Below are 72,089 nucleotides of genomic sequence, written 5' to 3' on the forward strand. Positions count from 1 at the left end.
ATGTTTTGCTTTTTAATATTAATAATTATTTATCAAAAAATGTTAATATATGATATGGTCTTATCAATTGTATAATAGTAATGAAGGTAACCATCCATCATACCTAAAGAAAAAATTAAAAAAAAAATTTTTTTTTAATGTTTATTTATTTTTGAGACAGAGAGAGACAGAGCATGAACTGGGGAGGAGCAGAGAGAGAGGGAGACACAGAATCGGAAGCAGGCTCCAGGCTCTGAGCTGTCAGCACAGAGCCCGACGCGGGGCTCGAACCCACGGACCGTGAGATCATGACCTGAGCCGAAGTCGGACGCCCAACCGACCAAGCCACCCAGGCGCCCCTTTCTAAAGAAAAAATTTTAAAACATTTTGAGCTTTCTGTTCAGGGAAAATAAAAATAATAATTTCAGTCTCTAGGTACGGTTTTCTGGCTGAAAAACATGATGGAGGCCCAATAGGAGACTTTCAAGCACAAAAACATACTTCTCTTAGAAACAAATTTAATGGGGGGAAATATAATGGAACCAATAATTTCAAGGGGAAAAGATGTGGTGCACGAATTCCAGCCACATTCTTCAAGTGGATGTTGGTAGATGCCACATCGGTGGGGGTCATTGGCTCCACTACAAAGAGCCATGTAGTGACTTACCTTAAAATGCCAACACTTAGAGCAGCTAATGTGCCCTTTGCAACTAATGAAATCTGCACTGAAATATTTTAGATGCTAGCTTTATAATATGCAATGCAGGTTCATGGTTTAAAAGGAATTTTAGGAAGTATGTGAGGGGGAAAACATGGGAAGATTGAGCTCAAAGAGATGTTAGGCCTCATTTTGAGGTGAGTGTCTGTAATCTTGGGTGAGGGATGGAAGAAGGCCCAAGTGGCCAGGGGGAGAGTCTGGGTGGGGGGAGGAGAAGAAGATGAGGGAAGTAGGGGTGGATGTCGAGACTGGCCCTCCTGAGGGAAGCTGGACAGTTCTGGACAGTGTTCAATGAAGGACACACTGAGGCAACATGTAGGCAGTGATATTTTGAAGGTCCAACCCAGCAGGCTGGGCCACACCAGGGAGGGGGATCTGTCCAGAAGGTAGGTCAACTTCAATTTTTTTTTTTTCAACGTTTATTTATTTTTGGTACAGAGAGAGACAGAGCATGAACGGGGGAGGGGCAGAGAGAGAGGGAGACACAGAATTGGAAACAGGCTCCAGGCTCTGAGCCATCAGCCCAGAGCCTGACGCGGGGCTCGAACTCACGGACCGCGAGATTGTGACCTGGCTGAAGTCAGACGCTCAACCGACTGCGCCACCCAGGCGCCCCAAGGTAGGTCAACTTCAAAGTCACGTGAGAGGTGATGAGCCTGGATTCCAACCAGGAACCGTCCTCCACTCCCTTGGAGGAGACTGGCAAAGATGTCAAGGCATCATATCAGGCCACTGGACTTCAGAAGAAGGTTCTCATATCAGGGAAGTTGGGCCACTGCAACAGCTAACTCCAGTCTCTCAAAGGTTTAATTCAGAGAAGCTTTTTTTCCTTCATATCATAGTTCAGTGACTTAGGGACTTAGGTCCTTTCCTTGTCTCTATCTTCTCAGGACATCTGCTGGAGCCAGAAGAAAGAGAAGAGAGGGGGACCATGTAGCTATGTTTATGGGCCAGTTGTAAAATGACAGCCATGCTCACGTCTACTCATATTCCAGGAGCTGGAATTTAGTGTGTGGCCACACTCAATGCAAGGAAGGCTGGAAAAGGCGGTCTAGGTGAATGCCCGGAAGGAAAAGGAATGGATTTGGTAAGCCATTAACATATTGCTTACCTTTGTCAGGGACGGCATATGCCTGGGCCTGTGTCTACAGGTGATTAGCAGGAGTTAACACGCATAGAATGTGTGTGTGTGTGTATATATACACTATATTATGTATATGTATATAAATACTGTTATATATATGTGTATATATATAGTATATTACATATATATGTATATATAGTATATTATATATTATATGCATATATGTACACACACAGAGTATATATCTATATATATACAAATGACCCTTGAACAACATAGGGGTTAGGGGAAATGACCCTCTGCACAGTTGAAAATCTGCATATGACTTTTGACTCTCTCAAATCTTAACTGTTAATAGCCTCCTGTTGACTGGAAGCCTTAGTGATAATATAGTCATTTAACATTAGATGCATTATCTACTGTGTTCTTACAATAAAGTAAGCTAGAGAAAAGTATTAAGAAAACCATAGGGAAGAGAAAATATATTTACAGTATTGTCCTGTATTTATTGAAAACAAAATCTGCATGGACCCACACAGCTCAAACTGTGTTGTTCAAGGGTCAACTATAGGTATATGCCTATGTATGTACATAGATACATATGGGTATAGGTATAGTATAGATACAGATATAGGATAGGTATAGATATAGTATAGGTATATGTATAGCATAGGTATAGGTATAAGCGTAGGCATAGATATAGGTATAGGATAGATACAGGTATAGGTTTAGGTGTAGGTATAGTATAGGTATACTTACTGGGGAGACTGAGGTGGGCCTGAAGGCAGAATCTAACAGGAGGGCCTCTGGGAATCACCACGACTTCTCACCTCCATGTGAACAGGGGGTGACCTCAAGCTACAAGTGTCAGCATTTTAGTACCATTCAGTACACTGGTTAAAATAAAGGTCTCCTAACTCCCAAGGCAGCAAAGCTGGCTTAACATTAGTGATGCTTCATGAATTTTTTTTTTTTTTTTATAAATTTTTTTTTTCAACGTTTATTTATTTTTGGGACAGAGAGAGACAGAGCATGAACGGGGAAGGGGCAGAGAGAGAGGGAGACACAGAATCGGAAACAGGCTCCAGGCTCTGAGCCATCAGCCCAGAGCCCGACGCGGGGCTCGAACTCACGGACCGTGAGATCGTGACCTGGCTGAAGTCGGACGCTTAACCGACTGCGCCACCCAGGCGCCCCGAATTTTATGTTTATAAAATCCATCTCAGAACCACAGTTTGGCTCATGAAGTGGCCACACTCCCTCCCCTGTTTACTCATCCATGTGGGACTGGGATGTCTCAAAAACATAGCAGTGGCTCTGGAATCAAGTATTTGCAGAATGAAAATGCATCCACTAAAATACACAATGTATGGTCTGACTCTGTTGTAGCACATCACTAGTGAAATCAAATCAAGCAATTTTATTAATAATTACTATTATTATTACAAAAAGCAAGTGTTTGTTAAATTCCTGTTAAACTCTGGGCAGTGATCTAAGTGTTTTGTTTATTTATTTTTTAAGTTTATTTATTTTGAGAGAGAGAGAGAGAGAGAGAATCCCAAGAAGGCTCTGCACTGTCAGCACGGAGTCTGACGCAGGGCTCGAACCCATGAACCATGAGATCATGACCTGAGCCAAAACCAAGAGTCAGATGCTTAGCCAATTCTGCCACCCAAGTGACCCAAAGCTAAATGATTTATTTTATTTTTTTATTAAAAAAATTTTTTTTTATGTTTATTTATTTTTGAGAGAGAGAGAGAGAGCGAGGGAGGGGCAGAGAGAAAGACACAGAATCTGAAGCAGGCTCCAGGCTCTGAGCTCTGAGCTGTCAGCACAGAGTCCGATGTGGGGCTCGAACTCATGAAGTGTGAGATCATGACTTGAGCTGAAGTCGGATGATACTTAACCAACTAAGCCACCCAGGCTATATATATATATATATATATATATATATATATAGCCACCCAGGTGCCCCCCAAATCTAAGTGTTTTAGATGCATGTTCTCACTTAATCCTGGTAACAACCCTACAAGGAGAGTACTGTGGTGCCCATTTAACAGAAAAAAGGGTGATTTGGTGAACTGTCTATGTCACATGAATATTGAGTAATGGATCTGGGATTCACATCCAGGCTTCCTGCTCCCTGCTCACCCTCCCGACTACAGCAATTACCGTTGGCCTTTGCTGAGCACCTAGTTTAAATCACGGAGAGGAGTGGTGTAGAGCACAAACTCTCAAATCAGCCTTTCTGCCTGGGTGTAAATTCTGCTTACTTCCTTTTTTGAGTCTGTTTCTTCATCTGCAAAACAGGGACAATGCTAGCACCCTCTTCACAGTGTAAGAATTAAATGAGATGTGGCAGGTAGAGGTCTAGGACTCTTACTGTTAGCTTTTCCTATTGTTTCCTGGCACCGGGCCAGGCTTTGCAGGATGAAAAGAAGTCAGAGAGAGGGGCCTTTAGACCCAAGTCCACACTGACTCAAAGCCCAGAGAGGCAGAGAAATCTCACCACCGTCTTCACTCGGGCCTTTCTTCTCTAAAAGGTCCTTTTGATTTATTAGCAAGAAGCCATCTGCCGACTACAAAGGCAAGATTTCAATAATTCTCACCCAGTTCCTGGCTAAAGATGCCCGAAGAGACTTCTAAGCCAGTGATTTTCAAAGAGGGAATTTAATTCATAGGCTTTGAAGAGGGGGGCCTGAGGGTTGGGCAGTTTGTTATATTTTAAGTGGAAATGGAAGAGCCATCCCACATGGGCAGCATGTGATGGACCCTGGGGACTGAGGACCTGTGAATGACCGGGCTTCTACACAGCTTGGCTTCCTATCTGTTCCTGCCATCTTAGAGGTCAAAGTCTCCCCAGACATGGAGACACGGTCACCTCCTATAAGAGATTTGAAGATGCCAAATATAAAATCAGCCACCTAAAGAGCACCTTACGGTCACTGTGCCTATTCCCCTGAGAGAGGAGAAAGTTGTTTGATGATGACAGTACAGTTGAACCTCCACTTGTAACTGTTCGATCTAAACGGGAAGGTGCCGCCAAGCAGATGGATGCCCACCAACCTGCGTTCAAAGCTAGGATCTATTAGGGATGTCAGAATATGAATCCACATCTATGTAGCACCTCTCATTCCCACACCTCCAGCCACCTGCTCCTTCTTCTGAGCAGGATAATTTTTTTCTGTCCTCTTGGAAGGAACAAATGGTCTGAGACACTGAATTGCAGAAATTGGTCCCCATCCCACTCCCTGAGGCTCCCCACGGCAGTTATTAGTTGAGGGCCTATCGTGTGCCAGAGACTATGCATTTGTTATGGCATTCATTCTCCCCACAACACTCAGAGGTGGAGATTATACTTTTACTTCACACATGAGGAGATTTAGGTTAAAAAACGCTTCACACCGCGCAAGGTCATACACCTGCTAAGTGACAGATTTGAATCATCGAGCTCCTCACCAGAGTCCCCTTCTCTTACGCCCGAGATGCTGAGTTCCTTGGCCTGGGCTGCAGCCCACGCAGTTCCCGCGTTTGGAGCTCTCCAGGTGAGTCTCATGGGCTGCCAGGGCTGGGAACCACTGCACTGCATCAGCCTTCCTACAAATCCGCAAATGGGGACTTTATTCCATCTTGCATCACAGATTCCTTTGGGGAGTCGGGGTAGCTGTGCATCTCCCCTACAGAAAAATAAATGTTTATACGCAAAAAGTTGCACACAATTTCAGGTAATTATGGAAATTTTAAGCTTCTTCATGGATCCCCCAAGAGTCATGAACTCAAATTAAGGTCAAGTCTGTAAATCCTTGCTTCCAATTACTTGGCCACACATGGGAGTGAGTTGGGAGACTTTAAGCAATTCATTTTCTTTCTACTGATTCAGAGTTGCTGGATCTGTAGTCCTGGAATATGTTCCCAGTTGATTCTTATACGTCCAACCAGAAGCAGTCTTTGGACTCATTTTTGGGAACCAGTTCTCTAAATGATGCCCATTCAGTGGATCAGAATTCATTTCTGTCACCTCTAATCTTGGGCAAGCTGCTTAATCACATGAACCCTCTATTTTCTCTTCTGTAAAACGGGAAAAACAATAGTCCCCACCTTGTAGAGTTGGCATGGGATTACAATATTCCAGGTAAGTGTTTAGCACAATGTCTGGCACATAAGTGCTCAATAAACATTAATTTATCATTAATAAATTACTTATTATTATTTGTCATTGATGTAATTGATCTCCGTAAGTAGGCTCTTGGTGATAGGATTGGGAACAGAATCTAACTTCTAGCAGACTATCAACAAAAATACATGAAAGAAAGGGAACAAATTCAAAGTTTATTAAGCATTGAGAATAACAGACAGATAAGGGTTCGGACTTAACAGCATAAACACCACCCATATCACGATGTACAATTAAACTGACCTTATGTGAACTTGTACCTGTTTAACAGATGCAACCTTTGTGGTGTTGCCAAAAGGATAATGGTTATGGTGGTTATGTTCGGGAAGGTTCTCCAAAATTAAAGATGTTATGATTTGACTTAAATATCCACACACGTGTGCGCGCGCGCACACACACACACACACACACACACACACACACACTCACACTCCTCTACATACACTTGGCCCTCTGCACAATGTACTGACTTAATTGTCAAGTCTAATCCAATTGAGATCTAGGATAAGGCTTTGCTCATTTTTAAAATGACATTATTAATTGTAGAGAAAACCAGGAGGAGACCTTGGCCTCCCCAGTGGGGCCCAGGAGCCCTCAGCAGGGAGCTGCATCCTGAGAGCAGAAGCTGTTTAGCACACTGTCCCCCATCACCTGCAGCTTGCCGACCCCGGGTTAAATCCCAGCGTCCGCGCTCCACACAGGCAAACAGGCCAAGCCAGCCTGGCTTGGGACAGCTCTGATGAACTCTGACAAAGTCTGAATTTTCTTAAAAGGAACACCAGGGGGAAATTAGATAAACTACCGGAAAAAAAGCAAGTATACCTCTGCATGTTGTTTTCCTCAGGGGTGGCTGGAGAAGAGGGGGCTGCACTTAAAATTCTTTTAGGCTCAAGACCTTCTAAATGCACATTTAGAATTATTGTGTGTTCCCTCACAAAACCAGCGAGTTGGAAGGAACCCCTGGGTTCTCTAGCACAGCATCCTACCCACCCGAAGCCACATCCCATCTGCACGCTCCTGGAACAAACGGTCCTTCTGCTTCGAGGGATGACTTCCCCCAGGCCTGTCGTACTGGAAGATGAAAGGCCTGGCACAGTCTTGCCCACTGAGTGTTTTGAATGGTCAGAAGGCGGCCCCTTTCTCAAAAGGAGGACATGATCTCTTCCAGCTCTCCTATTCCCTACCTGCAGCCTCAAATTGCATGAGGCAGGACACGCTCATCAGGTTTTGCCCTTCTCTGCAAGTCTAAGTCCACAGAAATGACACCATGACCCTGTCAGGAAAGCAGGCCGCTCATTCCAAATTGTGTCTAAATGATGTTGGCATGATAGGATTTGGATTCATTTTTAATGGCCAAGTAATTAATCTCTGAAAGATGCTTCTGATGAAAAGGTGGAAAATGACAACAGGACTCTTTTAATAGCTGTGGTCTGCAGAACTCATCTGACCCTGCTTGATCTGAGTCCTTCCAAATCAGGCCACGGCTTCCTACGCCATCGAGCAGAACTGCCTTGTTTACTAGTTAACCGCCCTCGACAGAAAGCAAGTCCAGGAATGAGTGTTCATGTGTGTGTGGGGACAATGACCTACATATAAGGCACGTGTACAGACTCCAAAAGTTTTTAAATTTTAAGACGAGGTAGGTTTCTGAAACCTCTCCTAGCACACCCAAGAGTAAATTTTATTATGATCTTTTTATTTCTTCCACAGAGAAAATGTGTGACCCTCATTTGATACAGACAACCTCATTCCAAGACCAGAGCTCAAATAAATACGGTTTTTTCAGCTACCATCTCATCCTGTGGTGAACCTGGATGGCCAATGGTGCAACACTTCTCCACTTACAGACATTGCTTGTTTCTGTTTCGGTAACTCCTGCCACTGAATACTTCTGCTGCCACTGGTCTCTCTACCTATAAAAAAGCTAACACTGCGTCCACCTGCATCTCTTCCTGAATATTGCTTATTCGGTTCTGCTTAATTTGGCCAAAGGTCTTCTTTTCTTAGTTGCATACCTGAACAATGCATTTCGATTCTAATGCTCTCGCATTTCCCACCATAATCTGTAGCTCGGGACAAAATGAATATCTAGTAGAAATAGCCTTCTAGTCAGATTTACGGAAACTATGACACTCGACAGAAGCACTGCTGGTGGATGGACAAGGGGACCACCAGGTCATTCAAGGATTAGATACTCTGGAGGCAGGAGACTAGAAAATCCCATTGATGAAAGGGTGTTTTAATCTAGCACAAAACGTATCTTTGCAATAACAGCGGAATCTCTTGACGTTACACAACTTGGTGAAACAAAAGAACAATCACCTTTAAGGTCAAAACATCTACCAAATTATAAACCGTACATGTAACACCGGTATCAACCTTATACTGCATAAGACACACGTGCCCACAGAGGGGAACAGAATTGTTTGGGGTGCTTGCAGTGATATTTCATTCCAGAAACTCGTAACTTTGAAGTGAACGTTTTCATGGCAGATGCTTTTCCTAAAAAACACTGTATCAGCCAATAAATATTTGACTAACATCCACTTTGTGCTTCTGGGTGACGTTAACTGACTTCTTTCTGAGACCTAATAGGGAACAGGAAAGCTCTTTATATATTTTAGAGCGGGATTCGTCACACCAAGCTTCGATACTGTCATAAAATTTTAATTTAAAGCAAAAAACATGCTGATGTATCAGTGATAGGCTTAAAATATTAAAGACTTCAAAAACCCCCAAGCACTTCTCTGTACAACACTGATGAATATATATCTTTGCTATATAGTTTTAAAACATGGAATAGTTTTCCTCTTCTTTGCTATATATAATATATGTCTTCCAAAATACATTGTCAGTATTTATATCTGAAAAATACTGTACAAAAAAGAACTTCCTATAATTACTCTGTATAAACATTAAACAATTTAATAATCTCTCCTTTTGGTCTATAGTAAACATTTAAATTGATTGGATTAACCACAGTTTACGACAACACCATCCTCTTCTGAGATACACCAGTGTCTTTTACATTCATTTTTCAAAAGTCCTCTTTATAAGAGCACATACTTTCAAAAAAGCAAACGAAATAAGAAACATAAGCTCCAGAATCATTAATTTATGAAGCATTCGAAAATGACACCACTAGGAAAAAGGGTCTTACAAAACATCAACTTATTAACTTAATTAACTGATTTTTAAAAACAGCAAGGTATAATTCACAAAAATATATATATTACCCAAAAACGGGGAAAACTGAATCTTAAGTAATTGTTTTGAATATCAAGAGGGATATGGAAAAAGGGAACTAGAAAAGTGGGGGTGGGGAGCGGAGAAAACAAAAGCAAACATATCAATGTCAAAAGCTGTTCCAAGATGCAATTTTTTTTTTTTTTTTTTTTTTTTTTTTTTTGGCTCCTATGCTGATAAATTAATCCCTCGTTCTTAGACCTGGCATTTCCCTCTGCTTCCCTGTCCTGGGGATATTCTGGGCATGCTCAAATGCATTACTGTAATTTTTGTTTTTTAAAAGACAGTGAAATTCTTAGGTAGGGAACATATCCTATGTCCACTAGTAATACTCAGGCAGCATGCTCTAGCGTACAATAGGATTATTGCTTTAGGTACAGACGGTGCAAAAACACACTCTGTGTTCTAGAATAGTACTCTTACTTACCTGGGGTTGATAGAATTAAAAGGAAACTTAGTAGATAGCAGTAAGTAAATATGGGATCTAATAAATCTAAACAGCACTTGAAATTTGAAGACAATTATCACCAAAACTGAAAATATGAGGAAAGCAACCTATAACTGGAGAGAGAGAGAGAGAGCTGCAGTGTAGTGCTAAGTGATTTTTGCGCACCTTATTAGCATGGTAACTTACAGATTAAACAGAAACAAGAGCTCGTAGTCTTGACAACTGAGATCTACTATTTCACCAGGGCCCTGCTTGGTGGAGCCCAGCAGAGGGTCCTGGAAGAGCAGGCAGGAGCCACCAGAGAGCGACGCGGGAAGGGGCAGGAGGGGGGTTGGAGGGAGGGACAGGAGACCCCAGGAGGCGTCTCCGCAGTCCAGTAAAAACACGGCACCTTTCTTTTTCGGAACTGAAAGATGAGGAGAGGGCTACCTTAACATGGCAAGTGCAAAGGCACGCGCGCGCACCGCGGACCACACGGGAGCAGAAGCGCGCACGTGCGCACACTGCACACCAGAACGTGAGTCAGTTGTGTTTACGCCTCTGGTAAAGTGCTGATGTCAGAAAGGTTGGTTCGGGTGTGGTGCTATCAGGCGGGAAACACACTGTCCATCTATTGGAAAGCCAGCCCGCAAGGCTGCCATCCTACAGGGGCCCGTGCCTGGCCTCGTACTTGGCAAGTATGTTCTTGCATTTGCCCAGCTCCTTCCGCAAGTCAGCCACTTCCTGGCGCAGGGCCGAGTTCTCCTTCTCCAGGAAGGACGCCCGGATTGCGATCTGGTTCTCCTTCAGCCGCCTGGCGTCGCGGGAACGCTTGGCTGCCATGTTGTTCTTCCTGCGCCGGGCCCAGTACTTGTCATCCTGCTCATTAGTCACAGGGGGAGAGAAACAAGATGTTAGATTTCAGCCGCGCGGAGGGGCCCGGGGTGGCGCCCAGGAACCAGGAACCCACGCATCTCACCTCACATCTCCTTCCCTGACAGTCCGTTTGAGTCTGAGACCACTGCTCGGGCGCCACGGCTTCCCTCCCGCAGCGTGGACGCACCTGTCACAGAGTGTCCCTCCTTACTCTCTGCCCTGCAGGGGCCACGCCACGGGCCACACGAAAGCAAGTGGCTCACCTCACACCCTAAACTACATTCAGATCGCTCTGCTTTCTATGCCGAATGTTTTAAGAACCCTTTTCTTCCATGGGCGCTCATAGGCTTGTTGGTAGAAGTCCATACGATATTGTTGCAAGGCGACTTGGCAGTATCTATCAACTATTTAAATGCACTACCAATGATGAAGCAACTCGTCTTCTAGGATCTGCCTCCACCCATCTGCATGCATGTGCACACAGACACCCCAGGCACAGAATTCTCACTGCGGCATTGTCTCTAATAGAAAGAGATGGGGGAAAACTAATCAGTAGGAGATTTAATAACTACATGACGGTGGAGTCCTACAAAAGGATACTCTGCAGCTGTTACAAATAATGACCCAGCTGAACCAAAAAAGATGTTTATGATCTACCGCTATGTGGGTGGAAATGGCAATTTGCTAATAAATATGTATGGCCTCATCCCACTTTGGTTAAAAAATCACAATATTGTATATTCATAGAAAGAGGCCCGGAAAGATTTATACCAAGCTATGAAAAGTGGTGCCTCTAGAAGGGGAATCGGAGGAGGGATGCCAAGGAGAGAAGTAGGATCTTTCACCTTTTCTTTCTGATGTATCCCTTGGTAATCAAAAACAGGAAGAAAAAAAAAAAAACCCTCCACCTGCCACCGATCAGTATGCTCATATTTGGTGGCTAGCATTTAAATGATTTACTCTAATTTCCTGTTTAACTGTTCTCTAGGCCTTAATTCACCTGGGTACTATTTAAATGTGGTCAGTGTGAAAGCAAGGTGTCCTCTCCCCCTCATCCTTGCCCCTCCCCTAAAGAAAGGAAAACCTTCCTAGGAAGACTAAGAAATGTAAACCTTCTTTTAGGTCTTACCAATTCATTTATGGAGCCACCTGGTGTGTTTTGCAAACCCCTCTTTCCAGCCACTTGCAACAGCAAATCCCTCCATCCTAGCAAGACTAATACTTGCAGGTACCTGTCACCCAGAATAAGTGAGTTGAGGCCAGTTCTTTCCCTCCCCAGGATTACAAGGGGCAGCTGGCATTGGAGGAAGTCACATGGCTTGGGACCATGGCTGCAAGGAAGGCCCAAGGTCAGTGGTGTATGCCCATACCTGTCCATTACCCTTGGCAAACATCTGCCCTGCACAAAGACAGAACGTGTGAGACAGAATGCCCGTGCAGGCCCCTTGTGTCAGCCACTCACAACCTGGTAATGTTATTTGTAAAGCACATCTAGCTTTCTACATGTTTCATAATAGTATCTACCAAAGTGAAAAAAGATCTTCATAAGAGCTGGTACCAGCATCCTTCTTTCAGAGAAGAAGGCTGTCCTTTGAAGAATCCCTGGGTAAGTCAGCTCGGGGCAGGTGTGCTGTGGCCGTTGGTGGGATTTGTTGTTTGTGCTTGGGAAAGGGGACAAGGGGCTGAAGAAGTGGGGAGAGGCCTGACCAGCTGGTTGGGGCGAGCAGGGAGGAGCTTGCCCCAGGACTTCACAGGAGGTAGGAAGACCTGAAGGCATATTAACAACAGTGAAGGCTCCAGTTCTGATGGCAGCTGTTCGGTTACTTGGATAGAAGCCCCAATTCCACCACCCTTGGTAGTCTCAGTGAATCCACCACATTCAATGTTCCTTGGGCATATGGTTTCCAAGATCATGCAAAAGAGGGGCTAACTCAGGATGTATCAGTACCCAACATAGAGGAACAGGAGCACAGAGGTGAAGGAGTGCATAAGAATAAGCCCCTGGGAAATGGCAGAAGCTGGGTGAGTGGAGGGAAGGGAAGGGAAGGGAAGGGGTGTACTGCCATAGGCCACGGACTTGGTGGCATATGACAGGGTATTATGGGCCAGGGGGTCACCAGCTGACCTCAGGGGAACAGCCAACATTTCTGTCTCTTAGAGCTCTTCTCACTTGTAAGGTGCTTTCATTTCCCAGCCTCACCTGTCCACACATGCAGGCGAGCCAGGAAAGGTATCGAGTGGGGACCATCTCAGGTGAGAGGGGAGCTAACAAGAGGAGAGGAGTGGAGCAGAGGATGCAGAAGGCAGGAATGAATGATGGAAGGAGGGGGACCAGAAAAACCAGCTTGCCTCCCTTTGTTACCAGGGCATGGCTGGGGGAGGGGGAAGCAGGATATTGAGTGCCGCTGACAACTTTGGCACCACATTCCTGTCCTCTTCTCTATTCCCAGGTGCAGGTGCCATCTGGCTAGCCGGTTGCCCCCACCCAGCAAGGGCCCACCCAGTCCTGCCCCATCGTCTTTCGGAAGGAAGGTCTCGTGTTTGACAGCGCCTCCCCCAGTCAGCTCCCTCCTGAAAACCAGCGATCCCTTTCTCTTGCCAGACTCGAAGTTCCTTGAGAGTAGGAACACTAACAGTTCTGATTCACCTTGGTGTATCCCCGGGGCTTGGAACATACAAGCCTTTGAGATATCTCAGTCAAGTGAATGAATGGACAGTCAAAAGTATTGAGACATCAAGGTGATTAAACCGATTCTCAGCTGGGAATCCTGGTACTGCTTAATTCTCCTGGGGCATGCTAACCCAAAGGAACGGCTCAATAGAGGGGTTCGGGCAGCTGTGGGGAAGACCATTTATTGGTGGGGCTCTTTCACTCGTTTGGTTTGCTTGTCCAATGCTGGGGGCCACAAATATGTCACCCACCCCTAGCTCAGTCCTCTCTACTGGAAGGAAAAATATGTTACAGCTCTGCTTCTTGTTTCACATAAGATCATGGCCTGTGGCCTGAGGCTTCACTCACAACTGAAGAAATCCAAAGACACTTGGCAGGAGAATGTTCCTGCCAGCTACCCACCTGCCATGGGAAAAGGTCAGGCATGGCCATGACAGCAGTACTATGCATAATTCCAACACATACTGTTTTCACAGGGCCTCTTTGTTGCCAAGGTTACCTGGGTTATTAAGTGAGCTTGCTCTTTGCTTTGAACTTGTAAATCTGGAGACCTGTGAAGGTTTGGCTGGAAGTTTTATCTACTGCTTAGCATCATCCTTCTGAACTACCCTCTGTTCAAAAGGAAATCCATGCTGCATGGCTTCCCAGTTTAGCTGAAGAGGTGAGCTCGAAAATACACACAGGATTGGGTGGCTAAGATGAGGAAAAGCATCCAGTTGAAAGAAGATTCTCAAATTCCCAGGACCCCATGGCCCCTTCTTATCCTATCTTAGTCTTGACCATCAGTTCCCTGACTTGTTTAGATTTTTTTTTTAAGTTTTATTTATTTAAGTAATCTCTACACCCAATGTGGGGCTCAAACTCATGACCCTGAGATCAAGAGTTGCACGCTCTTCCAACTGAGCCAGCCAGGCGCCCCTTGTTTAATTTTGTGGAGTGTTTACTATGAACTTTACTCTTTTGATTCTTAGGGAGACAGCCACTGGTTTGTCACCCAAGAGACCCTGCTGTAGCCCTTGTCAAGGCCAACATGCTGCAGTGACCTTTCTGGAAACTAGAAGACTTCCACTAACTAGCAGCGTTCACCTCACTTAACCCTTCTATTTCTCCATTTCTTCGACTGCAAAACAGCAACTTTGGTCTAACGAACCTCTGAGGTCCCTTTCAGCCCTGACATCTGATGAGTCTGCTACACTCAAGGTAATCTGAAGTATGTAGTCAACAGAAATGATTTCAATCTGCAGGGTACCTTTTCCTCCAGTGCTCTTTCTAGATGGCAAAAATAGGTAAGAGGTCAAAATTGGTTCCAGGACAACATTCCAAACTCCCATGTTCCCAGCTGACAAGTGACTTTCCATCTGTACCACAGTTAGTTTTGAGAAATGGGGGTCAGAAGTTAGAAAAAGGCTAATTATGCCTGGTGTCAACGCCTCCAACATATACAATCAAATCTCTATTGTCCCTATGATTGGAAGGAAGCATAAACACAAGAAATTCTAAGCCATGGCTAATTAAAATTGTTATATTTTGGGATTAGTGGACATGGCAAAATTTTGGAAAGAATTCTCATTAAATATCATTAAATGTGTCAGATTAATTTTGATTCTAGTTGTATCAGACCTCATAAGGTAAATCTATTTTCCTTTATAAATCATGTGTCCCCTCGACACAGCTGAAAAGAAACAACTTGGAATGAACCTTTTGTTGAGATATTCAAGTGAGTGTTATTTAAGATACAGAGTAAACACTGCATATCAACAACATCAGGGAACCCACCAGCTTCCTTGAGAATATCCCACCCAGGTCCTCTGAGGGTGGCAACACGGAGAGAGGTCTTAGCTCTAGCTGTTGTTCCCTGTGGACTATCGGGAAAAGGCAGCATTGGTTATCAACAAGTTCCCCGAGGGAAGGTAAGCCTTGGAGAACTACTGGCCCAGATGTCCTCTGCAGATATTTCCTTTCTCTTTCCAACCCTGAAAGATTTTGGGTTTGGGTTGATTTTATGGGGCTTTCAGAGCGTTCCCTGCAGATAGCAGCAGGTTTGTTTCCTTCATGGGTTGTAAATCACGCCAACATTTTTACTGCTTCTTCTTTCTGTGCTATATCAAGACATGAAAGGCATATTTCAGAAGATACCCAGGGAGAAAGCAACTTGCCCACAGTCACATGCCAAGAAACGGGATCGGAAATCACAAGTCTGTGGTTCACTAGCTTGTGTGATCTTCCTAGAGGTCACCCTTTTAATCTGCCTCTTGATCCCACCCTCTGTTTGCCCAAAGCCTGATGACCAGTTCCAATTTACCTTCAGATCATCAGGGATGAAGACTTTACGCGCTTTCTTAATCATGGGCTGTGGCTTCAGTTCTTCCTCAGAGAACTTGCGTTTGCGAGGGTCAAACATTTCCTGGCCAGGGATGCTGGAGAGGGCAAGATCTGCCGGGTCTGGCTCATAACCCACAGGGACCTGGATGGTGTCAGGATCAATGGGACTCGGTGTATTGCGGTTTGCTGGCAACAGCTGACCTGGAACAAGGCAGGAGCTTTAATTCAGGAACACTACCAGTGCCCCAGACAACTCCCTGATGATACTTCGGGATAAGTGGCAAAAGTCTTCAACTTACTTACATATGACTAACACTGTTTATTTTATTCATCCTCACTACGTTACTGAGAACACAGCAGGTTGAGTATGCCTTTACTCATGTCAGATCAGGCAAAAACAAAGACCCACACACGTCTGCAAACTAAATTTTAAAAATATGGGGCGCCTGGGTGGTTCAGTCAGTTAAGTGTCTGACTTGAGCTCAGGTCATGATCTCACAGTTCCTGAGTTCTAGATGCGCACCGGACTCTCTGCTGTCAGCTCGGAGCCTGCTTCGGATCCTCTGTCCCCGTCTCTCTCCTGCTTCGGATCCTCTGTCCCCCTCTCTCTCCTGCTTCGGATCCTCTGTCCCCCTCTCTCTGCCTCTACCCCACTCTCTCAAAAAGAAACATTTAAAAAATTTTTCATGCATTCATTCTTTCCAATAACACGTTCGTGGAGCACCAGCTATGTGCCAGGTACTCTGATTTTTACCTTTCTCGTGTTTTCCAGGCAAGTCAAGGAATCAGACCCATCACTAGTCAGTTAGGATATAGTGAAGGTGCTGAGACAGAAGTAAACATCACGTGCTTCCAGAGTGTGGGGGACAGTATATAACACAAAGGAGGTTAGGGACAATTCCTAGAGGTGACACTTGGTGTAACTGCATCTTGAGACAAACAGTAATTAGCAAAGAAAGGTAATCTAGGGACAAATACAAGCCAGAGGGCTGCCTTTTTGAGGGGCACAGGTGGTCTTGGGTAGCTGTAGCCCTGACTCAGAGCACAAGATGAAGTGGAGAGAGACATAAATGCAAGAGATATGGTCAGGAGGGTGGGCAGTGGGGATGTTATAAAAGGCCCTGAATGTCACTGAAGGATTCTGAGCTCCAAAGTGACAAGCAGAGCTGAAATCTGCAAAGAAGATTCAGGCAGCGTGAGGAATGGACCAAAGGATAGACGGCTGGAGAGGGGAGCTCGGCTTCCAGGATGCTGTGATGACCCACGTGTGCATCTGTGTTGACAGTGGAGACAGTGGGAAGAGGGTAGGTTCAAGAAGCATTTCACAAATCAGAAAAGATGCAACAGAGGGGACCTGACTTCCACTTGAGGGTTCTGCAACCACTGAAATGCACAAATGTCCCCAGAACAACAGGCTTACTGTGCTTTGGAATGTGTCTTACTGGTTAAAGTGAACTTAATGACAGACTGCGATGTTTACGTGGGCAGCTCTGAATCTTCACTTCTAATTTCATCTGAATTTTACAATTGCCCCTTTCACACCCAGAGAATAAAGGAGAGGATACTGCCCGGCTGTATTTGGCACACTGCCCCCCCACCCCTCCTTCCTCACTGCCAATGGTTGGACAACGTGTGAAATCTCCTTTAGGCTTCATTAAAACCCACCCCAGGTTGAAGCACGAAGCCATGGGCTCCCATTCTAGCTGAACTATTAAGCCATGCTCATCTGTTTTCTGGAAAGGCCTGGTGGGGAGCCTGCAAAATGAATGTTCTGGGTGACCTTTTAGGTCCTCACTCTGCCTGGAGCTCTCTTTGTATCCTGCTTGCCAAAGAGGAAGAGATGGGCCCCCGAGGCATTGGCGGAGGACAGAGATGTCTCATTAGCCAGCCTGCCGCTCAGCTACAGCTTCTAGAGACTGCTGAGTTCGGTATTGGATGGTGTCAAGCTAGATTTGATCTTGTGCCTCTTGACATCGCCTCAGAAAATGAGCCATATCTGAGTCAAATGGGGATTTTATTTTCCCTTTAGAAATTCTCTTTGAACCAGATAACAAAGCTACCCCAATGCCCTATCACGACCAGCACCACTGCACCAGCACCTCCCCCACAACACACACACACACACACACACACACACACACACACACACACGCACACACACAAGCACACTCATAGGTGTGTACACCCTCTCCTACCCTCTGGAAGCATCTCGTGATTAGTATTTCCCAAACCTAATTGCTGCAAGTTTTTACGTTCTTCTTGAGGACTTTGGAATTCTGTTAATTATTCTATATTGCAATGTTCTCCTTTATTGCTTCATAAATGTTAAGCTTTACATGCACGCGTGCGAGCGCGCGCACACACCATACACCTCTCCTCTACTGGACAACGTGGTCTTTCATGTTTTATCTACTTTATCCCCACCCCTCCTGACCATGGTACCTACTTCAAAGCTCGGCTTCTACCAAGCGTATTCCTCATGTAACGGTGGCCCACTGGGACGCTGGGCTCTGAAATTCATTCGTGGACATTCTAGCAACAACACAGGCCAAACCTTAGTTGGGCATTCTTTCTCCCCAGCCCTTTCTGCAATGGAAGTAGGTCATGCCTCCCTGCAGAATGCAGAAAACCTACTGGACAGTAGATGAGCTCAACGGCTTCCCCAGCGTCAAACAGCACATGGCAATGGACCCGAGTGAACCTGAGAAACACATCCAAATCCTCTTTCTCCCCAGAGACACCTTGTGTTTACCTACACTTTCTACTGAGTCAACTCTGCTGGACTCATTTTTCCCCCTTTCGTTCCAAAATGTCAACAGTTGGGTAATAGAAAGGAGGACCTTTATTATTTTGTCCTATCTTTGCAGATTTTCAAATGTTTTACATAAGAATTTTCAACCTAAGAATGTATCATTCCATACGTTTTTTAAATTACCAAGGATGTTCACTGTAAAACTATAACAAATGCACAAGTGTGTCAAGAAGTGCTCCTCTCCCCTGCCTCCAATCCATCTTGCTATTTTTCCCAGAGGTGACTGCCCTTAACTGCTTGGTGAAAACCTTAGTTTTTACACACATGATTTAACTCAGTAGGATGATACTACCCACATATCTTAAATTACTTTTTCAACATACCATACACAATTTCACATGTTCTTTTTAATTATTTACTTACTTAAGTTTATTTACTTTGAGAGAGAGAGGGAATGCATGAGTAGGAGAGGGGCAGAAAAGAGAGGAAGAGGGGGAGAGAGAATCCCAAGCAGGCTCTGCACTGATAGTGTGGAGCCTGGCACAGGGCTTGAACCTGCAAACCGAGATCATGACCTGAGCTGAAGTTGGACGTGAACCGACTAAGCCACCCAGGCGCCCCTACTTTGTTCTTTTTAAAGGGTTTATAGTCTACCTACTCATTCCCAACTGATGGATTTTTAGGTGTGTATTTTTGTAGAAGACATTTCTAGAAGTGGGACTGCTCATCCAAAGGGATGTATGTTTTATATTTATAAATGTGCTGCTAAACTGTCATTAACTATTTACACTTGTACCAACATTTATGAGTGCATTTCCACACAATTAAATACCAATTGTTAAAATGCTGTCAATTTGAGGGACACAAATATCACTGTTGTTCTAATTTCCATTGCCATCATTACTAGTGAGACTGAACATCTCACATATTTATTATTTATTTCTTCTGCTATATACCACCTCTTCCTTCCTGTCATTTTCCCCCTATGAAATGGATTTTGTTGCTTACTCATTTATAAGGACTCTTTATAGACTGGGATGTCATCCTTTCATCTGACTTATCTATAGAAAATAGTTTCTCCATGACTGCTGTTTTCTAACTTTGCATATGGAGTTTTTCACTACTGACAAAATCTTACATGGTAATGTAGTAGTATTTTTTTTAGTTTGTTTATTTTTGAGAGAGACAGAGACATAGTGAGTGGGGGAGGGAACAAAAGAGGGCCGGGGGGGAGAGAGAGAATCCCAAGCAGGCTCCACCACTAGCACAGCGCCTGATGCGGGGCTCAAACTCATGAAACCATGAGATCATGACCTGAGCCGAAACCGAGAATCAGATGCCTAAGGATCTGAGCCACCCAGGCATCCCTATAATGTAGTAATATCTTGAAATCTTCTCATTTATGGCTTCTTACTTCCATACCCACCCCCAAGTTATATTATATATGCATACATATCTATCTACCTATCTCTGTGTATTTTTTTAAGTTTATTTATTCTGAAAAAGAGAGTGCACATGAGTGGGGGAGGGGCAGGGAGAGAGGGAGAAAGAGAGAATCCCAAGCAGGCTCTGCACTGCCAGTGTATAGCCCATCATGGGGCTCAAATTCATGAAACATGAGGTCATGACCTAAGCCAAAACCAAGAGCTTAACCGATTGAGCCACCCAGGCACCCCAACATGCATCTGTATTTGTAGATGTATATTACTCTGTATTTTTCTTTAATATAACTATAATGGATTTATGTTTTCAGAATTGTGAGTCACCTGGAATTTAATTTTGTATACAGTATAAGCAGGGGTTTTACTTAATGTTTTCCAAATGTCTTAATATAATGATATCAGTAAAGCTGGATATTTGATAAGTCAAGTTTTACACCCCTTATTGTTCTCTTTAGAAAATTTTCTTTGGATGGGCATTGAGGAGGGCCCTTGTTGGGATGAGCACTGGATGTTGTATGTAAGCAATGAATCATGGGAATCTACCCCCAAAACCAAAAGTACACTGTATACACTGTATGTTAGCTAACTTACATATATATACAAATATTTTTTTTCTTTTATATATTTCTATATTTCTATATGTATATATATTATATATATATATATATATATATATATATATATATATATATATATAAAAGAAAATTTTCTTTGGTATTCTTACAGTCTTCAGGATGAATTCTAGAATCCACCTATTAAGTTATATTTAGAGATTTTGAATGAAAACTACATGAAAGCTATGAGTTCAGCTGGGGACAAGTGAGGTCTTTAAAATATTTACTATACCCCTAGCGTAACTTTCCTTTTTTTTTTTTTTTTTTGGTCTTTTTCTTATATCTAGCAGTTAAGGCTCATAGCATTCTTCATTTTAACTATTCACGTTTATTGCTAGGTACATCCCTTAAATGTTTTATAGTAGTTGTTCCTAGTGTAAATTTTCACTTACCTCCTAATTGGTTATTGCTGGCATCTAGGAAGCTACTGGTTTTAAAATGCTGGGTTTTATATCCAGCCACTTTACTCTCTTATTAGTCCTAATTGCTCTAGCATTGCCAGCTTACTTTTCTAAGAGAAAACTAATATAATCTTCTGCCTCTAGGGAAGTTGTTGCTTCCTCTCAATGTTTATAATTCCTACTTTTTACAAAACCTCACTGCATCAGTTAGGCTCTGCAAGACAAGGAGGAGTAAGACAAGTAAATACCGGAGATTCCTGCCTGTCCCAGACTTTAATGGAAAAAGTTTTTAGGACACCCTCTGAAGTATTAAAGCATGAAGGCCTGTTCCTGCATCCGGATAGCTGCAGCATGACAAACTAAGGCAGTCCCAACATATTATATTGAGAGTTTCTTTTTTTTTCTTTTTTAAATCAGGAATGGTGCATGAAATTTCCTCAAAGGCCTTTTTAGAATCTGTTGCGATGATTGTGTGGTTTTCTCCTGTATTTATTAAGTCTGAGCTTGATATTTCTCCAAGGCTTTCTTTGAAAGGTCTATGGGGGACGAGATCAACCCCACGACATAGACTCTGCAGTTTTCTGGTACACTGTTTTCTTCTTTCTAAAAACATCTTGATGAAAGTCACTTCCAAAAGGGCCAGGGAGGATTTCTGGAGGAAAGGACGGAACAAAAGGGCTCAAATCTGGAATAAGATTAGAAATCACCTTCAAACCCAGAACTGGCCTCCACTTGTGTCACAGATTAGGCATGACTAAACCTCCAACTAGTGTAAGTAAAGATCAGCCATTTCTTATTCGTCTATACTTTCACAAGAATTTAGCATCTCGTGTTCAATTGGCCTATTGGCTAGAAGTCAGCAATGAATGGGAACAGCAGTGATCTGTGTCCTTATCTCTTCTCAAGTCAACAGTTTGTTTAATTGATGGCTGCCTCAAAGTAGTCGGTTATAGCTGTATTTGCTATTTCGTCCTCAAGGCTAATTGCAACACCTCCAATCTTTCTGTTGTGCTTCTTGTTAAGTAAATAAAACCTTACATCTGCAGCAGTAATGGCAGGACAAATAGTACTCCAGTGTTTATCACTGACAAGCATTATTCTCTATAAAGGAAGGCTGAGAAAAGAGAAAGTAATCTGGTTTTGGCCAAAGTGTTCTCTATTAGCACTGATGGGTGAACTTCCTTGTGATTTAAAGTTTGGTCCCACATCTTGATCCAGAATCCTTCTCTCCTCCCCATAACCAGTTTGTGGTCTGTTTGCTTGTCGTCACCTCCTGGACCCTGGGTGGTCCTAATTTGAATCAGCACCATTTACCCTCTCTGCACCCACGGTTTTCAGAAGAAAACTGCCATGGGGGGCACAGCCTATTTCACTACAAAACACACCTGCTTCTGAGAATCTCTTAGCGTACAGGGAGCCAATTAACTTAGAAGACTGTAGTAACACTAGAGGGTCCCTAAAGAGTGCTCACAATATGTATAGAGATTAAATAAAACTCTCACAAGTACATCCTAAGGATATGGGCTTCCTGGACATGGAGGCCAATTAGCTGGGCTCTGTTCTGATGGCAGGAACCTATTCTCTTGTTCATCAGGCAGTCTGCAAAAGCAGCTACGTGCTAATGGCTAAAGGTCTCACCCTTCCCTCTACCCATGTTCCATTCCATGTGACTTTGCAGTTCCAGGCAGAGTCTATCTCCTTACCCCTTGAATCCGGGCTGGCCTTGGGACTTGTACTGCCCAACACAGTGTGGCAGATGTGGCAGTGTCAGTTCCAAGGCTGGACCTAAAGAGGCTTTGCATGCTCCTACCTCTTCTCTCCAGCACTTGGCACAAACATGCTCAGTCCAGCCTCCTAGGGAGTAAAGGGCACGTGGCCAGGCTAGGTCAGCTCCCTCGAGGTGTGAGTCCAGCCCTGATCAGCAGAGCCATCTGACCAACCCATAGCATTTCCAAGTAGGTAAACAATAAACCTTCATGTGTGCATGCTACTGGGTATCTGCGACTACCTGGTAAATACAATCAGGAGAACAGAAGACTGATCTGCAGAGCTGGGCTACTGCATACAGGGAGATGCTTATACGATAGCGTAAATAGCACAGCAGGGTTTTTCAATGTATGGGGTAGTGGCTAAACTGTGAAGTGAGTCAGACTTGGGTTTCAATTCTGATTCTGCCATCAGTATGGTATCAACTTGGGTGTTTGTGAATAAAGGACCAGAAAGAAATACCCCCTCCCCCATTTCCTAATAAGGTCTGCTTTAAGGAACAGAACTATTGGGGGGTGCCTGGGTGGCTCAGTCAGTTAAGCGTCTGACCTCGGCTCAGGTCATGATCTCACGGTTTGTGGGTTCGAGCCCCGCATCCGGCTCTGTGCTGACAGCTCAACCTAGAGCCTGCTTTGGATTCTGTGTCTCCCTCTCTCTCTGCCCCTCCCCCGCTCACATGCTTTCTCTCTCTCAAAAGTAAATAAACATCAGAAAAAAAAAAAAAAGGGAACAGAACTATTGGTGTCTCCCCTTCCCCCACTCTGGCTTTTTTAAAATTTCCCTCTCTGAGTTTCTTCATCTGCAAATGAAGATTACTATGCCAGCCTCATGGGGTTGTGTGAACAATGAATGAGATAATATGTGTATAAATAAAGTGCTTAACACAATGCATAGTACCTGGAAAGTACTCAATAAATGATCTATATATAAATACAATTACAAAGTAGATGCTGTAATCACAGATGGTTAAAAAACATGGAACAGGCTGTGCCCCCTTGTCCAAGCCAGCCCAGTCTCCCCGGAACCACTGCCACATCCCCCTAGCTGCTCCTTTTCCTTCCATTCGTGTCTCCACAATGCACTCTGCACGCAGCTACCAGAAGGTATTCTAAAAATGCAGACCTATGCAGGGCACTCCCCCATACCAAAACCCTCCCAAGGCTTTCCATTGCCACATATGATAACATTCAAGACTCCCCCTCACTCAATATGCTTAGCCATGCTGGCCTTCTTTCTACTCACAGAGCCCAAGTAGGACCCACCCGGGCCTTTGTACTTAGCGTTCTCTCCCCCTAAACCGTTCCTCCCCTGCTCTCTGCCTGCCTGTCCTTTTGCGTCATTTAGACACCAGCTCTCTGCATCTCCTCTGTCCTCTGACTTCCCCCCCCCAGCACTCGGCCTTTCCAACCACCCATCCCATCACCTTTACAATATCTATCTCGCCCAAAACTGTCTTTTCTACTTCCTTGACATTTGGTGACCACCCCCCTCCACCTGTACAGAAGCTCCACAGGATGGAGACCTTGTCTTATTTGCTGCCCTGTCCCCAGATTCTACAGGCGGCCTGCATCCGGGTGGCACACAGAGCACGCTCTGGAGTAACCAGAAATAAAGACTCCTAGATCCTAACAAGGACTGTTTGGGGACACAGGGGCTATTTTTTTCTTTTTATTATATTTTTGCAGGTTGTCCATAGTGAGCACCTTTCACTTTCAAGGTCAGAAACTAAAACCTTATTTTTTATTTATTTATTTATTTATTTTTAATTTTTTTTTCAACGTGTATTTATTTTTGGGACAGAGAGAGACAGAGCATGAACGGGGGAGGGGCAGAGAGAGAGGGAGACACAGAATCGGAAACAGCCTCCAGGCTCTGAGCCATCAGCCCAGAGCCCGACGCGGGGCTCGAACTCACGGACCGCAAGATCATGACCTGGCTGAAGTCGGACGCTTAACCGACTGCGCCACCCAGGCGCCCCAAAAAACCTTATTTTTTAAAGAATGGACTTTGCTACACTTCATACATAATATTTTCAGGAGCCCATGTTAGATGTAGTTGAGAGAAGACCATTCGAGTCCCTAGAAAGGAAGAAGAGAAGGAAGAGAAGAAAGAACAGACCAAAGAGAGAGAAGAGAATGGGACAGAGGGAGAACAGGAAGGGGGAGAACGAGGAATTAACAAACTAAAGCAGGAATACAAGGATGAATGAAAGAAAAAAATGGAAGAAGCGGGGAAGGAAGGAAAGGAAGAAGGGAGGGAACATGAAAGGACAGAAGGGCATAAAAAAAGAAAGGAAGAAAGAAAGAGGGTGAGAAAGAAAAGATTTAGCTGAGGACTGAAATGGGAAATGTCCTTCTAGACCCCAGCTCCTGGGAATCCATCATGACCCTAACACTCTTCAAGCGTCCTGAGCCTTATACAGCAGATACACTGACGTTAAGGCAAAAACGAATCTCACACACACACCCACCCACCCTTGTGTCAGATTCAGACAAGGTTCCAGTAAGTGCCGTCCATGACTGCTGAACAGATGCACCAAAAGGCACGCTACAAAGATGGCTTTGATATAAGTAGCTCTTTTCCTGCAACGCCCTGAGCACAGTAACAGACTGTCAACAGAAATATGGGACCATCTCCTGGAGTCCGTGGGCTGGTAGCCGGGCCTGCCCCACCCACGGGTAAGCAATGTCAGCTATACTGCTGGTGACTGGGTGGGGCCCTTACTCTCCACCAGGCCCCTCTGATGGGTGGCCTCATTTAATCCTTACAATGGCTGCATGAATGTGGAATTATTAGTATCCCCATTTTCCTGACGTGGAAATAAAGGGATGGAAACAGTTTAAGACAAGCTCGGCGGTGCTAAATAATTTGCCAAAGGTTGCCCAACTAGCAGATGAAACAGGGACTCATCTTCTGATTTTTCTGACTCTGAAACCCAAGTTTTCCACTGTGTAAATGCCCCAGAAGTGGGGGCCAGAGAGCCTAACCCTGGGCCAGTGGAAAGCAAGGGACTTTGCGCTTCCGGAGTGAGAGTCCTGCGTCAGGACCCGGGCTTGGAGCCTAATGTGCAACACTGAACTGACCCGTTAGCCTGCCCCACGGGGGCGGATTGTGTCCCACATTTTATGGATGAGGAAATGTTTGGTCAGAGAGGTGAAACCACTTGCATAAAGTCATGCAGCTAAAAAGCTGGGGGGAGGGGCAAAGGTTGGGTAGAGTTCAGCCTCCAAGTCCACTTGATCCACAGTGGACCCATGCCCTTTCTACTCTGCTTTCCTCTCAGTGGGACAGAAAAGGATAAGAAGGACTCTGAGGGTTCCCTTCTCTCTAACCCGACATGTGCAAGCAAGATGGACCCCCAAAGGGGTGGGAATAGCCTCCTGTCATGGACAAGAGCCCCCAGGGAGTTATGGCCGGCCAACCACTATTTTCCTCTCCATCCTTCTCTCCCCTCCCTCCCCTCCTCCACTACCTCAGTCCCCCTGAATGGCCAGCCTGTGCTAAGGGCACGTCTGCCTTTGACAACACCACTGCTGGCCACGGGGTCAGGGCTACTGTCCACACTATGTCTCACTCACTGGCATCTTAACGAGCTTCTGGATATCCAGAGACCATGCCTCACAAGAAGAAGGGCAAGGATTCCTGGAAGGGAGGGTGTGTAACATACTGTTGTGTGGATATGAAGGTTGCCTCGTGGGGGAAGAGTGTTTTACATCTATACCCTTAAATTATCACTATGCCAATTAGTCCTTGGCCTGGGCTTAGGCAAAGAAAGTCAGCTGGACCTGGGCTTAGGCAAAGAAAGTCAGCTGGAACTCTGTTTCTGAGCTCAGCTCTGGCCTTCATCCCTCTGCTGTGACCTGTCCTGCGAGTCAGCACGGTTCATCAGAAAGCTCAGACACACTTGGACTCATCATGGCTTTGCCCCTAAATGGCTCAGTGGCCTGCGGCTGTCGCTGCACATGCAATTTCGTTCTCTCCTCTGCTGTGCAGGGCTGGATGGGGTGGGCAGCAGGCCGGAAAGCAAGTCCCCGTGTCCCTCCCTCATGCGCCCCAGTGCCTGCTCTCCTGTAGCTGCAGCCCAGGCAACCGTGTCCCCCCATGTGACCCTAGGGCCAGGACAAGCACTCTGCCCTGAGATTGTGCAGCAGTACCCGAAATGGCCCTGACTTGACTCGGCAGCTCCTAACTTGGCAGGAGCCGGGACCAGATTAACGAGGCCTCTCATTCCAAGGGTGTTTATCATCATGCCTCTTGCCAACGGTGTCAGCAAGAAAGCTGCCTCCTTGAACTGACAGGAAGGTGAGGCCAGAGGAGCTCGTAAGTGCAGCCTGTTTCAAGTCAGTCAAGTGGGGGGCAGAAGTTTCAGCTAGTGGTCAGAGCACCCATGGGCCTACTGGCCTTCTCGCCATGGCTCCTGAGACAGAGCACCCTCCACCTCCTCTCCTTGGGGCCCGTGGCCTCCCCCCGTCCCTGCCACAGCACCTCAGGGTGCAGAGGAATAAAGCCGGGCTGGAAACGAACTCGGGGTCAAAGACTGAGGCCCAAGTGAGGCACATTTCCGATCGGGCCACACTGGTCCAGGGCGGGTATGTAGGGTCGTGAATGGGTAACAGGAGGCACTGTCTTCTTCCCACACACTCATGCCCCTGCCCCCACTCCACCCCAAACCTCTGGCGCTACAGCAGGGGAAGATCGGGCCCCCTGGTTTCTTCTGTGGGTGCAGGGAATGCACGGTGGGGTAAAGACCCAGGAACTGGAAGGTTAAATCCCAGCCACCTGCTGGCTAGCTCAAAGTCTTTGGATCGTTTTGTGCTCCAGCTATTCCTTCTGGAGGAGGGCAGGCCCTATCCCTCCTGAGGCTGCCATTGTGACCATGGGAGTGGCAGACAATGGCCATCTCAAGTCTCCCTGCAGCTCCACGCACTAGACACTAAGCAACAAGAAACACGTGGAGAGGACCAAGTGGACACTGAAGTCCAGTGTGTGCTCACCGTGGGCCCCTCGTCGGACCCCCGCCACGGGCTGCATGGCGGTGGGGAGGGGGGGATGCAGTCAAGACCGACCGCGTTCCACAGAGGAGCAGTGACGGGCAGGGGCTCCCGCTCGCACTGACTGTTGCATCTGGACCTAGTTCGACAGCATGTTGCGTCTCTTGGGCCTCAGTGCACCCTCCCGAGGGCGCTGGGAGGCAGGCAGAGCCAATGGGCATGTTTTCCAATGGAGAAAGCCACTAAGGGATTTACCTGGGTCCCCGTAGGATGGGGCTACTTTCTGATCAAGCAGCGAAACAAGCTCTCGCAACCTGGAGTCTATTTTCAGAGGCTCTTTCCATTTTTAATGACAATGTGCACCACTTGAATCAGCACCACCTAGGTCCCCGGAGTCTCTTTAATTGTCTGAGTTGGTGAAAATGTGCAGGCCTAGTCATTTGAAACCGGCAGTTTCCAAGATGCTGCCATGGCATGTTATCAAACTGTCTATTCTCCTTTGGGCTATGTTAAATTTTTTGTTTGGATTGAGAGGAGGGAGTGAAACAGGAGGCCAGATAAGTGGCGAGGTTGCTGACGCTCCCGGAGAACCCAGGAGCCCACGGCAAACAAAGGGCCCACACTGTCCCTGAACAACACCCTTCCTCCTCTCCCCAACCCCCAAACCACAGCAAACAAACATAGGAAGAAAAACAGGATTGTTTTAAAGCCTGAGTTTCCGGATGAACACGAATAGGATTCAGGTGTGTCTGTAGTTCTGCAGCTTCTCAAGGAGATTCACAAAAATTCTTTCCTGTGCAAGACTCCAAGCTGAGCACCCAAAAGTAAACATGCTTTTCCAGAGCCTCCTTGCCTTGGCCCTGGGCCAGGGCTCTGTGTGGCTGGCTCCTACCAAAGTTCACAGAGTCCTAGCCTGATCTGGTCGTCACTGCACATTGCCCCCAGTTCTCACTGTCACCTCCACCTCAGGGTGTTTAGGCCAAACCCATTCTCCACACTCCCAGGGATCATCAGCCTCTCGTGCCGGCCAACTAACTGTCCATTTCTCCGTTCTATCAGGCTTTGAATATTAACCAAAGGCCTCTCACGTGGGAAGGAGAAGTGAGCCACACATCCGAATCCAAAGACTCCATCAGTTATGGAAACCTTGGGGAGACTCCCTGGGCTTTCCCTTTGACCACCCATTAAATAACGGGATGCAAGGTTGGAATGACGGTAAAGGCTCATTCCAGCTCTGGCAGTAAATGATCCCTGAAGCTCCAGGGAGGTTTTCCTTTGTGGTTTAAGTCCTTGTTTTAGGCCAGGTGCGGGCCCTTCTACTAAGGACTCCGACAAGCTCAATACCTTCTGGACTGGTCTCTCTGACACCTGCTATCCTGTCTGCCAATACAGCCACCAGGTTACTCTTTCTAGAACATCTCCAGAATCAACAGTAGCCAATGGCTCCCCACTGCCTCCCATTTCTAAACTCTGAGAGTGAAGGCCCTCCTTATTCAGGCACACTGCCCTCATCTTATAGTCTCTGCTCAAGACAAGCTGCCTTGCTTCCTGGATATTCTTGCTCACATCCTACCTCTACCTGTCTTGCCACCCATCGGGGTCTAATTCAAACCCTCCTCCTGCTGAATGCCCCAGTGTTGGTAGCAAATTCTAACTGCCCTCGCAGTTAGCATCCATTTCATGTTGCACTAAGCACATGCCAGCCTAGAATTTTTACCAAATTAAGTCAGTCTACAACTTCTAAGCAATTACCTATTCTCAAATTAGATTGGAAATCTTTTGAGAGAAAAGCCTTGCCAACGCCTTGCATAAAAGATGATTAACAAAGGCTTGCTGATTAAAACACTCATTTGTGTAACAAACATTCATTGAACACCTAGTATGAACTAGGCTCTGAGAATTTATAAATAAAACAATCCCTGGGAGCATACGGAGTGCCTGTGGAAGCAAGTGAGCAAATAGATGAATACAGGTGCTAAGTGCTCCAAGAGAGAGCTTTACCCTGGGAACCAAAGGTTGGAGTTCAAAGGTTGATCATTAATCCAGATCCCTGCAGAGACTGTAGGGACATCAGGAATAACTTCTCTGAGGGAGGAGGCATCTTGGTGGACTCTTGAAATTGGCCAGGCAAATCAAGAAACAGGGTGGTCAAGGCAGAGGGAGCAGAATATGTGAAGGCATGACGACATGAGAGAATTCATGGCCAGTCAAGGAACTGAATGGTTGGTATAGTTGGAGCTCAGAGGGCAAAGAGGGGGTAGTAAAAACTGAGACCACAGAATGGCTTCAGATGGTCAGATTTATCCTCAAGGGACTGGAACAATTGATGGCATACTGCTATAGCAACCAAATGGAGGAGAGATCAGAGGGAAGACTGGAAAGGAGGGCCCCCCACAAAATGGCAGAGGACTAGGTAGGTTCAAGAGCTACTGGCGAGGTGGGTTCACTATGAGCCAACTCGATATGGGGAAAAGAGGAGAGAGCAAGATAAATTTTTAGGTTTCTGGCCGGGACAGCTGGAAAAAGGAGGTGGTTAAAATTCACTGGAAATAGGGACTACAGTGGAGCGAGCACATCCAAAGGAAAGGAGAGTGTCTGGCCATGGGCCCATTGAGTCTGGGGTGCCTATGCATTCCAGATGAAGAAGCTTGAGGACATGATCTCAGCTTTGTACATGAGTCTAGGCTTCAGAAGAGCAATCCTAACAACACCTACAGATTTAATAACCTTGAAATCCCCCACCCCAGGTGAGAACACAGAGCCTGAAGGAAACCAGAGAAAAGGTACTGGGGGAAACCCTGACATTTTAGGGACAGGGAGAAGAACACTCCATGGAAGATACTTTGGAGAGGCCAGAGAGAGAGGAGGTAAGCTAGTTCTTGGACAAGCTGGTGAAATGGGACTGACCAAAAAGATGGTTCTCCTAATTATGTTGTTACTCCCTTATGGGCAGTCACTGTGCCTCCTAATCAAGGAGCTATATTATTACCTCCATTACACAAATGAGACACAATACAAGGAGACAAATCAAGTAATTTACTCAAGGTCAAGTACTCGGAAGAGACTACATTCAAATTAGGGCTAGTTCCAAGGCCCTAATGTTCTTTCTACATTTCCACCTGCACCCACACACACCCACCAGTAAAATTAGTGCCAAAAAGGCTGGTGTCCAACAATTTCCTCCAAGCAATGCTCATCTGGCCCCTACGTGCGGCAGAGATCCGAGGGTTCTTCCATGCGTCTTGGGATGTTAGGTGTCTACTTCCCATTCTCTGTGTGGGTATTTTGTGAGGGGGGCTTGCAAAGGCATCTTAGTATAGCGAGCCTAACAGAGGTATTTCTCTTTGCTGCCCACTGTACCTACTGCATGAAGTTCCCACAACATCTTTATTATTATTATTATTATTATTATTATTATTATTATTCCTGGTCTATCAAGTGTATGTTTTGCAGGCATGGGCAGTAGAGGTAGGGAGGATGATGGATGAAAATGCCTGGAGAGATCCCCTCTCTAGCCTACAATTAGAGATGTCTGTATGTACCACAGGCTGCATATATAACATGGAACAGGGACATTTTTCTCTCCTTATTAATGATAATTCTGGAAGGTTACTAAATAAGCGTTGCTAGGCAATACAAACTGCCAAAGGGGAGGGGGGTTATGCTAAGTCAGGGATGTGGATTCTTGGGGGAAAAAGAATCAACTTCATTCCATGGAGTCAGCTGTTATCTAAAAACAAAAAATGGATGTTGTGCCCCCAGCGTCTCACGGTGGGTGAGGTGAGCAATCCCCTAATACTGCCGGCCCTGGTAGCTGCTGCTGGGCATTTCAGCTTCAGTCTTATCACTGCCGGACTGGCATATACCTTTGTGATGAGGTGTCACAGAAAGAATTACATTATAAATAAGAGACAGCTCGGTCTCAGTCATTTGGGGGGAAGTAAAGAGAAAGCTATGGCGTGAGATATATAGTTTACAGCAATCTGCTGATTTTTACATTCAAATGCAAGCCAAGGCTTGGGGAAAAGGCATACATTCAGGTTTTCTTAAATAAATTCAAGTCCCACAGAGGGAAGAACATGCCAAACAGCCACTGATTCACACAAGTAATAAAAATGGAGGGATTATTAAATCTAGTTCTTACCACCATGTTGGTTGGGGGAGGGAAGAGGGAGACACAGGTAAATTTTCACCCATATTTATCAACCTGCAGTAAGTCAGCCTATAGTCCTAAAGTTCCTTAACACACACTACAATAATACCCCAGACCAGGCAGTTTCTTAGAAAAATGTTGTTTCAGAGAAATTGAAAATTTCCACCTTGCACCAAGAGTTTGTAGCCAAGCTAAACCCATCTGGCTCCTGCCTGATGTAGTCTAGGGAGAAATCGGCATGGGACAAAAATCTGCCTTTACATTTCACAGGCAGGAGATCTGGATGCCTCTCGGAAAACAGAAACTAGACACTAAGCCATTGTCAAGCACTTTCTTCTTTAGTTTGGCAAGCCAGTGCCCACAAGGACGGTGCACGAGAATGGAAGTCCCGCCATAGTCTGCAAGTGGACCAAGACTACCCCAGTTACTCTGAAATCCTTCACTGTTCTAACGTCTTGAGAACCCCGCATGCCAATCCGCTCAGATTTCCTAACAGAAAATTCTCTTCACAGAAGGCAGTTCTTGCCTAATCATGGTGATTGAGTTGGTTGACAAGGATACCAACCGTAAAGATAAGCCAGGCAAATGACAGGTGGGAGGGGCAGGAGTCAGTTTCCTCCAAAAGGAAAAGACATACATGCTGTTAGATGGAGAAAAATGGTCTTCAGGTTGGTAGGGGCATGAGGGGTGAATGTGTCATGTGGCTTCCCAATGCCATACAGCAAGGGACACGATGTCCCTTTGGCAGCAGCTCAGTGGACAGACATACAGAAGAGGATGCTGAGCATGGCCTCAAGGGAAAGGACAGAAAAACTGAAGATGGTGATTTTCTTTTTTCATCAGAAACAGGCTATGAACAAGGCCAATAACTGGAATAATTCCTCAAGATGGATAATTCTTAAAACAGGTCTCCTGGAGAAGAAATGTCTATTCCGTCTCTCTCTCTCTCTCTCTCTCTCTCTCTCTCTCTCTCTCTCTCTCTTGCAATCTATTGAGGCTAACTAAGCAACAGAAAGGAGACAATTTAATTCCCAGAGCTGGCAAGCTGTGCACCACCAGCCTGGGGGTTTTTCATACTGAAATCAGAGAAGGAAGTATTGACTTTTAATACCCACAAACTCTACTTACTTCTGATGGAATCTGAGGCCATGCCAAAAGGAGCAAAATGATTCTTTCTTAAAGGTCCATACAAAGAAAAAATGGATTATGGCTAAGTAATTACAGAATAGTGAGAAAAGTATCAAACTGCACCTACATCCTCCTTCTCAGGCTCTTGTAGCTTGACTCCTATGCTATTTCAAATACAGATTCATTTAATGTTTATATTTGTCTAAATAAAGACCTCCAGTTCAACAGGAACTCTAGAGAAAATGGATGGTTCTGTTTCTCCAATCAACCACATTACAGGAAGTTTTGCTGTATAGATATGAAAGGGCACAACCAAGGCATCATTGTTGAGGAGCACTGCCTCTTAATTGTACCCCCTCTATATAAGGCCATAGTTCCCAACCCTAGCTAGGGATCGGATTCCCTGTGGAGCTTTTAAATAATGTAGATGCTCAGTGCCTCTTCCACTCCAATCAGAAGCTCTGTATTTTTTTTTTGTTTTGTTTTTTGTTTTTAGGAAGTAACCATGTTATTTTATTTTTTTTGAAAATATTATTTTGAGGTTTTTTCTAATATGAAATTTATTGTCAAATTGGTTTCCATACAAAGAAGCTCTGTATTTTTGTTGTGTTTCATTAGTTTTGTTTTAATGAAAGAGGAAATAGTCTTCTCACATACTTTTGGTGGGAGTATGAACCAGAACAATTCTTCTAGCTCCTATACACTTTAATCAAGCAATTCCACATCTAGGAATTTAAACTTTAGATATGCCACACAAATGTCCAAAAAAAAAAAAAAAAATTGGCAACCAAGGATGAAAACAAGCTAAAGGTACTTGTTAAATAAATTATAGCATAGTCCTGACAACGGGATTCCATGTAGTCAGTAGGTCCATATACTCTATTGTGGAAAAAGACAAGTTGTATAACATTATGTATAGTCTATATATACTATGTGTAGTATGCATACTGTTCTATGTATAGTGTACGTACATACATATATTTCCATACTCCATACGCACACTCTTATAAACACAAAGAAGACGGAAGAGTGTCCAAGAAACTGCTGACACTTAAATCTGGGAATGAGATGTAAGAACTCAAGCTGTACACTTGTAGAGTTCCGACTTAATTTTACAACGATCACATATTACTTTTGAATTAAATATTTTAAAATAAATTGTTTGAAAGACACCCGCCGGCAACTTTCACATGAGGCCAAGGTTGAGAACCAGTGATGTAAGAGAAATAGTCCTTGTGGATGTAAGTAGATCAGACGCTCAAGCTTGTTAAGGAAACCCACCGCCCACACAAACTGGAGTATTCACACCATGTGCTACCTCAGACTCGCCAGAAGATGGCGCCCCAGAGGCAATCATCCAGTTCTCAGTCAAAACTTGTCAAAACCAATTTTTCATTAACCCAAGTCTTTTTACTACTCTAAGGATGGTTTTATTTATGTCCAAAGCATTCTTTGATGCTGCTTCCATAAACAGAGGTTTATACGTATTTATGTCATGTCCATTTTTTTCATAGAAATCCATGGTCGTTCAATATATTCAAACACAACACTGGGGAGATGTTTTCCTAAAAGAAATTGGCAATGCTTGCTCAGGCCACCCCCTCCTCCTCTGCACTGTTTCCCTGTTGTCTTTGCTCCGCTTTACTCATCTCCTTATCTTATTCCAGAGTCAGTGCCACAGAGGCAGGTGATAATCAGACATGTGGGGCATTTGTCCTTCTCAATCTATCCACACCTTTGGCCCAGAAAGCATGGGGCATAGGGCAGCCCGGGGCGAGTGCCACGAGTTTTTCTGCCCTCCCACTAACACTGATTTTCTGGAAGTGGGCGTGTTGCCACAGCAACTGTCAAATCACATCAATTATGCCGCCTCTAACCTCCCAACATCTTCTTTAAACATACCACGCTTGAGACACGTGGCTCAGCTGCCCTGGAAATGCAGAGCACTGGGTCCCTCACCATACAGCAAACATGTCCTTTCTCTGGGTGGAAGGAAGTTAGCCCCCTTGGGGATTAACCACCACGTACATTCTTTTTATTCTTTTTCTCCCCCCCATTTTTTTTTTTTTTATTCCAGTTCAGTGTGATCACATAACACTATGATCTGAAGGATTTCCTGTGCATTTTCCCCTGTGCATATTTCATGGAGATTAATTCTTAATATCAGTCAAGAAAAACTCAATGAGTCACTTAAATGTATCCTTCCTATTGACATCATTTTTGCTCATTCTTCAAGACACAAGGGTAAGGGACGGTGTCTTCCTTACCTCTGAATCCCCAGCACCTCGTTCAGTGCCCTCAGTAAATACCTGGTTAGAAAGTGAGTTAGTGCTCTCCAAAATGTCCATTTGATGGATCTCCATTAATTTTTATTATGTTATTAAATAACAGGGATAATGACCAGGTATCAGACTTGCCATTAACATCCAAATAAGACATTACAAGTCCTTTTGAAGAGGGAGAATACAGGAAGTTCATTCCTAAGACTTTTATACCATCTTCCTTTTCATTCTTGTTTTTTTGGATCCAAGAAGTGCATTGAAAGGGAGGCTTCTCCATATGGGGAGAAGCAGCGAAGCCCCAAAGAAGGAAGCCATCGCATTCCCCGAGTCCTTACCAGGCAGCCTGACATCTGGTCCGCACTCGGGGAAAAGAGGCCACATCCTCACATGGAGCTCTATTTTTGCATTCCGAACTGCTGATGCTTCACTCCTACAACTCGCCTCACACACAGGAAGGGGAAGGGAACCAATATTTACCAAGTGCTGGCTGCATGCTCTCTGCTGCTTCAGATCCAACACTCTGGAGAAGATTTCGGCCCCATGCTCTGAGCTGTGGGGAGCTCTCACCAAGCACAGCTTTCAGGGGGCAAACAGGGAGTAAGCACCTACAACTGCTTCCATTCACCCAGCTGAGGGCAGATGCAGAGCTGGTGCCCAGCACAGTCACGTGACCATGTTGCTTCCCCTCCCACCCCCCCACCCCCCGCCCCCCAGGACTACTCAGGATGGCTGAAGGGGGAAATCCGTGTCTCCCTGTTGCACTGGGGCAGACCACCAGAGGGTGGGCACGGGAAGAATGAACCCTGTCTTGACTTATGCAGACTGTACTGCGGGCTTAGCTGAGAGGCATTAAGTGTTCCTAACACCCCACTGGAGCATCCCTATATCTTCCTGGATCAGTGTGCTTATCATTTCATGGTGTTTCACATTTAAAACGATATTGGAAGGCACTGTGGACTTGAAGCGTCCTTCAAAAGCACAGAATTCATTTGTAAATGAAATCCTTCCTGATTTATAAGTAATGCCTGTGTTTTGAAAACCAGCTTCTCTGTGTCGTTTAAAATCAGACTCCCCAGAAACTGGCTGAGAAACTAGGACCTCCAAAGACAGGCACTCTGGTCGGATTGCAGTGGCTCCTTTTGTCTTCTTTCCTTCTGCGTCTAGCTTCCCAATACCTATGTGTCACTGTGTCGTGCCACTGACAAAGGTGTTCAGAGGTTCCAGGAGTTCTGCCATGTTCCACAGGCCAAGAGCCTTCTACTGAGAAGCAGTGGAGGGTAGTGGCTCAGCGCGCGGTTCGGGGTCTGACTCCGTGGTCTGGTCTCGTATTCCAGCCACGCAGACTACTAACTCTGTGCGCTGCTGCATTTCTTTGGTTGTCTGGGACTGTTTTCTCACCTGCGAAAGGGCGGTAATAGTGCCTGCCTGTACTAATAATAGGAGTACCCAGAGGCTGAGTTTTAATGAGATGATACATGTAAACCACTTAGCCTAGTGCCCAGACTGTAGTAAGCACTAAAGAAGGGTTCGTTATTACTGTGCTGTTTCTTTTCTACCCATCCTGTGTGATGGAGGCTCTGCGTTCAGAGAAAAACTGGTACACACTGCAGACCGCCTGATCCTGAGGATTTCGTCAGGAGAGAAAAAGCACAGTGACCAGCAGCTGCACATGGCATAGGTGTGCCACCGGCATCCCCTTGGACCCCGTGTCCTCGGGGTGAGCCAGCATCACAACACACGACTGAAGTCCTCAGGCTGCACAATCTCCTTCTTTTAATGTTGGTTTCGTGTATCGGTCTGTTTCTTCCTTCAGCACAGAGGCAGGAAGGGATGTACCTCTGGGGCTAAGGGATGCTCCTTCTACATCCCAAAGGGAAACATCCAGCGCTGCACCCAAGAGCCGCCCTCCCGCCCTCCCGCCCTCCCACCCTCTGACAAAACGCAACCCAAGGGAATGCAGCCTTCTAATGAATTAGCCTGGCCTTTCTTTTTCTGTACTAAAAACAGGCTTATTTATTAATACAATAGATGCAAAGTGCTAGGAGGGGGTTAAGACCTGAGAAAACAGACTTTGAATTATTTCAGTGCTCCCTTAGGAGTTAACACATTCCTCTTTTTAAAAAGTTCCCCAAGACCCCAACGCGATCTGCAATGTTCAAATTCATAGATGAATGTGTTCATGATGTTTGTATATCAATATAAGGTAAATACGTTAAATTGTTAATTCTGGGAGATGGGAAAGATGCCTGCTATGTACTATTTTTTGTATTTTAGAACTTTTTCAAAATAATGCTTCACATGCCTCAGTTGTTTGAATCATTTTCTGCACTGTTCTAGCCACAGACCTTTGCCGCTTCACCCTGGTGAGAAGGCTGTGATTTTTTTCCCCCAACATACTACTAAACTGAGGCAGAGTAAGCTGAATAGAAGTGGCCCATGTGGGAACAGTCCAGCCTCTCAGGGCATTTGTCAGAAGGTTCATGCTAAATTCCCTGGTGTGGGCGCAAGCACGTAGGGCACTTAGAATGAATTCTGCAGGGAACGTTGAAGACATCACAAAGCCAGGGATCAACCCATTCCAACTCTTGACCTGTGGCTGCCGGTGGAGCAGACCAGCAACATACATGTCAGTGGTGGGTTGTGACTCTTCAGGGCAGTGACCTGGGAAGCCCCTCTCCTCTTCAGCAGCACCATGTCTGTTTTAGTGAACCCCAACCGCTGGCTGGTATGGGCAGAAGAGCCATTCCATAGAGCCATTCCATAAACCAACCAAATCCTACACTCAAAGAAGTTCCTCCCTAACATGCCACACCCAGAGGCATCCTCCCATGTCTACTGACCCAAGAAATAGAAGCTGGTGTTTTAAAAAAATAAAAGTCTCTCTGCATTTCTCCCTTCCCCCAACCCAACATGGAACTTCTCTACTTACCCAGGTAAAATCCCAATCAAGAACCTGTTGGATGAATTTTAAGAACTCTTACAGGTGATCTGGGAACATGCAGGCTGGAGCTGGTGCCTTCCAATTCTGCCTGCCATCGAGGGATGGAAAACTGGGGGGTCAAAACTCACTTTTATTTGTAAGCATCTAAATGCTCTGGTCAGAAAACACTCTTCATCCATGACTATCGAATAATTAGTTGGAAAATAGCAAAGCGTTCACATAGAACAGCAGCTCACGCAAGCCTCAGGATGAGCTCTGGAGCTATCACCATGTCAGCAGCAGGATATATCTGCACCTCACCTCCTCCAAGACCACCCTGAGTCAGCTCTGTCAAAGGGCCATCCTGGCCCTTTGCGAAGACTCACCGCGTTGAGCACAATTCTGTCGGCATCACTGAAGATATTAAAGTCAGCACAAGTTCTCTTTTAAAACCATTTATAATGAAAGTAATGCCTTTGTTATTTCAACAAATGTTTACTGAACGTCAACTATGGTATAAAGCACGTGCTGAGGCGATGGAGATAAAAGCCTAGTCCCCACGTCTGAGAAACTCAAGGTCAAGTGCAGAGTCATGCATCTACAGAAGTGCTCTGGGAGACAAGAAGATGGGTTTTAACACACCTTCACCTACTTCATTCCATACAAAATGAAAAAAAAAAATCCTGCAGGATTAAAATACTCACACTGGAGTGAGGACAGGCCAACTCAGGACCAACAAATTCACCTACGGATTTTCAAAGCAGTCCACAGACGGCCAATTCTGAGTGATAACTGCCCTGCCACAATAATGCATGAAGAAATGCACCGTGCATCGCTCCAGTTAATTATGAAACGAAATCACATTCCCTGAACACTTCCCCAAGCGAGGGCACAAGGTGGAAGCCTTGAGGTGGTCTCTGGCTGGGTGGCAAATGGCAACCAGCCAGGGCTTACACATTGACCGTGGCCAATATGCCACGCGGATAATCCACACAAGCAATGGAGAACTGATACTTGATGCCGACTACAGATCATCTCAATCATGTGCTAGGGCTTTGGTCTGTCAAAAAAGAAAATGTGGCTAAAAATTACCTGTCTGGCTTATCAGGGGAAGGGGAACAAAGCTTCAAATAAACTTCTGAACTTCAACTATTTCTCAATACTTTCAGGAGACCTCTTTGAAACTGCAGGGCGACTTCCATCTCTCCAATAACCTTCTCTGACCTCGCCTGGAATGACTAATGTGATCGCAACGGTCTAACTCTGTGAAGTAGCACTCTTTCCACCCCCCAAGGAGCGTATGCATCTACTAGTCATGTGAGGACTTGGCATTATTTTGAAAGCTAATTACCAGCAGGTTTTTGAGACAGGTGGAATGGGTTTCTGTCACCTCCCTTCTGCAGAGTAAGCAAAGGCTTCCCCAGGTGACCAGCAGGAGGCTGCAGCTTGGTCCCTGAGGTTCTGGGCCTCTTTTACAAATGAGGGGCTTCCCATGGGTGGCCTGTCCTATGAAGCAGCAGCCTGACATATGCACCTTGCTGGAAAACGTTTCTTTAAATCTAGATTCATTGTTGCTTGGCTCCATGGTACTGACAGCAACAGTCCAAAGCAGAAAACACTAGAATCAGAATAAGGCTCAGCACTTGGGAAATCCCTATGAAATTTATGGGTTGGCATGAACCCATGAACCCGGAAAGGAAGAGTTTATTTTCAGTCATTTGTTACAAGAGGGGTCTGTTTCATCGAGAGAGGAGAAGTTAGCATTATTCCCATAAATCTTTGCTTTCAAATCATTTTGATCTTTCCTAAGGAGAGCTGAAAATTCCAGAACCAACTTTATTTTCAAGCCCAAGTCAGGCACTAGGCAGCCATCTATAATAACTGAGTATAAGGGGACAGACCAAAAGAAGCATATCACCTCTCTTCTCGGAGTCCTCCTTTTGAAATTAGATATTTGTTTTCCCGAAGGCAAAATGATCAACTTGGTCTTTGAGAGGAGTAAGATGGAGAGGAAACAGAGGTAGAGAAAGGGGGGTGGGGTATTACAAAGCAGTAAAGTACACGGGGTGGGGGAAGGGGATAAATAAAAATAGACCAGTGAGGGAAAACTGAATGGAAGAGGCCCATTTGTTTATTTTAGCAGTGTTTGCCATTCCAGGAGGCTAGCTGCAGTTCCTTCCTTCAGTGGTTGGCCCTGGACCAACATTTGAAAGTCTTAGATCTTTGGAAAGAAAGATTTGGACAACAAAGTTGTTTTATCTGGGAGGGTAACTAGTTTACTCAAGAGTTCCAGGACTTTGGTTTTGATGTTATTACCTTGGCCTAAGTTTCTCTGTCCCAGGCGGTCCTGGCTATGTTTACCGATTTAGCAAGGGAAACAAGAGATGGTGGGAGGGATGGGATGCCACTCAGACACAGCTTCCATGTTTGGCTGGATCGCCTTAATACCTGGGCACCCTGAAGATGGCAAAGATGGGGAAAAGTCAAATATTTTTTAAAGGTCCTATCTCTCTACACTCATAAGAGGGAAACAACACTTCTCTAACTTACTCCCCAAATAGACACTGCCGTGGATGTTCTGCCAAGGAGTGATGTGAAAGTGTGTTCCAAAGTGAAATGTAAGCTTGGCCCAGTGCCCAGCTCTTGACTGTATTTTGCACAGAGAGCTGCAGGCTGGTGTACCAAAGGAGCACATTTTTCTCCACGTGACTGCAAGAGCCAGGCAGCCCAAGCAGATTTCTTTGTGTTAATAAAATGTGATCTCTAGACGGTACACACCAACAGCCCTGGGGAAACGTGAGCCAGGGAGAAGGACCCAGGGAAACCCATGGGCCTGGCCAAAAAGGGACTGCAGTTGCCGGCAAACTCAGTTGTATCCAGGCAAGGCATTCCAGGCCTGGCGAATGCAAAATGAGAACAGAGTCAGAGAGGAAAAGCCAAGTCAGGTGCTCAGGTGAATGCTGCTTAAAAAATAAATGTAATCCATGGAATCCCATCAAACATAATCCTATACAAATATTTATGCTTTCTTGGTAGGCCTTCATGGACACTTTCTCAAGATTTGGAGTATACTTGGGACTCTTGGCACCTCCCCCCAGAACTGAGATTACCCCAAATACGGCAGTTTGACTCCTAGGTTAAATTGTGTATATTCGGATCTGGTGTAAGGTGTGGCAAACACACATACTTCTGCTCCCTCACCCCCCAGGGGCCCAGCAAATGCAGTCAACTATCCATGAACCCAGGCAACCATGGGGAGGGAGTCATAAGTAACTACAACAATCACCATGGGAAGGCCTGAACCATGAATGGCTTGCTTTTGTGGACAACTCCTGCCTCATGGCCCCTGTGGCCTTGGCCTCCTCTGACCTCAAGAGGGATGCATTGCTCAGTGCCTCAGGCCTGTCAATCTACATCTTTGGGCAGGAGGTACACAGGCTGAGGAAGAAAAGGGGGTATTAGCCACCCCTGCTCATTGGGCCTCCTTTCAACACAGTAGATCACTTAATCTCCAGAATTTTCCAATTCACTATGCCCTTTGGCCAATTTCATCTTCCCAATTTGGAGAGTGTGTTGAGCCTGGAGGTACCAAGGGCAGAGTACCCTGAACCTCTCAGCGATTATTCTGGGGATTGCAGGACTTTACAGGCCAACGGGTTCCTCTGGTTGAAGTGAGTAGAAGGTCCTAGAAGACATTGCTCCTTCGATCCCCTCCCCTGCAGCAGCCCAGCCCCCAGGCTCCTTGACCGTGGGCAGGCAATCAGCCATAACCAGCTAATTTTGGAGGAGCTGAGTTGATGAGCACCTCCCAAGCCCAGGTGAGACTTCACCTTGGTTAATCTGCAAACCAGTTAATCGGCCTCAGGATAACTGAAAGTTAATCGTATGCAGAACTCAAGTGCAGTCATTGGAAACAAGAGGAAACCACAGTAGCAGAGGAAGTCAGGTCCACTCTCGGCGAACTCTCTCAGTCCACTCTTTTCTATATTCTTCACAATGTTTAACCTCACTTCGCCTCACCGCCTCACACACTCTTGGACCCACCCCTTGTCACACAGTGACCTTGATCCCAGGGAACACATAGTAAGTTCTCAATAAAATGCGACTGTTATTAGTCCACTGGTGCAGGGCATGGATTAAAACTGGGAGAGGCTGGCTGGCTGTGGGAAGCATAATGGGGCAGGGGGCTGCAAGAAACATTATGGGTTCAAACATCAGCAGGAAAGCAGATCAACAGCACCAAAACAAAGCTCATTCTAAAACTGGTGAGAAATAAACGTGGAATATTGGTTCCATTAGCACGGGTAACAGAAGGTCATCCCAAGCCTAAGCAGACTGGTAAATTCTCCAATGCCTTCTTAAAGAAGATGGGGCCACTTCTGTTTTAAACGTCAGGAATCGCAGTGTGGAGCACTGGGGGGCCCAGCCTCCTGGCCATTCCAAGGTCCAGGTTTCCAGGGGATCCGCAGCCGTGACCGCTGGCCACAGCCTGCCAGGCTCGGTGGTTTGTGGCAGCCTTCACTGAAGCAGTGAGCACCCACCCAAGTCTGCCTTCCACTGGAATATCTACTGGAACCTGATGGGGACTGTTGGAATTACAACTTCAGTCCATGTTGCAATTCCTGTCCTGTGACCATGGTGCAGAATCAATAGTCTTCCCTTCTATTCTATCAAACTAACCAGAATAAGCCTCCTGCAGAGAACGAAATAGTAGTGCCAGGGGCTTGGAATAACACTCTTCCAGGACACCAGAAAGAGCACTGGCCCGAGTCCCTGATCCTCTGCCCAGTGGAGGGACCAGTACTAAAGGATCTTCCCAACTTGCTCTGTCAGGACAGCAAATACCTGGCACGATACTGTCCCACCTAAGCCTATGGCAGACATCCCTAATTCATCACAGAACTCTTTCCGCTGAGCTCAGACCAAGCTTCAGTCTTTCACAATGACATTCAAGGCACCTACCAACTCACAGCAGCCAGCTGGGAGGTGAAACCTGCTGACATGGATTTGGGAGGGGGGTCCCTACAAATCTGAGTCCAGACACGCAGAGGAGCAAGCCAAAAGCAGAGATGGCTACTGCCCTTCTAGAGACATTGCCATCAAAAGAGCTAGCTGTGGGCTTTGGAGGTTTTTTTTTTTTTTTTTTTTTCGCTCTTTTTAAAAAATTATTTTGTCTGGCTAATAAAACACTGCTAGAAAAAAAAAAATCCAAATCTTGGAGCGATAATTCCAGCCAGATAATTTGCTTCCAGGGTTACTCAGATATGTTGAATACCAGAGAGAAGCCAGCGGTTCCCATTTAGAATGAAGACCATTTTTAAGGAAGAAACTAGCTTGAATGCTGTTAAGTTTTTTCCCCAAAGGTGTCAAATGTCTTGCTTTTCAGCTTTAGTTTTTAAACTCCATCACTCTTTACGAGTGGCAGAATGTCAGATTCTTAATCCATCTACTTGCTTGGGAGCAGTACCATCAACCCAAGAGGCTTTGCATTCTTTTCCACCAAAGTGTGAATGTTAGTCTTCCAGCTTATGGAGTCTTAGAGCAGAGTCATCAAGCTAAAAACAGCACCCATGTTTTACAGGTAAGAAAACTGAGAACTTCAGTGACCAGGGACATACAACCCAATCCTGGTAAACTAGCCCTAGAGCCTCAACTTGGTAGACTCCAAATTCAGTGCTCTGTGTAAATGACCTACCTTCAAATTGTTGCCACATGTTTTCTCCTCTTGTCACCTAAAACCCAATGGAAATAAGAATGCTAACCCAATTTACACTTTAATTTGAATTTAGTTTGGTCAATTTTCTAATTGGTTAACTTATGTTATATTTACGACATACTTGTAAATAAGAAGGGCACAGATTATTCTCATCTTACAGATGAAGAAGTAAAACCCAGAGAGGTTGACCACTTGCTTAAGACACTTAAAAGCAGAGCTGGGACTATAAATAAGTAAATCTTCTCATGTACCTAGAGAAGCACCTGAGGCTTTGCAAAGACTCAGTCCAACAACACAGAAATCTGGGACTGAGAGTCCAGAGACTGAACTACAATCTTTGTATTTATTTAAAGATTACTTTTAGGAAGTAATCTTTAAATACCAGATTCTCACTCTGAATTAAAATTTACTGAGTGCTAACAATCCCAGGTCCGTTCACTGACTAGCCCATTTAATGTAATTTAACCCTCATGATAATCCTGTAATTGGCTGCCATGTTCCAGGTGAGGAAATGAGGGGGGGGCTCATAATTTAAGTGACTTACCCAAGGTATCATGGCTTCTCAGGAGACCTCCGACTCCAAATCCAATTTAATTTAGTGCCTAAAGGGTCTAACCACGACGTGCTCACGCTATTAGACTGTGTTTCTTTGAATATCTTTATCAAAGCTTGTTATTTCTGCCTTGAAAATGATTTCATCCTGATCTCCATGGTTTTTGGCCACCGAGACATGCCCAAATTTATTTTTAAGCTGCCTGTAATCAGAGTGGAAGGGCTGATGAAGAAAAGAGAAGACACACTTTGGCGACATCGCCACAATATTCAATCCTCTTGGGAGACACTAAATTCCAGGAACCGACATCATTTCTAATATGAGTTGATTTCCTACAACCTCTTGCATTAAGTGCTTAGCGCCATCCCGGCTGTAACACATAATGGGTACTGCTATGATTTCATATGCATTTAGCTGATTTAAACTTAGGAGCATTGTGCCCACTCTTTTATGAAAGCTCAGAGATACTTCATTAGATGTAAAAATATGCTCAGGGAGTCTTAGCTGGAATCAAGAGGGGGAAATCTTGCTTAGCTTGATGTACTTTGTTAATCTTAAGACAGGACTGTTGTACCTTGAGAAGCTTTATCCTGCCACACCCGTATGTACAGTACACAATGTACTATATCAAGACCCATGCCAAGAGCTCCACATCTCTAATCGGGCTGAAAAACAAAGTAATATCAGGTTAATCCCAATTCTTAAATTAATCAACATCACATTGTCTCCTTTGTGTAAAAACTACTTTCATACTTTTCTCCATTTTCTCAGTTTCCTCATGTTCCCTTTCTCTTTCAACAGAAGGGTCCATTTTTCCTATCTGGGGACCTCCCTGGGGTGAGATGAAACACACTTTACTGTCTTGTAGGGGGAGTTAAGAAGAAAGTAACTAAGAGATTTACATTGGGGGGAATGGAAGGCCAGGGAGAGGGCTACCTTTGGAGACCCATAATCCTGCCTCTCCCTACCCTGAAGCCCATCACCCACAACTAGGGGGACTGGTAATTCTTCACTACATGGCCCAAAGGTGTCACCAAAGAGAAAAAAGAAGAAACCCAACTCACAATACTTACAGCATGTTGGAAAGGCTTGAGAGCCCCAAAAGACATGTATGTAAGTTCCACTTGTCCCTTTCTCCCCTCAAGCACAGGGTCGGAGGATGGTGGGAGACGGAGATGAAACACACAGCCCTGGCTGGTGAAGCATACATCTCTTAGCAGAGCCACCCAAGAAAGCAGGTGGTTACATGGTTACAGGACCACAACAGGGGTTTCCAGGTGGATAGATCTTTCCACAGAAGTCAATACACAGGATGCTCAGCCACTCTGCTTCATCATTACCCTTTCTTCCCTACAATAACATGGGAGGTGGGGAGCCATTTCCAGGCCATCGCTGCTGTAGCACAAGAGTCACTCCTACTTGAGTGTCCGTAAGATGAAGATAGAGGCAGAGGAAAAGAAAGAGCAGAATACAGATCCAAGTGATGAAAGCTCCCACTCATATATTGAGCACCACTCAAGTGCTTTGCATGTTATTACCTCATTTACTCCTCCAGGGATCCTCTGGCACAGGTGTGATCTCCCCAACTTACAGAGGAAAATTCAAAGGCAGAAGAGTTACAGAGGCAAGATCTAAGCTCAGGCCAGAGGTTTAACCCCCACGTTATGCTGCCCCACGTTAGGTAGAAAGGGGAACACGAGAGGAAGTTGCTCCAATAGATGATTATTTCATTAGTCAGATGCAAGAAAAAAAAAAACCATCCTTGGGGATTGGTCTAGACATCCCCTCTGTTGGTAGGTAAATGAACAAAAATCCTCTTTTGGTCCCATATACTTCCTGTATATGGAAATTTAAGTTTATGAATATAAAAGAAAAGCATGGTAGAGCAAATGGGGGAGGGAGGCAGAGAGAGATAAACAGCAACAATTTGGTGGAACACGGATCCACACAGCCACAAATGTCCAAAGGACAGACACTCTCTTGCAGTTCACTAATATACACTGTGGTTACGAACATCAATTTATACACACACGGAGAAGATGTTTAAAGATTACTTTGAACTCAAATAAGTTAAACGTGCCTAAGATTATATTGGCATAATTAACCTACTGGGGGCTATCTTTTTTTTGAGAGGTGGGGGTGAGGGCAGAGGGAGAGAGAAAATCTTAAGCAGGCTCCCCACCCAGCACAGAGCCTGATGCGGGGCTTGATCCCATGACCCTGTGATCATGACCTGAGCTGAAATCAACAGTCAGACACTCAACTGAGCCACTCAGGTGCCCCCAATATCTTTCTTTATACAGAAGACAAAAAAGTAAATTTCTGTTTAATCAATTAAAGATCAAGTAATTATAAAATCTGAATCAATGTGATGTGACTATCAGGAAGGCTTAAGGGTAGAAAGAGAAACAGAATATAAGTAAATTCAAATTGTTTCTTCACACCTAGGTTTGGTAGTAGTGAAATTTCTTTCATCTTCAAACTTGTAAGGAATCCAGTAACTAAATGCCGCTAAATGGTCTGTTCTGTTTGAGTAAATTTCACTTACAATGCTAAAAAATACTTATTTTTTGACACGGATGTATATATTATTTTAAAAATCATCCAGGTGGTTACTGGCCATTTGAAATAAACATACATTGGATTCTACAGGAAAAAAGACCCCCACCTCCCTTGGGAAAGTGTATTAATATAAAGAAATCAATTGTAATGAAATAAGTTCTGTGAAATTCTTATTGTCAGTTCTAGAAATTTATCCTCAGAAAGTCTATCAAGGCTGCATTTCTCTATTTGTACACAGTATATCATCACTCTCTTCTCTTTAAATCTCTTAGTGGCCTTTGGTCTCTTAAAAACAGTATTACTTTGACTGAATCTGAGATCCCCATCCTACTTTTAAACTTTTCTCTAGTAAAAGCCTCCATAATCTTCTTAGTGATACTAACTAATGAAGCCCAGCCCACAGAATAATGAATCCATTCTAAGGTGAACTAAGTCTCAAGGCAGATGGAGTTTAACTGTTTGCCACTCTCCATATCTTGGAGCATTGAGATCTCTGATCTGGGTAATCTGATTACTCCATATCTAGATGATCTTGTTCATCTGGTTTACAGCATGGATTCCCATTGGTCCCAGGGGGATCCTTCCCCAAACAAACCTTCCCTTTTCCCATTCAATTCAATTCAACAGGCATTTACTGTGCATGAATGGACAGCCTCGCTTCTTAACTCTTTCCATTAAGTGCAGAAGCACTTCTAGAGCACCAACGAGACTTTCCTTCTCTGTTCGGCTGTCCGGGCCTGGATTCCACAGCAAACACATCAAATCAGACGGTTAAACCCAGAGCTAATTAGAAAAGAAAGCATTGCTCTTCCCCACTCAAGGATTTTTCTGCCAAAGCACTTATTTTTGCTGATCCATTTATGCAATCCCACATTCTAAGAGAACATTTTGTCACAGATGATTTAGTGTTGTAGCTCCCTGGAGCATCTTTCTGTAGCATGCACTCATTGTTTTTAGGAATCTACGGTCTCCCAGGCAAGATTTGAGAGGGAAAGAGGTTTAATTAGCCACAAAGCCATCTCTCATTATAAGACCCCAAATTCCAGAGCATTCCAAAAATCATTAATGAAAAAAAAAATCCCAGATTAAACTACTAAAACCAAAACTTTTAGGAACCTTGAGGAACAGGGGAACTGTCTGATTTTTCAGGAAAGAAAGTGAGACTGGATTCTCATTATGAGCTGGATGGGTAGGGAGTTGAGACAGCAATGATATTTGTAAAAGTCAGAAGAGAAGGAAAACAAACATTTGAGGAATTTCCACCTTCAGTCACAGAGTATGTATCCACCAGAAGCCAATTTAACAGAAACAAGTACTGTATGGTTTTCCCCCAACAGACACTCAATTCTGCCAACAGTCCTGTAATTGTCTACTGTACATAGCTGGAGGTGGAATTGCACACATTGACTCTTCTTCTTCTTTTTTTTTTTTTTTTCAAGTGAACTGGTTTGGGTTAGGGCAACTCCTCCAGTTTTCTGCAATCTTGGCCTGATACCAGAGTACCCTTCGGGGGTATTTGGGCGAGTCACTTCACACATGTGCCATTTGGTGTCCCCAGCCCATCCTCCAAACCCTGTTCCTATAACACACACAAAGTCCCTTTACTCTAGCAGCATTCTCAGTAACACACACACACACACACACACACACACACACGCACACCTCATATCCACCGTACCTAAGCATGATGTGCAATTAATTCCGGTTTCAGGAAAGAAGGAAGCCACAAATACAAGGTCAGGACTCAAGAATGCAAAACTGTAATAATGATTCCTTTGTCTCTCAGGAGTAAAATTAATAAGTTGGCCAGAAAGTTAGCTAAGTATTTTTAGCTTGATATTACTGCTGCAGGTAAACTTATAATCAAGTACTATTTGTATCACTGAGGCATCAATGTTTTCTTTCTTTTTCTCACATGCATATATAGACACATAACAGCAACAACAATAAACAAAACACACTCAGAAATCAGTTCAATGCACTTGTTTGCAAACCTAGTAAGCTTATAACAGAGGCATTTAAAAGTGATGAATGTTAATGGGTTGGGTTTATTAAAATCTATTTTTCTACTCCTGTGAGACCAGGCCTGCTTTTGGACTTTTAAATTCTGAACCATTCAAATCCCTCAAACTATGTCCTTGCCAAAGAGTGTTTCCCCCAGTCACTAAAACCATAAAGCCCAAAATGATGGGCTTTATAAGTGAAACCTAAACCCTTTGTTTTTGAATTACTTTCCCTAGATCATTAGAACATTGTGTTTAGAAAAGCTGTTTGATGTTCAAGGGAGAGTATTTATTTTCAAAATAATAATAATAAGGAAGTCCCGGTTTGCCAGAGGAAACTATTGTGAAGTATCTAAAAATGTTTCAAATCCAACCTTGAACCCAACTGGAAATGTCCACATGCCACTTCCCTCCTCGCAAACCTTCAATGGCTCCCCACTGCCTCCTGGATAAAGTTCAAGTTCCGCAGCCCAGCACTCCTGAAGCTGCCAGCCTGCCTGGCACCTGCCCCTCCAGACTCTTCTCCCCGACTCCTTCACATGAATTTCCCGTACCGGCCAAACTGGATCTACACCTTGTTCCCTAAACACCCCGCAGACGTTCCTGCCTCTACAACTCAGCGCACCGGCTGCCCACTCACCACTCTGGCTCCTCCACACCTCTCATTCCCAGGCCCAACACAGGCTCCACGTCTTCCAAGAAGAGGTACCTCAGACGCTCCTGCCCCGGGCGCTGGCTGCTTCCTGTGAGGTCTGGCCCTTCACAGTGTCTGCCCCGCTCCCTTATTCATTTTTAAACACTTTACTCATTTTCCTGATTACTCTTCCATCTCCTCTTTTCAGCAGATATTGGGGGCCTCTCGGTCCCCATCATTTGGCACCAAGGACATGCTACGCTGTCCTGTCACTCACCCTTTTACCTAAAATCTCTATCTTCCCTACTAAATTGCCATCTCTTTGAGGCCAGAAGCCAAGTGGTACCCTTGTCTGTCTTCCCCAGGGCACACCACAGACTGAAAGCTGATGCTATTTCTGGGAACCATCTACACTGCTCCTAAAAATTCCTCTGTTGCTCCCTAACCTTCAAATCAGAGAAAAGGGGAAAGTAACAGAGCTGACCTATGGTGCCACAGTGGACCCTTCGTGCACATTAGCTTTAGAAAGCTCGCATAAGCCCAAGAAAGATGCTACCCTACAGATGAGAAAATGAAGGCGCAGAAAGAGTAAGGATTTATCCAGTATGGGACCATTTGGGGGAAAGAGGAAATATTACTCTGGAATGCTTATGCAAAGTATTGCCTGTGAGCAAGGGGATGAACTAGACCTCTCTCCTCCTCCCGCAACATAACGTGCCTTACAGCTTCTTTACCCCTGAGGTCATTATATTGTCTTCAAGTATAATTACTTAATGCCTGTTATTAAAAATTCAATAGTAACATCAACTGATGGATTTTACTTGCAAATATGTCACTGAGAAACCTCCTAATCAAGAACTTATTTGAACTGCATTTTGTTTGTTTCAGTTTTCACCTCATGAGCAAGGAGGAATGCATACAGGTTACAGTTTAGCTACCCCTGGTTACCTAAAACTCAGAGGCTAAGTGGGGTAAGCAAGACTAGGCAGAAAAGCAGAGAAGAGATTCAAATGCCTTGACCAGAGACCTTAATGGGCTAGGAAAGGAGGCGTATACAGACCTGCTTGGAGACAAACGCTAGGTCCTCCTCTGAGAAAGGAGATCAGATGGTAATGAGAATGCCACACACAGCAGCTGTTATTGAGCACTTACTGTGTGCAAAGCACTGTGCCAAGTACTCTATACGCACCGGCTCACAGGACCTTCCACGGTCCCATGAGGCCAATCCAGAGATTATTTCAAAGTTCCAGATGGGAAATCATTTCAGTGATCTGCCTGAGACCACAAGCAAGCAGGGCAGTCAGGATTTACACCCAGGTTTGTTTGTTTTGGATCTTAAGCTCTAAAACTTTGCTATATTGCCGGTAGAGAGTGGTCCCAAACATTGGGCATTCTCACGGATGCTGTGAACAGTAAGCTGGTGAGCACCTAGGGCTTAAGGAAAATTAAGTTTATTCCAAAACAATGGTTTCATGGCTTCAGGTCAAGACATTTGCTGGGATAATATCAAATATAATACATGAACAATATTCTCAACCATTTCCATTACAGAATCCAATGTAGACAGAATCCAATGTATCTCCCTGTCCCTCTCATGTTTTTTTCCCAATGTTTCTTTTTTTTTTTTTAATCTTACTACTTCCCCTGCTACTTTCCCTCTTCCCTCCATTTTCACTGCTGAGACATTAAAAAAAAAAAAAAAAAAAGGCTCTTGGGTAAGAGTAATTAAATTAGTCCGGTTGCAGAAGAGGGTTCCAGAGAAACCTAATAAATCACCGCTGTCTTTTCATCCTCTGGCTTTCTACATCAGGATGTTATCAATGCTTTTCTCTTCCCACCTTCCCCACCCCTCTCTTTCTCCCCTACCTAGTTCTGTCTTCATATTGCTATTTTTCTAGTCTGGTAGGCACAGTGCTCAACTCAGAAGACTGTGCCAAGACCCTTGGCAGGAGCTGGCCTACAGGAATCCGCCCGCCAGGGCGGTGCAGAGAAGACAGGGCTGCTGGGCAGGCAGGCAGGAGAGAGGGCCGAGTCTGGGGTCTGGCTACAATGCTGGACCGAGCTGGCTTCCTGCATATGAACTGCCCTACAGAGCTCAGCTTTCTCCTGCCAGGGTCGGGATTACAATTTCTTGCTGGCACTTGCCATAGTTTGCCTGGGAGGAGAAGCAAGGATTGGGGTGGGGGATGGAAGCAAGCCAGCACACCACCCAGGGTTGGGCAAGCTCGACGGGGCACAGCCACGTGCCTGAAGCACACGGTCACGCAGGCAGGTGGCCAGGGTTGTCAGGGTTCACACGAGAGCTGGGCCGGGGGGGGGGGGGGGCCTTGGGCACGGAGTGAGTGGCTGTTTCCATACTGGCAGACCAGAAGCTGCTAACCCAGAAGCGATGCTGCTGGGTTAACACCAGGAAGTCACTTGTCCTAACCCAGAATGAAGGAGAAAAGTCAAGCAGGCTACACAGAATAAGGATTAGGCATGCTGGAGAAAAAAAAAAAAAAAAAAAATGCATGTCCTATTTTTGCAGAGAGAAGGGGACTGGATGAAACAAATCCCTAAACGGAGAACAGGGGTTGGGAATCCAGTTGAGTTCTCTCCCCGCTCCCATGCCACTGACATCAGAACAACAGCTCCAGGCACTGAGTATTCATGTGCCATACACGGTGTCAAACTTTGTCAGGCATTACCTCATTTAACCGCAAAAACCCCAAGGGAGGGGTCTATCATCTCCATTCCAAAGACACATAAACTGAGGCTTAAAGAGGTAGGGAAATTAACACTATGTTGCATAGCAGGCCAGTGTGGGTCCAGGACGTGAACCCAAGCCCCCCCGAGGTCCAGGGCTTATGCTCTGAACCGCCACCCAGCTTTCCATACCTATCTGAAAATACCTCTTGCCAGGAGACTAGAACACTATCCTGGGAATGTCACAACAGGTCAAACCCAGCAAAATAGGGCAAGTCTGTCCTCTATAGGGTGTGGGGGGGAAGATAAACTCTAACAAGAAACAGAAAAAAAAAATCTGCCTGCCTCCAAAGAAAGCTGGACTCTCTCCCCTTGATGATGTCCTTGATCCCAATGAATGTAAAACACTTCCAAGATACCTGAGGCATAGTGCACAGCAACTATCAATCACGATGCTCCCAACCTACAGACCTACCAATGTGCTGGGTGGGAAAACACAGAACCACATGCCCTCACGGGGAGGGAGAAACTGAAGCTTCTTCTCATGATGCTGAGAAAAGCAAGAGAATCCTGTTGCCTGGGCAGGACCTCCCATAATCCCAGGACCACCAGCACAGAACTCCCCTCTGTCATTACCCAGATCCCAGGGCCAGCAGGTTCCTTCTGTGCCAAATCCTTAGCACAAAGGAAGGTCAGCAGAAACAGAAGACAAATTCCATCTTGCAAAGGTATGATGGGTTCTCCCCCATCTCCCCACTCTGCTTATACCACCCGCTTACGCCTTCCTCTTCCTACACACCACCACATAGAAAGATTTTCACTTCACTCTGTCAGCCTTCATCATGACCCGGTCTCTGTGCTCAGAACTAGAAAGACAGCCTTCTTAATTCTCAGCCGAATATGGGTCTAACAGTGGTAGGACACCCCCAAGCTATTCAAAGAAAAACCACCAGAGGAAACGATTTCAAATCTGGCTTTACAAGCATGTGATTTAAAAATAACTCTGCCTTTGTCTGCTACAGATGACTTTCCCTAAAGGGACTGCTGTCCTTAAAGCAATCGCTCAATTCTCGGGGCAAACAGATTCTTATTTTTCCAGTACCCAGGACATACCTCCAGGAGAACACTCCTGGGTACCATCTCTGATAGCATCTGAAAGGCAAACAGCAAAGCGGTCAGGATGACTCCTGCCATCTCGGCTGACCTGGGACCAGACCATCTGGGATGCTGCCCTTCAGATGACAGAGGAGCCCGTGCAGGTGGCTACAGCATCCAGCAACCAGCACTCTGCCTTCATCAAGATGTCAACCAGAAGGCTTAGCCATCACCCCATAGCCACAGGAGGCTTCAACAGATTCCTGAGTTACTTCAGGGAAACTGTATTTCTTTGGATATTTTATTTATTCTTTGATCAGACAGTAGACAGAGGAACAAGGACGAGTGCACAAAGCAGGAAAGGGGGTCGGGGGGCAGTCATGGTGAACAGTAAGAGAATTCATAAGAACGCTCACCTTGCCATTCCAAGACACTTGGGGTAGACCTAGAAATGCAGTAGTTGTCAGCTCATGGCTTAATTTCCTTTCAACCAGACAGGTGGCCCTAATGACACAAAGCTACTGAGCATAACTCAAAGATGCATGCTGAGCAAATACAGAAAGCAAATGTTCAATAAAATTGTTTTGTAATTACCTCCTGATTCGCTGGACGTCATAGCTTTATCAACTAACAGCATAGAACTATGCTTTATTAACATGATATTTCTTCTTGGCAACCTAATGCCTCCTGACCTTCTCAAAAGTTTTGCCAGTAAGTGTTACAGGAGGCAAAAAGCATCCGGGTATATGTGACAGGATGTTGAGTTGTGCCCAGGATAACTACACCAATTTGCTGCCCCAATTGAAAGTTCTCAACAGGGGTGTCCCAGGGGACATGTAGCAGTGACTGGGGGTGGGGGGTGGCATGTGACTGGCATCTAAGGGACGGGAGCCAAGGATGCTGCGGAACATGCAACAACGCACAGGACAATGGCCCATGGCAAAGACTTACCTGAAACCTCACCAGTGCCAAGGTTGGGAAATCTTGGTCTAGACTGAAATAATATAATTCCCAGAATGCTCAAGGCTACACCTGTGCTCTTGCCTTCTGAGGACTCCCTTTCCTCAAGATCCACTTGGCATGTCTACTCTGGTCACTACTGTGATTACATGGAAAAACCAAGAACTGTCTTCCTTTTCAGTTTTGTTGGTGACATACCATCCATCGAGTCCACATCCCTTAGATTTTTATTTTGCACATAATCTTTATAATGACCAACCCTGTACAAGTTGTTACAGCAGAGTGTCATTGTCTCTATACTTGGTATTTGAAGAAGACCTTTAGCTTTTTTCCCTTCTTGTTAGGAGTATCACTGAGTTTCCAGTTCAAAAAAGATTATTTTGAAGTATGTTTCTGTTACAAAAAAAAAAAAAAAAAAAAAAAAAACCCAAAAAACAAAAAACAAAACAAAACAATAACAACAACAAAAACACATTTAAATGAAGAACTTATTTCTAGATTCCAGTTCCCCCTTGGATCCTGGTACCTTTCCCCTGTCACCTGACAAAATGATTTCTGTGGAAACTCAGAAGCCCTTTGTTGTGGATTACAAATCTGATGGGGGCATCCCAAGTTTTTGAGTCACTGATTAATTACCGATTCTAACAAGCTCTGACAAATGACTTCTAAGAAAGCCTCCAAACTTCAAACCTTAATTCTTGATTGTCAGTAGGAACCAAGATTTGGGGACCCACTGTTCACATGCCTTTTTGGAAAAAATACAATACTTCTAACATGGCACACATCTTGTATTTGGCAGGGGATGGAGAAATACTTGTCAATTGAGTATAAGTGTTAAGGCTGCAACACACCAATCCAATAATTATCGGCCAAAATCTCTTGTTATTTCTCTCCAGAAGGGAGGAGGGTTATCAACTGTTCCTAAGTATCTTAAGAAAGTATTTCAGAAGACAGGGTTGAAATCAATGATAAAAATTGACACAGATAATAACAGTGAAAACTATTAGCAATCATTTGACTATTTATGTATATTATATATAATTTTCACACTAACCCAATCAAATAAAAATTATATCCTTCAAAGGGAAGGGAAACTGAAGCCCTGAGAGGTAATATCACTTTCTAAAGCTACAAAGTAGTTAAATCTCATTCTATAGAGTAGAGTGACTGAGATACAGGGAGCCTTCTCACTGGGGTTCCAGCCCCTTCTCCCTGGTTTAAACGTTATTTCACTCACTATCTGTTCCTGGAAAGAAACAAAACCATGGCACTGTCCATTCCAGGAAACTAGGGCTTGGGGTCACATCAAGGAATGTGTTCCCAAGCTTCTGCAAGCTCCTGGAGTGGTCAGAAGTTAAGACTTAATTCCATTCTAGCCAGTGGCTTTGAGTTATTCAAAGTAGGTTTCAGAGCAGGGGGCCAGCACAGAAAGATGTTAAATCCAATACTAATATTTCAAGGCAGGGGTGTTTTCTTCCTCCTTTGCATCATTTCCTTCCATTTTAATCTTGCTCTGCATGTCACAGAAATTCTATGCGAGGTGAAGACACAGAGTTCAGGAATGATCTCAAGCACAAATCCCCCATTGTCCTGCTTTCTGTCTTCCCCTGCAGCAAAGGCCTTCAGCTCAGTGACCTTCCTGACAATTTATCTGGCTGAATCTTTGTTCCTGGTTACCTGTGCACGTGAAATGGTCTTTCTTCCCGTTCATTTTGCACTACAGAGTACTAACAGCATAGAGCCAGGGCTGAGCCACCTCAAACCGTGTCTCTGTCTGAGCACCGAGCCATGGGTTTTGAAGTACTAGACATTTTGGGTGATGTTTCTGTGTAATATTTCAACACCATTTACAGCTGACCTTGTGGGCTTTGATAGACATGGATTCAGTATGACAAACAGGTGAAAATGAAAAAAAAATCCATAAGAACAATCTGGTTTGCAGAAATAATAGAGTTCTGGCCCTGAGAAAGGCTAAGCCACACTTACAGTGAGAGGTGCTTGTAGACTCAATTTCTCAATGAGAACACAAGAGGAAAAGGATGAAAAAGTGATCGGCCCCCCACCCCTAACTCACATTTTTTTCCCCTTCAGACGAGACAGAAATGAACATAGGTGAACCACAGCCTTAGAGAGAGCCTACCCGCATCATTCATCAAGGTCCTATATCATGTATTGGGAAAGACGGGAATGGGAAGGAGAGGAGATAGAGAGGTGCCTACATATCCAAACCATTAACTGCAGGCTGGTGTTTCTTAAACTGCAGCCCGTGGATCAATTGCAACAGAATTGCCCAGGTTCAAAGCACATATTCCTACGCCCTCATCCCAGATCTGAAAAATCAGGATTTCCAGGGGGGGAGGTCCATAGAATCTGCATTTAGCTGACTCTCCCGGAGATACAGATGCTCACTGATGTGGGACAATCATGGCTGTGGGTGAAATACAAGATTCCTCTTTCAGAGCCAGCCAAAGTCTCCCTGATCGTGAAGATATTTCTGCCATCCCCATCCCGCCCCTCCCCTGCACCCTCTTCCCCATCTGAAGGGAGAATCTTTTTAGAATTTACCTGGTCTGATGGGGCTCTGCATACAGTTTGGGGACGGGATGCCAGGGTGAAGGGGTGCAGAAGCCCGACTGCTGAGGTCCATGACGGAGGGGGTGGCAGAGGAAGCCGGCTGCAGCCCAGGAGGGTGAGGGCTGTGGTCATGCTGAGACGGGCTGGGGGGAATGCCATTTTCTGACAAAAACTCCTCCAGGTCCATGTATTCCAACTGGAAAGTATCTCCGTCATAGGGAAGGGTTTTGTCCCATAAGGTGGGTCCCAAGAACGCCGACTGGGGGACCGTCGGGCTATTACTCTCATCATCCAGCTTCTTTTCCTTGTCTTTATCTTTACTAAATGCTGCAGAAATGAGGGAAAGTTGGACTTAACAAAGGGGAAAAAAAAAAACGTGGCTTTTTTTTTTTTTTTAATCACTCCTTCTGGCCTCTGCTACAAAACACCACCTTCAAACCGTTCTCACAAACCCAGGGGATCTTCTCGGGCTGCTGGCTTTTGTGGATCTAGAGTTAAAAGTTCAGACAGGACATGGATCTCTGCCTGTTTTTCAACATCTTCCTATTTACTTTGGAAAGAAAGCACTAGTCCTTGGGACAGGGTTACAGACTGATCTAGAATATAAACAAAGGAACACAGTTTTCAGTACATTATTGGAGGGGACAAATAATTCAGATCTACAGTGGCAAAGTAACACCTGCAGTTACATACAATTGCTGTGATTTTTAACAAAACAGCCAATAACCAGGCATGGTTTCTCTTCCAGGAAATTCATTACAGTAACAATATGAGGTCATTCAGACTTAGCCAGTGAGCTAGGGATTCTAATTTTGGTAAAGCAGGGACTCTCCACCCTCCTCTGAAACCATGCATTGAGCACATACTATATACCTGCTTCCTTCCATAAATTATGTCCAAAAATCTCACAATAAATCTGCAAATCGCTATTGTCCCCATTTATAACGAAGAAATAGAGGCTCTGAGACTTGAAGGAACTTGACCAATGCCTCACATTGGCAGAGGAGAAAACAGAACTTCCTGAACCCACATATGTTTGCTTTTAAAGCTGCTGGGGCACCTTGCATTTTACAAAAGGAGGTTATTGTTTTTGTTTTTTAAGTGTTTTCTTCCTCCTCTTCCCCAAAGGCTTAAATACGATTCAATTCACAAAAATTATACATGTATGCAATCTGTCAAAAGAACAGCTATTGGAAAGCTCGTTGCATACCTATAAGGGAGGTATGCAGCTATGTCCTACCTGTAAGTACCGCTCACCCCAGGACGTCTTTAAACAGTGCTCTGGATTTTGCCCATTCTAGTACTCAGGCGCGGGTGGAATCTGGGATCAGGGAATCTGGCTTCTGAGTTTCTTCCTCAGAGAAACACAGCCTCCGCTGCCATCCATTCTAATCCTCTAGTCTCATCTCCTGAGAATCTGACTTAAAACACCCACAGATGCAAAAGACTGCAGGCAGCACCTTCCTCCCAAGTGCTACTCCTTAAAGGAGAGTTAAGAGTGAAGCTGCTTTGCAGACGGCGAACCAAACCCCTCAACTCTTGCAATGCAACAGGTTGCCCCCTGCTAGGAGAGAAGATGCGAGTACTCCCAAGCTCTTTGTAACCAAATGATCTTTCAAGACTTTTACACTAGAAGCCGCACCATTTGCATTTGCAACTGTGATATCTAAGGCATGAAACCGCATCAGCCCAACTGACAAATCCCTTGGCGGCACCAGCTCAGTTCCGCGCCTCCTCGCCCGACCCCTCCTCTCCCGCTCCAGCCAAGGTTGCCTGGGGAGGTTTGGGACTTACCAAGAAAGGGCTCAAGCCAGAGGAGGCTCCTGCGCGATTACACGTGAGCCTGCTCCGCTCTCCCCTCCCACCAGGAAAAGTGCACGGGGAAAGTGTCAGAGCTGGAGGCGTGCACAGCTTCCCGCCCGGAGACCACTCCCCCTCCCCCGCCAGCCCCAGCCCCCACCCCCCTTTTTGAATTACCCTTCGCTAGGAAAACACGCGTCTCGGCTCACGCCTCGCAAGTTCCTGATGCTAACTAACACACAAACAGTAGCAAGATCCCAATACCCGAGGTACGCTGCGAGACCACCTACCTCCCCCCCCCCCGAAATAAAACGAGGCCCCCTGTTTTCTCCTCCCCAGACTGGGCAGCTCTGCCCTTACGCGGGCGGTTTCACTCTGCGTGCAGGTGACCCTCAATCTAGGGAACACTGACCTGTCAAGTTATGACTCCCACCTGCGCCGCGGGACCGGGACCCGGCGAGCCTGGGTCGGTCCCAGCGCTATATTAAACGTTCCTCAGTGAGGGGATCCCCCTTTTGGGGGAAGAGGGAGGGTGATGGGTGGGCTTCTCAAATTTCATCAAAGCAGGGATAGGGTGCCAGGGGACAGGGAGGGAGGGTATGGATGCTCCAGCAGGGTTGCCCAGCCAAGGAAGGGGACCCCAGGGAGCGTCGTTTCTTCCCAGAGCGGGGCAGCCAGGAAGGCAGCGCTCACCGTCTTCGTGATGAAGGGGGAGCTTCAGCGGGTTCTCCAACAAGGACCTGAGCACGCCGTAGGGAGGCGGAATAAAGGTGGGATTCAGGGGGAGCGGTCGGGACATTTTCTCCATCGCGATGCACTCAAATGTTTTTCTTTAAAAAGAAAAAAACCCAACCGCCCCCCAAAATGTTGCTGAGCTTTTTCCTCCGTCCTTTGCCAAAAGTACTCGCTTTCAAGGCGATGGAGACAAGAAAAAAATTACTTATATCTTTATAAATACATCTGCATAAGAAAATAAAAACAAAAAACTTTCGGGTTCCCAGTGCAGACGGTCCCCGGAGAGCGCGCCAAGTGCCCGCAGGCTCCTGGGCGACGTGCAGGATGCTCTCACCTGCCTTGAACCCCTCGTCCTGCAAAATATTCAAAATTGCGAAAAAGAAAGAAAAAAATATGCAGATAGCTGCAGAAGGGCGGAAGGCACCGCGCGGGCCCGGCCCCCACGCGCCAGCACCCGAGGCTGGGCGCCGTCCCACCCCACCCCCCACCCCGCGCCGGCGGCCGCTGCTCCCCCGCGCTCCGCGGCCCCGCAGCGCCGGGCTCAGCGCATCCGGCGGCCCATGTGCCGCGGCCCTGACAAGAGTGACGTCAGGGTCCGCACCGCGCGCCGATAGGCGTGCAGGGGCGGGGCCACGCGCGGCCCCGCCCGCCTGCCCCGCCCGCCCCGCCCGCCCCGGCGCCACGTGTTTAGCGTCGTCGCGCGCGCGGATTTTCCAAGGCCATGCAGCGCTGAGCTGCAGTAAAGAGACAGGTGCCAGATCCCTGGATCACCCACCTGGGCTAAGAACCCAACTTTTTCAGGTTAGGAAGAGAAATGAGGAATTTCTTTCAGTAGTTTTCAACCTGAGAACAACGTGGAAAGTTAAACACACACACACACACACACACACACACACACACACACACACACAGAGCCAGATGTCCAGGCTGCATCCCAGATCAATTAAATCAGACCTCTGGGCTGACATCCAGGCATCATTAGTTTTTAAAGTTCCCCAGGGTGGTTCCAATGAGCAGCAGGTTTGGGAATGACTGGTTTAGACCAAATGGAAGGTAAATACTCTTTTAAATATTTCTCCTGGCCACAGCCAAGCTTAGCACCCTCTTTCTTGCCCTGTTGCCAAAACTACTGAAAAATAATTACGTGCTAGAAGTTCTAATGAGATACAAAAAGTAGAGTGAAAAGGAGAGGGACGGATGTCAAGGGTTTCCCGTGCTCTCAGGAGGACATTCATAAGGATAACCATTTGCTTGGGATTCAATAAGGGCAGAGGAGAGACACGCATACACTGGTGGGATTTCAAGAATATTTGCTGCAGGAGAGTACAGATGACTGTGCCTTGATCGAGTTACAAGGTCCGCACAGTAATTAAAATAATTTTGTAAACTTTTTTTTAAGAAGGGTCTCGGTCTTCATTGCCCTAGCAGCAGCTTCAGCAACTGGCTCTGTGGGTTGGGGCCTGCAAAACTCGTGGTGCTGGAGCGCTGTACTTGTGTAGAGCCTGGAGCCTTCTTTCTGCAAGGCGTGGAAGTTGGCTTCCCGCTTGGAGAGCTCCAGGCAGGTAGTCAGGGTCCTCCCCTCCCTTCCTATAACTCCTCACTAAAATCAAGATACCATCATCTGGGGAAGGGTCTGCAGGAAGGAACAGGCACAAAGTAAAGAAAATTTTCTTTTGGAGCGCCTGGGTGGCTCAGTTAAGCATTCAACTTCCGCTCAGGTCGTGATCTCACTTTGGTGGGTTAGAGGACCCCCGCCCCATCTGGCTTGGTGCTAACAGCTCAGAGCCTGGAGCCTGCTTGGGATTCTGTGTCTCTCCCCCCCCCTCCCCCCCCCCGCGACCCTCCCCTGCTCATTCTCTCTCTCCTTCTCTCTCAAAACTAAAAAACATTAAAAAAATTTTTTTTTTAATTCTTTCAATGAGACATAAAGGCTTTCTTTCGTAAAGGCTGTCTTTGGGTTGAGATATGGCAGAGTCTTGGGGGTTCTACTTCCCTGAGGCCCCCAGGAGGGAAGTGCAAGAGAATAGGCACCGGAAACCAGGAGATCAGGAGGGCCATAAATTGGCACAGGATGCCAGAAGTCAAATACCTTCCCCTCTGAGTTGGGCTGTGATCAAGTGACCTCTACAGTTCTCTTCACACTAAAATTATAATGAGGGGCATCTGGGTGGCTCAGTGAAGCAAGCGTCCGACTCTTGATTTCAGCTTAGGTCATGATCTCACAGTTCATGAGATTGATCCCCAGATAGGGGGCTCTGCGCTGACAGTAAAGAGCCTGCTTGGGATTCTCTCTCTCTCTGCCCTCCCCAACTCATGCTCGCTCTCCCTCTCTCTCTCAAAATAAATGAACAAACTTTAGAAAATAAGATTATAATGAAGAGGTAACGTTCTGAGAAAGCATGGTGATGTTTCAAATTTTAGCCAAATTCCAAAAACAACAGATTTTTAGCTAATACCACATACATTTATTGAATACCAACTGTGTGCCAGAACTGTGCCAGGATTGGGGAGAAAAAGATGTGTAAGACATAATTCTAATGTAATAGGTTATGGACATATGCAAACATTATAATATAGTCTTAAAAGAGCAAAAAAGGATAGATGAAGGTGGCATGGGCACTTATATTAGGAGAGGGATTCTAGAGAAGGTATCTGAACCGAGAATGGAGCTAAAGGTCTTTCCCGAACTTCCCAAATCCCTCAACTCCATTATACAGTGTTTCGCAAAAGAAAGGACTCTTCCACTATCCTTCAGAGAGGAAGAGGCTATTTCCCTGCCTTCATTCCCCTACCTACCTGTAAACCCATTCATTAACTAGGATAGCCGAGAGCATCCTCTTAGACTGGTTAGAAACAGGTTATAGGCTGCAGGTGCACAAAAGGATAACAGTCCACCAGCAGTCCTCAGCACATCCAGGATGCTCTACTTGCTCATGGTTCCCTGTACTTCCTCACTTTCCCATGAAACCCCTACCCACTCAAGTAATCTGGTTTCCCAGAGTGATCTTTTCCTTACCATTGGAGAGAGTCTAATATTGTGGCTTGAAAATTACACTTCTAATTGCAAATGGATATACTGGCATCCTGGTTAATCAACCAGTCTTTTGGGAATTTGGTTCTTTTAATTTTTTAATTTTATTTTATTTTTTGTTTATTTTGAGAGAGAGAGAGAGAGAGAGAGAGAGAGCAAGTGGGGGAGGGGCAGAGAGAGAGGGAGAGAGAGAATCCCAAGCAGGCTCGGTGCTGCCAGCACAGATCCTAACACAGGGCCCAAACTCATGAAACTGTGAGATCATGATCTGAGCCGAAACCAAGAGTCGGATGCTCAGCCAACTGAGCCACCCAGGTGCCCCATTGGCAAGTTGGTTCTTATAATTCAGTTCCTCTGATCAACTCTGAACATGGCCCACATTGAGGACCAGCCCCTTAGACCAGGATGTGGATTATGCACAGTATTTGTACATTCAGAAATCAGGGATGGGAATAGGAAAAAAGGAACTCCAGAAGAGAATGGCATGGAGAAAGATATGGAGAAGGGAAATTGGCAGCCACAAATTGTGAAAATTTTTTCATTCCTCTTGGGTAAACAAAGTGGAATTGCTGTAACACGGGGTAGAGATATGATTTATTTTTTTTAATGTTTATTTATTTTTGAGAGAGAGAGAAAGAGAGAGAACAGGGGAGAAGGGCAGAGGGGAGAGAGAGAGTGAGTGAATCTTAAGCAGGCTCCACGCTCAGTGTGGGATCATGACCTGAGCTGAAATCAAGAATCAGACACTCAATCACTCAACACCCACCCCAAGATATGTTTTAATTTATAAGAAACTGCCAAACAGTTTTGTTTGCTGCATTAGGTGAATTCTCCTGCCTTGCCAGCAGCAGTTGAGAGTTCAGGTTGCTCTGGAATCTCACCAACATTTGGCGGTGTCAGTTTCTTAAAATTTTAGTCATGTTATGTCTCATTGTGCTTTTAAGTTGAATTTTACTGATGAAAAATGATTTTAACCACTTTTTCATGTGCTTATTAGTCATTGTATATCTCCCTTTGCAAAGTATCTATTCAAGCTCCTGGCCCATGTTAAAATTGGGGTGTTTGTCTCGTTATTGCTAATTTCAGGAGTTCTTTATATATTTTGGAATCAAGTTCCCTTGCCAGATATATGTGTTGTGAATATTTTATTCCAATCTGTGGCTTGCCCATTAATGTTTTCACATTGTCTTTCCATGAGCAGAGTTTTGATGAAGTTCAATTTACTGATTTTTTTTTTTTATGATTATTACTTTCTGTAAACTAAGACACCTTTGACCACCTGGAGTCTTGGAGAGATTTTCCTCTAAAAATTTTATAGTTTAAATCTTTTTCATTTAGGTCTATACCCCATCTCAAATTCATTTTGTGTATGGTGTTGAGGTAGGGGTTGACGTTCTTTTTTTATTTGTCTCGTGGGGACTTCCAATTGTTCTAACAGCAATTGTTGCAAAGACATTCATTCTCTCCTTTTAATTGATGTGGTGCATTTATATGGCTGTACATTTGTGGGAAGTCAAACCTTGGACTTCAAGGGACAAAATATTCAAAGACAGAATAAATATTATTTGTAAGTTTCCTAGGCTCTGATTGTTATCAAGCAACAGAACAAAGTTCATCAAAGTTCGTGGCTAACATGAATGGCTTGCTTTCAGTGGCTCATTTGGTTTGTTACAAGACCTTCTACAAAGTTGTCCACATTAACTTAAATAAAAGCCTGGAGGCAGAAGCAATGGCCAACTTGCTGTTTATGTACATGAACAAATATTGATCTCTTAGATGCTTTTGGTTACCACTATCAATATTCCAATGCTTAAAAAAAAAAAAAAAGCCAAAATTAAATCCTTTGTTGGAAAAAGCCAAACAAATATTATAAAAAGAACACTTGACAAGTCAGTAGAAAAGTCTTCAACTGTCTCTTCAAGGAGGGAAGGATAGTAGAGGCTCCTGAGGTGTGAAACTGTTCTAAAAATAGGAATGACCGTAGGAGAAAGGTTTCTCAGAATCAACTTCTTAAAAGATGCCAGCACAGCCTGACTCTGCTCTGAAGCTCTGGAAATCAGCCTTCTGCCCAGCCAGTGGTTTCCACCTGTCCAGTCATTTCAGGACCGTGAGTAGTGAGGTTGGGTAAGGGAGCCTTTCTTGCAGCTCAGTGGGTGCAGATGTGAGGCAGCCATCTTGGCACCCGCTCTGCAGTTCTGCAGAAAGAGCTTTGCGGCGTAAGCAGTGTCTGTTTCAGATTCCCAATGGGTGTGAAACCTTGCTGAGCATACAATGCCTGCCACTGTACCCTACCAGGGACTGGGAGCATGGGGTGGATAGAGCCCAACTTTGTGGTTATGAAGGGCTTTATACACCAGCGAGCCAAACCTCTAGATGAACCTGTTTATCTTGTTGCCAGAAAGGGCACTTTGTCCAGGGAATTAATTCAGAAGTAAAAGGCATCACCTGGGAGTTCAGCTGAATACACCTAACCCAGCGCGTCCTTCTCCATCCTGAAACCTCTAACCCAGCTAACACACTGAAAAGGAAAATTATATTTCGTTAGCTTAATTCCTGAAGACCCTCAAATGTATTTGCTTGAGACAGGAACATGCAAACCTGAAACAAAAAGACATGTTGGGAATGCTAAGCTCTCCTCCAAAGGATGACTCATGTAAAGGACCATGGCTAGGCTTTCCTACCTCTTCTCTGAGTCCTGTGGTGCTCTAGTAAATCTGAGTGGGAAAGACTAAGACAGGTATAAGAGGCAGGCCAAGAGTGTGTGTTTAAGAATCAGAGGCTTTATGTAAGTGTGATAGGAAGGTAGGAGAAGGAAAACAGTATAGAAGAATATATGTGGCAAAAGGAGAGAAACAAATAATCAACGCAGTTGCAGTGGAATGGTCTGGGGCCATGCATACCTTGGTATTTACCACTATTCCTACTAAAATAATAAAACCAACATAATGATGAGAGAAAGGCACATTTATTGTGTGCTTAACTATGTTTCGGCATAGCATTAAACACTTTGAATAGATTTTATCACTTATTACTCACAAGAGTGGTATAGGGTATGTTAGCATTATTATCCCCATTTTATAGATGAGCACAGTGAGTTCAGAGAAATTAGTAGACATGCCGTGGTCCTATGACTAACTAATACATGGAGAGGCTATGAGTCAAAACAACTCTGCTTAATTCCAGAGCTTGTGCTCTTAACCTTGATATAGTAAATGCATGGCGGACATTCACCCAATAAACCCACTGGGTTTCCAAATGGTTCAAATTCTGCCTCTGTCCTGTAACCTTGGATAGCCTCTCTGATCTCAACTTTCTTTGTGTGAAATATAAACTAATGCCCATGTTTCCCAGCTCACAGAGTTGCGAGGAAGACTAAATGAGATCACGCATCTGGAGGTGCTTGGTAAATTGCGAAGGCTAAACAAATGTGAGGACTTGTTAATTGGGGCATATTTGCATTTTCTGGAGATGCTCCTACCTGTGAGTCTGCATAGCTGTTGGGCCTGTGATCTTTCTACTTTCCATCCAAACACAGGTGTCCTTTTTTCTTCTCCCCTTTTTGTCCCTCTCACCAGGGCAGCCACCTTCTACTGCACCCAGGATCCAAAGAAAATTGAAGTTCAGTGGGAAAACAAATTTAGCAATGACCAATTCTAAATAGCCCCTCAACCAGAGTAGGGAAGGCATGCCCATTTCCTTCATCTTCCCAAGGGGTGGGAGGAATAGAAATGTGTGGGTTAATTAACAAATGGAAATTGTTTCAAATGTAGTAAATATAGCTGGAGTTGGAAACAGTTGAGCTATAGAGGCATGGAATCACCATGACTCAGAATTTAGTCTTTAATTTCTGGATCCAGGGTTGATCAACTTTAGCAAAACTGACATGTCAACCACACTCTAAAATATAATTTTCAAGCTGCATATTAGGCTCTTTGAGGTCTACAGAAAAATAAGACTAGCTGCCCTGTGGTGATGAATTTCTTGTGAGGCTAATCTGGTGGAAAGGAAGACTATAAAAGTTCTAGGAGCATGCATGCGCTCATGGACCACGTGGAAGCATCCTGCAGACCTGGGGAGAATGTGAACAATGGCCTCTCATCATGTAGGGATACAGGACCAGCTTGCCTCCATTCCTTGTGCCTTTATCCCAAGATGAAGATTCTAATTCGTAGACATTGTCAGCATCCCATATGGAGCTCTTGCATTGGGCAGAGTTTCACATGAGCCATCTCATAAGTGATTGGCCAACCAAATGCCTATAAATGGGTGTCTTTGTTGGGACATTGGTAATTGGTCCAACTAAAGAGGCCAAGGCAACTGGTTTCTCAGACATATGACACAAATCATATGCAACCAGATTAATCTGGCATGGCTTTCGTTTAGAAAGAAGCTCTGGGCATGTAATATATGTTTGAACTTTAAGCAATACTTAAAAATTTGTGTCAGCTGGACAGTGTGTTCCCTGCCCTGTAAGGATACTCTCCATGGGAGCTTTTTTGCTGAGCATAGAATCAGAGTGAGGCAAGTGAGTCAGATGGCCTTAATGACATCAGGCAGTGCCAGCCAGGTGCACAGAGCTTTGCTGTGACTTCTTTCCAATTGAGTAACTGAGAGAACGTGGACATTTCCATCATGGAGACTCACAGCCAGGGTGAAAGGAGCAAGAGGAAGCATCCTGAAGGATCTACTCATTATATCTCGAGGTAGCACATCTGCTGGGTTTTGCAAGTTGCTAGAGGCAGCATTCCTAACTCTTTGAACTCTGCATTTACTGGTCCCCAAGCAAACTATTCCTCATCTGTTAATGATTGGGGGGGAGGGGTGGTCAGGCACAGAACATTAAGATTGGTGAGCTTTTAGTGGGTCTGTCTTCCTGAGACAATACCCTAGTCTCTTCCCCTCAATGCACCAAACACTAGTGGAGGGCTCTTCTGAGCCCAGTGCTGTGCTGGATGCTGAGGATTAAAGCAAAGAAGTATGGGGTTCCTTGCCATCAGGTGGGGAGACAGCCGCTTAACCAGATATCTATCTCAGTGTCATAGGTATAATTGATGGACAAAAAGGGAGTATGAACAGGGAAGTGATTAACTGTGTTGGAAGGGCTCACAGAAGTCTGCACAGAGGGGCCTCAAGGAAAGTTTTGTAGATAGAAGTAGATCAGGGAGGAGAGGACACAGGCATGGAAGAACACAGTCAGAACTACAGGCTGTTCACTTGCTGGAATGCAGAATTGACAGGAGAAAGAATGAGCTTTCTTCCAGCACCATTTGCAGAGCTCTGACTAGGCCAGGCATTATGCTACATGCTTTGCATGTACCATCACCTTCTACTTTCAAAACAACCCTATGACATGGGTATTAATATTTTTTAATTGATGAAAATACTTGGTTGTGTCATAAACCAAAATCACACTACCTTGGGCAAATTGGGGGAGTTTGGGAGGCCTTTTCATTGTCTTTTCATGGTCTCATGCTTCTCTCTTTGTGTTGACTTCATGGTCTCCCCACGAATTGGCCTCTTCTATACGCTGGGGCACATGATTTCCAGCAGCTCAGGGGTTTCATGTCTTTGTTTCCTCCATTAGAGAGGGACTGGCCAGCTCTCTGAGTTTTAGCTCAAGAAATGCAAAAGAAGGGCTCCGATGGGCCTAGCTTAGGTCAGCTTCCCATTCTTGGATTAAGTAGCAATGACCTGTAGAGGATGTGAATGTGGCCACGCTAGCTGGGATCAAATGGTTGGAGTGGAGAGGAAGAGTAATTCTCAAGAGGAGGGAATCTTTCACGGACACAAATTGCAGATTCCCACTGCATTCTTCATTTTCTAGATGAGGAGATTGAAGCTTGGAGAGGTTGAGCAACATGTTGAGGTCACAGAGCTAATAAGTAGCAGAAAATGGAAACCAATCTAAGTCTTTCTCAGTGGTTCTCAAACAGAGAGGATTTTGCCCCCTCCCATAGAGTACACCTGGCAATGTCTGGAGATATTTCTATTTGTCAGAACTTTGGGGCTGCTTCAGGGTAGGGCTGCTGCTACAGGCATCTAGAGGGCAGAGTCCAGGGATGCTGCTAAAATTCTACAATGCACAGGACAGCCCCAAACAAGGAGTTAACCTGTATAGTGCTGAGGTTCAGAAGCCTTGGTTTATCTGAATACTGAGCCACCACTAGCCTACAAGTGCTCCCCTCTCCTAAAGGGCCCTGATTGGCCTTTGGCAGATTCCAGGTCTCCTCCTCACACATTTACAGATAACCTGTTGGGGTATCACAACCTCATTCTTAGTGTTTTGATTCTTATGTTTCCCAGTCACAGAGTGGCAATCTTGCTTTCAATGCTGGGTTTAACTTCCACCAACCACCAAAAATGCTAGCTAAATGCAAAACAATGCACAAATTGAACACAGGGCATTTTAAGTATTTTATCAAGACAAAAACTGACAGTCTAATAAAATGCCTTCAAAATATGAGGATTGTATCCTATCACTACAAAGTATAGTTTTTCCAGGGGATGCCTGGGTAGCTCAGTTGGTTGAACTCCGACTTCAGCTCAGGTCATGATCTCTCAGTTTGTGAGTTTGAACCCCACATCAGGCTCTCTGCTGTTAGCATGGAGCCCACTTCAAATCCTCTGTCCTCCTCTCTCTCTGCCCCTCTCTTGCTCCCCCTCTCTCTCGCAAAAATACATAACATTTAAACTTATGTTTAAAAAAAAGAATAGTTTTTCCATGAGGAGAAATGGATTTAACCATATTCCTTCATCACTCCTGTTATTTTGGCCAAGGATAATAGTGCAATCTGAGGCCACAGGAAGGTTGTTTCAGAGTTGGGGAATTTACCTGTGTTCTGTGCTCTTTTAGATGATGGTCACAGGAGGAGACAAAGGAGAGGCTCGGGGAAACAAGTTTATTGTACTCACAGGTCCTGGAAACCAGGTGCACCGCACATCATGCAGGGCCACAGGGGGAAGCACCAGTGCCCGTCGGCAGGTAGAAGGGCAGCAGCAACAGGAGAGCCAAGGCCCTGGCCTTTATTGGAGTTGACACAGGAAATGCAAGGTAGGGCAGAGGAAACAGTTTAGGATTAGCTAGTTTGAATAATTCTGGCGGGCTCTAAGCTATAGGGGTGGTCCCTAGTTTTCTAGCACCTGACTCTGGGATGATAAAGGAATTTCAAGTTTCCAGGCTGGATAGAGGAGGTATGGCTCTGGATTGGCTAGTCTGCATACCAAAGGCATGTTCCCAGCTGAGTCCTTTGCTACAGTGAAGAAGTGGTTAGCCCAAAGAGACAGTTTCTCACCCCACCCCAGCCAGAAAAATTTTAAGATGTCAAGCCATAATAATATAGAGAAAGTAAAAATATAAGCAATATGAGCTGGCTAGTACAATTTTCTAACTCAACCAAGGAAGCTTAGATGCCACAGTTCTGTAATAGGTCCCAAATATCTGAGAATCTAATTCTCTTTGCAACATAACCCTAATTTTAATCCCTCTTTCCTCCTACCCTCAAATAAACCAAACTCTTCTTTTTGTATTCCCTCCCTCCCCTAATGGTATCAATTTGCTCAATCACCAAGTTAAAAGCTGCAGAATTGACTCTCCTGTCTTCCTCATCCTCCCATCCTCATTCTTGCATTTGAGAACAAAATGCAATCCTTAAAATCAAAGCCAGATCCTAACTATTTCTCAGAAATACTCTCTCCCTTCTGTCCTCAATGCCATGGCCTTTGTGAAGACTTTTTTCAGCTCTCCTTTAGAAAATCCCAATGGCCTACTTAACTGCTCTCCTCACACTTTCCCCCTTCATTCCCACCCCAAAATAATCTTCTACTAAAACCATATCTCAAAAGTACTGATTTGATTTGATTTTTTTCTTGCTTATGAGCCATTGATGTCTCTGAGCTACATGTAGAATGAATCCCAACCTTCTTATCATGCAGTAGACCCATTCCAGTTGAGCACCAATCTCCAGACTCCTGTCAGGCTCCTGCCCAACCCCCTGCCATACACCTATACCGTAGCCCCACCAGCAGGAAGCAGCATGCAGTATACAGGTGGGCAGCTCTTGAACAAGACCACTACTAGAGTTCAAATTCTGGCTCCACCATCTGTTAGTAGACTGCCTCTGGACAAGTCACCAGGCTTCTTTGTGCTTCAGTTTTCCCAACAGGATGATGAGGATTGCAGCTATCCCAACCTCACAGGCAGGGATTAAGTGCATGAATACACACAAAGAACTTGGACAGGTGCCTGGCACAAAGTAGTAACTCAGTGAACCAGAGTTGTCATGCTTTCACACTTCGTGTTTGCATCTGATGTCTCTACCTTCCAGGCTCAGCCTCACTGTCACTCCTTGCTGAAACCTTCCTGATGCCCCCAGAAAAAGTTAGTCCTTTCTTGGGCTCCTGAAACCTGTTTATATGCCCATCTCCTCCACTGTCCCTGGAGGGTGTGGTTCTTTCCTCCTGACATTCATCTCTAAAACACTGTACCCACTATGTAGAAGACACTCAATTACTGGATGCATAAATATATAGACTTCATGGAGACAAGACCAAAACATAGAGTCAGCTCCTGGGTCATCTAAAGGTGCTCACTCATCCGTTTTCCCAAGCATTGTTTCCTCTAACTCTCACGTTTCAATTATTCTTATGTGTCTACCTCTGAAGGAGGGAAAAATATCATTTACAGAGTTCAGTAGCTTGGTCCTTCCTCCTTTGCCCGTCAGCTTTTATCCAAAACTGAATGTTAGTTGTGTTTGTTATCAATGCTCCCAGATTCTCCATTACCTCTCCAGCTTGGGTTTCTGTTTACCTGCTGAGACTAAAACCCAGACCATTCAGCTCTTCTTCCTTATTAGTTTCTGCACACACTGATTCAGAATGTTTCCCATCCAATGAAACCTGCCACCATGTTCTTACACTTGTGTCTCCAGTTGCTACACAGTCAGTGCTTAAGTAATTATAAGTCTCCAATAACTAGTAATCTGAGTATCTCATACAATTGTCTAATAATCCTATGTTCTTTACTAAGGGAAAGGCAGACGGCCTATGGGATTTCCTTTTATTCTTTTATTTTTAATTTTTTTAACTTTTATTTATTTTTAGAGACAGATTGTGAGCGGGGGAGGGGCAGAGAGAGAGGGAGACACGAATCTGAAGCAGGATCCAGACTCTGAGCTGTCAGCACACAGCCCAACACAGGGCTTGAACTCATGAACCTGAGCCAAAGTCGGATGCTTAACCAACTGAGCCACCCAGGTGCCCCTCCTTTTTTTCTATCATTAAAAAAAAAAAAAAAAAAAAAAAAAAGTCTTGAAATATTGGGCTATTTTAGTCCTGGATGACAGAAGCCACACTCAGATTTTCTTATCACTAGCTGTCAAATTTACACACCAAAATTTAGAGGGGTTCATTAGGATGCAGAGTCCCAGGCCTGCTGTTAAGGGTTCTCATTCAGTAGTGTGCGTTAGTGTCTGAGTATCAGCGTTTTTGACAAAGTATATAGTTCCCTAACAAATTACAATAAACTTGGTATCTGAAAACTACAGAAACTTTTATCTCACAGTTTTGGGGGCCAAAAGGCAAAGGTATTGGCAGAGCCCTGGTCCCTCCAAAGGCACTTGGAGAGACGCCTTCCTTGCCTCCTTCAGCTTGTGCAGGCTCCAGGTATTACTTGGCTTGTGGCTACATCTTTCTGATTTCTGCCTTCAGTTTCACATGCCTCTGCCTCTCTTCTTTCTAAATATCCCTCTTCTTTCTCTTGTAACGACAACAGTCATTGGACTTAAAACCATCCTAAA

The 72,089-nt window shown here is 45.0% G+C and overlaps 1 protein-coding gene across 2 annotated transcripts; it reads right to left on the minus strand.

The window, feature by feature from the left end:
* Positions 1-6,091: 6,091 nt before the first annotated feature.
* Positions 6,092-59,741, minus strand: HLF (HLF transcription factor, PAR bZIP family member). 2 transcript variants are annotated; one of them, XM_045488323.1, is made up of 4 exons: positions 59,223-59,741; positions 56,721-57,056; positions 15,478-15,698; positions 6,092-10,510 (listed from the first exon to the last, which is right to left on the minus strand). In XM_045488323.1, the coding sequence occupies exons 1-4, from the start codon at positions 59,335-59,337 to the stop codon at positions 10,292-10,294; spliced, it is 891 nt and encodes a 296-aa protein (XP_045344279.1). In that variant the 5' UTR covers positions 59,338-59,741; the 3' UTR covers positions 6,092-10,291. The 2 variants fall into 2 exon arrangements, with proteins under 2 accessions (XP_045344279.1, XP_045344280.1); XM_045488324.1 differs by having other exon boundaries at positions 6,092-10,507; positions 59,223-59,739.
* Positions 59,742-72,089: the final 12,348 nt, after the last annotated feature.

This window comes from Leopardus geoffroyi, chromosome E1, assembly GCF_018350155.1.
Source record: "Leopardus geoffroyi isolate Oge1 chromosome E1, O.geoffroyi_Oge1_pat1.0, whole genome shotgun sequence".
Classification (NCBI taxonomy): domain Eukaryota; kingdom Metazoa; phylum Chordata; class Mammalia; order Carnivora; family Felidae; genus Leopardus; species Leopardus geoffroyi.

Bases quoted from the DNA above. Each gene is read 5' to 3' on its own strand.
- HLF (XM_045488323.1), bottom strand. From the start codon at position 59,337: ATGGAGAAAATGTCCCGACCGCTCCCCCTGAATCCCACCTTTATTCCG. The intron at 15,699-56,720 runs GTAAATTCTAAA...GCCTTGTTCCAG, and splicing joins GCAGAGCCCCATCAGACCAG to GTCAGCTGTTGCCAGCAAAC. The intron at 10,511-15,477 runs GTAAATTGGAAC...GTGACTAATGAG, and splicing joins TCATCCCTGATGATCTGAAG to CAGGATGACAAGTACTGGGC.